This window comes from Adiantum capillus-veneris, chromosome 4 (genome assembly GCF_014529385.1).
Source record: "Adiantum capillus-veneris isolate H3 chromosome 4, ASM1452938v2, whole genome shotgun sequence".
Taxonomy (NCBI): Eukaryota; Viridiplantae; Streptophyta; class Polypodiopsida; order Polypodiales; family Pteridaceae; genus Adiantum; species Adiantum capillus-veneris.
The window spans coordinates 51683254-51744201 of record NC_140934.1 but is presented as its reverse complement, the minus strand read 5'-3'; the positions used below and the strand labels follow the sequence as shown (position 1 = coordinate 51744201).

The following is a 60948-nucleotide window of genomic DNA, read 5'->3' as shown; positions in this document are numbered from 1 at the left end:
TGGATCGATTTGGCATGTCATTGGATAACAATGTCAACAATACCACTAGAGAAAACTTGCTTGTCATTTTAAAGCACATCCCGAGTCGGGCTTTATGGTTAGGCTTCACATGTCATTGCCACTCAATAGAGTTCATGAATGACAACCACAAAAAGCGAAGCAAATCTCAAAATTCCTAAGACTTTCAACCAACAAAGAAGAGTTGCTTTGTGTTCTCTCATGGAAGCATAACAAGAGGTATGTTATTTATTGAGGGGGAGGAAAATGACAAATCTTTTCTGTATGGTTATTGTGTCTAAAACTTTGTTGTTTCCTTTCTAGTTTACATTAGCTGAAATCTATATCACAAGCTCCATCCGATTCAATGCAACTTTACACAAAAGGATGTCACTCTCACGATTGCTCAAATAATCTTGGGAGGATATCAGCAGCTAAATAATTAATGGAGGCTATCTGAAGCTCACCACAATACATGATATGTCGTCTTTGCTACCGAGAGCTAAAGCCTCACTTGTCAAACATCTTGCGGCTTCTTGAGGGTCCTTGATTTTCCGAATAGTATCAACTGCAATTTGGTTGTTCATCACCTACATCAATGGGAAATAACAAGAAGAATTTTTACTTTCATGTCCATACAAAGAAAACATATATATATTTCCTTTGTGCATGATGATGAACCTTCCACAATCCATCACTTGCTAATATCAAAATCTCTGTTGCTTCATCGATATCTTCAAGATGAATGTCCGGATCTGACCGTACATGCATCTTTAAGCTTTTGTCGCCAAAAGCTCTTGAAACTGCTAGTTGCCCGTCCAATCTAGGAACATCACCTTTGAATTGAAGTTGAAAGATGAGAGTCATTATTAAAGGTTAAATCCATCAAAACAGATAAGCAAGCAAAAGAGATAATTGTCCAAGATCCATAGAAGCCTACTTAATAATCCATGGGAGTTATTTTTTAGCAATACGGTAAATATGGTTGTTGATTTATGAAAAGCACATTAACATCTGCAAGTAGTCAAATAAAACGGAACAATTAAAACCCGAAATTAAAAAAAATGCTTATATAAAAGCACAGTCAATTAATGCTTGTGTTTACACCATTATACTCAATCTTACGTTATGAATGAACATTAAAATAATCCATTTCTGTCAGGATTTCAAATTTGATGGAACTCAAGTCCTTAAGAGCACCTTATCGAGAGTCTCAACTAGTATCATGATACCTTCACTTGGTTCTACAAGAACTTAAGAAGGGTAGTTCTTGAAAATAATCCTACCAAATAGAATGTTGGCTTGGGATTCTATGTTTATCTCAAATGGACGTAGTTTGATATAACCATGGAGTTTGAATGAAGGTCCCTCTATTTCTTCTTTGGCTACCTTGCTTTGGATAAAAACAATAGCCATATGCATAGATCTAGTTGTGCTCAAACCGACCGCCATAAAACCTCTATTTGATGGTGCATAGAACAACGACAATAGGGAGTAAACATTTTCTTTCATAAATGCAATAAAATTGTTCAATTAAAAATTATGCGTCCATATTGATGAATATTAGCGCGGAATGCAATGTAATCATAGAAGGTACATTTCCATATGGAACATCTACAAACATAACCATGCAAATCACACACACAATCTACAAGGTAATGCAAAGGAAAAAATTCATCACATACACATGTGATACATTAGACATCCCTCATTACATGCCCATGCAAGGATAAAGCCTCTAATGCTATGAGAGGCTTTATCCTCAAAGTCAAGTGGCTCACCATCTTGCTTGTAAATCCATGTCAAGCCCTAAGAGTATGTACATACAAGTTAGCTATAGGAAGTGGTAGCAAGTTGAGGTCAAAAAGACCACAAAGCTCCTTATAATGAAGCTAAGAAATATTACAATGTAGACTTTGGGTATTGTATCTTTCTTCTGGATTTACTTCATATAAAAATTTCCAAGAAGGTGCACACACAGAGAGAGAGAGAGAGAGAGAGAGAGAGAGAGAGAGAGAGAGAGAGAGAGAGAGAGAGAGAGAGAGAAGAAAAGAATTTTAACGTCGTAGGAAACTATCCCAAGAGACCAGAGAGAGAGAGAGAGAGAGAATAAGAATAAGATGATTTTAACGTCGTAGGAAACTATCCCAAGAGACCTCAAAGATCTATCCGACGAGAGTTGAACTCAAGACCTGTTATTTAAGAGGGAAATGGCATAACCAATCTACCACACTTGGGTGATAGAAAGGTTATACCGTTTTCCTCTTTTTATTAACACACACACACACACACGAGAATAAGAGGATTTTAACGTCGTACGAAACTATCCCAAGAGAAAGAGAGAGAGAGCTCTGCATTTGCAGTGTCAACTTGTAGCCCCTTTTTAAAAAAATTTAGCTCATGCACACCTGTGCACTTGTACAGAAACAAATACATCAATGACTTAACAAAATTAAAATGAATGACATTAATAATTCTTAAGTAAGACGAAAGGGGACAGATCTAAGCATTGCAACAAGAAAAATCTAGAGATACCTGGGATGCTTGAGACAAAACCACCCATGTCTTCAATAGAGCTTTGCTCCGTGCTGGGTTCATGATCCACAGACAGTTGAGAAGCGACACCAGCACGGCATAAAACTGCCCTTGAGTCCCCCACATTGGCTATAAGCAGTTTGTGGCCATCCACAACTATTGCAGTTACTGCAGTTGACCCACCCCTCCCCAGCTCCTTTGCCTTGCTTATGATGGCCTTGTCCGTCTCTGCGTAAGCTTCCATAAGGGCTTTTCTTGGCTCATTCCAAAATCCAGGCTACAACAAGAAATTCCTAGATCAATTACGAATCATCTAGAACAACTCTGAAGGCCTGATGGTAATTCCACATGCTTTGCTTGAATTTTACTCTGGACTAATTTTGTAAGGACTAAAGACAAACCAGTCCAAGTTTTGGTAAAAATCATTTCATCCCACACGAAAGAGGAAACGGAACGTCGTGACTGAAACATCAATGCATAATTACCAAGAGGAATCCATTGTCCAAAACTGCTCAGCCTTGTGAGCTGTAGTAAAAACTCAAGGGGTGTTTCAGCCAGGTTTCACGTGGGGCGTTTCAGCACCACCCCGAAACGTTTCAGGAGTTGCAAGATTTCAAGGTTTCAAGGTGTCCCCCACTTCCCCCCCCCGGATGAAACATGTTTCATGGTGACCATGAGACAAAAGGATACATGCCCTATGTCAAGTCTGACAATTACTATGGAATTGCTGTTGCAGCTGGTTTGTTGTTTTTTTTCTCTCTTGGGGGGGGGGCTTTTTCACATCCCTGTCATCTGAGTGCACCATCGGCCTCCTCTTCGCAGCCATTCCTCGAGCAATCTCTCAATAGTGAAACCTCATTGCCATCATCCCCTGTCCTCCTCCACATTCCCTTAGCCCCTAATACAGGCTGATTGCCCCTATTTGTGGCTGGCTGATTTGCTGCCTTTCTTCAGGTAAAAAGGGCTGGTCACTCCAAGTTGCCAGCACTCATTGGCGATCAGCCCAGGGCTGCATATGGTTGCGTTTGGAGCACGGCTGCTCTCTCATCTGTGTTTTTAAATGGCAGCACACAACCAGTTTTAACCTCACCTTAGGTGGTCCAAATTCAATCCATCCTATCCAGACTTAGACTGGTGTTGGCAGCCTACATCAAGAGGTCAACCTATAACCGGCCTGTACAACGTAGAGGGCGGTACTATTTCAATTACCTGTTAACTTTACACAGAGCACTGAGAAGGAAAGAGAACACAGTTGCATCCAGCGACTAGAATGTCACTGCACACACGAGACCGACACCTTGTAGGTGTTGGCAGCCTACATCAACTTAGACTGGTGTTGGCAGCTTACATCAAGAGGTCAACCTATAACCGGCCTGTACAACGTAGAGGGCGGTACTATTTCAATTACCTGTTAACTTTACACAGAGCACTGAGAAGGAAAGAGAACACAGTTGCGTCCAGCGACTAGAATGTCACTGCACACACGAGACCGACACCATGTAGGCCCCAAAGACTGGCGCCCCTTTCGGTATTTCTTTATTCAAATTAAGGTAGACGATCCGACCACTTCGCACAAGCTTTCACAAAGCTGTCCAAACCTGGCGAGGGCTGAAAACGCAGGTTTTCGACCTGATTTTGGCAGCATAACGTCGCAAAAACCCCTGTAGGTCAAAAGCACCTGTCTAGGACGGATTCCCTCGCTATCTGGAAGCTTTCTGGTGAGCTGTCACAGAATTTCAGCGAGCTGTAATTCCTTGTTTTTCACTGCCGGGTGCCCAAAAGCCTGTACACGCATCCCAAGGCTCTCATGAGGCTCCCCCGGTGTTCCCTTGCAGTTTAGGTGCGAAACCCTAAACCTGCAGAAAAACACAGCAGGCTGTAATTCCCTGTTTCGGATCGTTTTTAGCATTCTTTTTCCCTTGCACATGCACAATCTGAAAATGGAACATTGACAAGATGTTTGCCCATCGCATGTGCTTCTCAGACAACTTCGTCTATGTGAGAAAATATCGCAAGGTTTGATGATCCGTTTGGACAACAAAATCAGTCCCTAGCAGATAGTGTTTCCAACTAGTGAGAGCATGAATTACTGCCAGCAATTCTTTCTCATAGGCTTGCAAGTTCCTTTCAGTCTTCAAAAGAATTCTGCTCTCATATGCGACTACTCGGCCATTCTGCATTAGAACTGCACCAAGACTATGTCCACATGCATCACACTGAACCACAAAAGGTTTCGAAAGATCTGGCAAAATGATTACCGGATCTGAAGTCAGCTTCTCTTTCAAGTGTTTGAACGCTAAAATTTCCTTGGCTGTCCACTTGAAAGTAACTCCTTTTCCTTGTACTGCATGGAGTGGAGAAGCAATCTCAGCAAAATTTCGGATGAACCTCCTGTAGTAGGAACATAAGCCTAGAAAGCTTCGAATGTCATGTACGGATTTCAAGTCTGGCCATGACCTAATTGCTTCCACTTTAGCGGGATCCATGCGTACCCCATCCTTTGAAACAATATGCCCAAGGAAGTGAATTTCTTGCAAAAAGAATTCACTCTTCTTCGCATTAATGAGTAGTCTGTTCTTACGTAACTCATTGAAAACTGCAGTCCAGTGATCCCTATGCTCCTCTTCTGACTTCAAATAGACAATCATCTCATCAAAGAAAGTACCCACGAAGTTTCTATGTGGTCTAAAAATTATGTCCATCATTCTATTAAATGTGGCCGGAGCATTTGTGAGACCAAATGGCATAACAAGAAACTCATAGAGACCAAATGTTGTCCTGAACGCAGTCTTATGGACATCTTCTGGCCTAATGCGTATCTAATGGTACCCACTCTTTAGGTCTATTCTTGTAAACAATGACGCTCCCTCAAGCCGATCAAGAATGTCATCTATCCTCGGTATGGGGAACCTGTTCTTGATTGTATTCTTATTCAAGGCGCGATAGTCAATGCACATGCGCCATGAACCATCCTTCTTCTGCACTAAGAGTATAGGCGAACAGAAAGGGGATGAACTGGGCTGAATCAGCCCCTTCTCTAAAAGCTCGTTGACCTGACTCATAATCTCTTTCTGCTGGGCTGCACTAACCCTGTATGGTGGTCTATTCGGTGGACTAGAACCTGGCACAAGATCTATAGTATGATCCTCAGGTCTCTCAGGAGGTAACTCCCCAGGCAAAGAGTCCGAAAAACAATCACTGAAACCACTCAAAAAAGTTGACATGTCTTTATCTAAAGTAGACAAATTAGATACAACTTGAGGTACTTCTTTTGCAAAGATCAAGTACGCAGAAAGATGATTCTTTATTACAGATGAAATAGCAGAAGCAGAAACAACTGGAACAGACTCGCCTTTAAGCTTTACATCAAGGACATGAGTCTTTCCTCTATGTACAAGGGTAATCTTTTTGTTGTAAGTATCCACCATAGCATGCAACCTGTAACACCATGGGATACCCAGTAACACATCACAGCCCTCAAGTGGTATAATATGAAACTCTTCCGCATCGACATAACTCTGAATGTGCAGACGAAGCTTCCCCAAAATGGGAGTAACGGGCTCTGAATGACCTGGGCATGCCAAACCTGCTTCCCCTGTCATACCCATCTCCTCTGCACGAATGCCCAACTTTGATGCCAATTCTGGTGATATGAAATTTGCACGGGCTCCTGGATCAAAGAAAACCAGCACTGTCTGGTCTCTAACTTTGCCCCAAGCTATGCACAACTCCGTGGCATCTGTGTTTGGCTCGTCTCCAACCAAATCTAGAACAAGTCCTGCACTTGGCTTTGGCTTCTTCCCTTTATGGTCTGACTTGTCATCCTTATCCTGTGACTTCTTCTGTGGGCATTCATTCGCAAAATGTCCTTCCTGTTCACAAATGTAGCATTTCTTGGCCTCCCTAAGAGCTTTCCGTTCTTCAAAAGTTTTGCCAGAAAAATGCCTCTTTTGTCCTTGTCCTTGTCCTGAAGAAGACTTAGACTGCTTCTTGGACGTATCACCTTCTTCAGTGGAGGGCTTCTTTGTGGGAGGCTCAGAAGGCTTTGCTGCAACATTGCCCTTGGCTGAAAACTGTTTGCCCTGGGACCCTTTCTTGTGGCTATTAAATCCATCGGAATCTCCCTTCGACAGATTGCTGGCCACTCTTGCATTCTCTATCAACTGAAACATATTCATGACAGTAGTCTTTGTGCAGTAGTCCCTGATTTTCTTGGGCAATCCGCAACAGTACTTCTCAATTTGTTCTGACAATGGCACAAACCTGTAAGAGGTGACCGGCAACAGTGCAGCCCAAAATTGTTTATTGTACTCTTCCAGATTCGCACACTGTTTAGCATTCAACTCGTGCCATTCTGTCATCACATCCACTTCGAAAGTGTTTGTCAACCATGCAGGCGCAAAAATCTGTTTGAATTGGACCCACGTTGTTGGGGCTTGACCCTGGTTCAACAATGCGGTCCACCATTGAAGCGCATTCCCTTTCAAGAAAGTGGCAGCCTTGCGTATCTTTGAAGATTCCGTGAAGTTTCCTCCAGCATAAGCTGCATCGAATTGTTGTATGAAGGTCAAAGCCTTCAATTGATATTCAGTTCCTTTGAAAGTTTCAAACTTCACTCCCTGCCCACCTTCCTTGTAATCCTTAAGCTGACTCAAAGGAGCCACATTATCATAAACAGGTGCCTGTAACAGTGGTGCTCCATGAGTGTTCATTCCAGCACTCGCATCAACTGTTTTCCCTGTCATATCTGCGTTTTGTACGTATGGCTGCGAAAAACCAGCCATACCAAATTGTGTTCCAGGCACTCGAAACTGGCCATAGGCACCCTGAAACCTGGTTGGACACCCATGTTTGTGTACATAGGGTTACCCATGCCTGTTTGCATTGTCCCGAACACATTCCTTGGTATATAACCTGTGGAAGGTCCAGCCATAGCTTGAAACACCGAACCACCTCCAAAATAACCAAGATAAGTATTAGGTAATGGAAGGGTCTGACGCATAGCGTGTTCATTACTCCCTTGACCATTCACAATTGGTTCATGTCCAGCTAAAGCAAGTTGCTTTGGATCATTGGACACCGCTAGTTGCTCAACCACATGGGCTTTCCCTCGAGTATCATGAGTCCTCTGCACATTGGAAATCTCCTTTTCCTGCAACGGCTCAGTCATGCCCTGTGTAGGAGGTTGAAAACCCTGTGTCGGAGCCTGTAAGAACTCCTGCATCCTTGGGTTGTTAGCAAACTGCTGAAACATGTCCATGCAGCAATGCAGTTGAGTTCTAAACAACCTGTCCTCTTCTTGAAAAGTTGAAAGAACTTTCTCCGTGCCATGTGAGGAAGATCCCTCTTCAGGTACTTGGTCTCTCTTCTCTGCCATAACGACAAGCTCTGTGTTGCTTTCACCCACAACAATCCACGCTGCACTTTTTGAAGGAAAAGTGACTATCCCGTCGATGGAACCATAAAACCGGCCTGTACAACGTAGAGGGCGGTACTATTTCAATTACCTGTTAACTTTACACAGAGCACTGAGAAGGAAAGAGAACACAATTGCGTCCAGCGACTAGAATGTCACTGCGCACACGAGACCGACACCCTGTAGGGCCCAAAGACTGGTGCCCCTTTCGGTATTTCTTTATTCAAATTAAGGTAGACGATCCGACCACTTCGCACAAGCTTTCACAAAGCTGTCCAAACCTAGCGAGGGCTGAAAACGCAGGTTTTCGACCTGATTTTGGCAGCATAACGTCGCAAAAACCCCTGTAGGTCAAAAGCACCTGTCTAGGACGGATTCCCTCGCTATTTGGAAGCTTTCTGGTGAGCTGTCACAGAATTTCAGCGAGCTGTAATTCCCTGTTTTTCACTGCCGGGTGCCCAAAAGCCTGTACACGCATCCCAAGGCTCTCACGAGGCTCCCCCGGTGTTCCCTTGCAGTTTAGGTGCGAAACCCTAAACCTGAAGAAAAACACAGCAGGCTGTAATTCGCTGTTTCGGATCGTTTTTAGTAGAGCGAACACGCCTACGCGTGTCCCAAGGGCTCCTGCACGCAATGGGACAGTTCCCCTGTGAACTGGACGAGTTTTCACGCGAGAAAACTCTCCGAACTCGCAATCTTTCGCGATGGAACTGTGCGTACCTGTGGGGGATTAGCAATTAGCTAATCCGGTTCCTCTTCAGAAGGCTCTTGCCTTGGCAAACGCGCATAAACCCCCAGAACTGTACATGTTCATCTGAGCAGCCCAACTAGTGGGGCATTACCATATGTGCCAAAGGGGAGAGAGAGATGCACGAGAGCAAGTCATCGCGTTACATGAGACAGAGGAGAAGGCAACTTTCCATTAAAGCTGTAGACCTGCACCCACTACTCACACACACACACACTGTAGGTCACTTATGAGTCAAATCAGCCTCCTCTCTCAAATTGGGTGCCCCCTCTTGCTGATGGAAGTAGAAAACTGCACCAGGAGCCGCCATGTGTCCAGTTTGCCCCTTTTGAGTTAATTCTCTAGTTCCCACTGACTTATAAAGTTATAAGTGACTTTCCGAGTGGCCCAGACTTCATTTGGCGCACACAGGCTTCCATACTCATCAGAATTCAATGCTAACTGGCCCGACCAGTCCCAGACTGACCGACCCAGACTCCCACTGTGAGAAACCTATTCGGCCGCAGCCGTTTCACACTGGCCATGCAATGTCCACTTGCACCTTTTCAAGGGTTCCGGGGGAAACAAGTAAAAATAAAATAAATAAAAATATCTAGTACTTATTTACGGAAGGCAACAGGAAAAATACACCTCCTGGTGACACAACCTATCTTCAATCCAGCCATGGAAGTGATTCTATGAAGAGTTACCAAGGGCGGACCATTCCCGATTGAGTAGAGTCTCGAGTATGGACCAAGTAGTGTATTGAGCTTATGTCACGTGCACAGGGACCCTATGTGCTACGTAGACATACGGTCACATACCTATTTTCAAAGGCAAACAATCTAAACTAACATAATATGGCGGAAGGGGGAGCCCTTTACAAGTGTCTAAATCTGCGACATGAAGGCTAAACTCCAAAATTGAAAGAAGCCCCTGTGCACGCGATAAAGAGGGAGAGAGAAAGAAAGAGAGGCCGCCGAAGGCGGCCGGCCGTTCTAGTGTCTATAGAGCCTAAGGCTTTTGTGTCATCGATTTTGTGAGCCTGTTTGCAACATCTCCATGTCCGGGCAAGTCCGCTAGACTAGGTTTTGTCAATTTTTGTAACCCTCTGTGCACGAAATTGAGAAGTATTGTTACACTTCCTCCGGCAGCGTCAGCGTATGATGTAGGATAGGCTTGAGTCATGCCCCAAAGCTCATGCCAAAATGACAATCCAATTGGGAAAAGTCGCTCACAAAATAGGCTTAGGTTCTCATTTTACTACTGAAGGATTTTTGAAACAATTCAAATGATGCCTTTTCATTTAAGTGTCTGCCCTAACTTCTCAGCTGTAAACTAAAAGATCATTTGAAGCGGAGTAACAGGGCAAAGGGGGGACGGGGCCTAGGACGGGGGGACGCCAACCTCAGGTTGTAGATGGATGGGACCCGGGAATGGACTAACAAGCCATTGGCAAGGTGGTGAATCAACAGCCTACACACATCAAAACTTGAAAACTAAAAACATTTCAACTTTAAAATGAGTGGAGTCGAGACATGGTAGAGCCGAGTTCTGTACCAAGATGCACTGGCCCCTAAGTCAGGAGCCCCTTTTGGTACTTCTATTTATATGAGTCATAAGAGTACAAAAATCAGAAGGTCCACTCTGCCACTGTGCAACCATGCACTGATCTGCTAGAGTGGGTCTTGGATAGAGGGTCTCTCCTCGTCAGATAGATCTTTAAGTCTCTTGGGATAGTTTCCTACACCATTAAAATTCTCTTCTTCTTCTTTTTCCTCCCTCTCTCTCTCTCTCTCTCTCTCTCTCTCTCTCTCTCTCTCTCTCTCTCTCTCTCTCTCTCTCTCTCTCTCTCTCACACAGTTCATTAGGTAGACCATGCCAATTCTCTATGCTCTTCTTCGGTCTAGAAGAATACAATGATGTCGTCGAAGAAGGTACCCACATTAGTGTCTATGCTTGATAGAGTTCGTATTCCTGTCTCGTGCTGGCTCCAGTATCTCCCAAGAGCAAATTAGAAAGTGAGGGCTGTTTTGTGGCTGTGCCGAGGTTTCTAGCTAGGTAGGGAAAATATGGGATTTGCCTATATAGGTAACCCCCCCTTATACTTTTCGGCAATTATTCAATGCAGAGCTTATAGTGCACACTCTCTCTCTAGCATTTTTTTGTGTGCAGCTCTCTCTCTCTCTCTCTCTCGCGTTTTTCATTCACCACATCTCTCTCTCTCTCTCTCTCTCTCTCTCTCTCTCTCTCTCTCTCTCTCTCTCTCTCTCTCTCTCTCTGTGCGCGCTGCCAGCCCTCGCCTCCCCTCTCTCTCCCTGCGCGTGGCTCCCTCCTGCGCGCTGTCCCACCCCTGTGTGCTGCTCCCTCCTGCGCGCTGCCCCCCCCCCCCCCCCCCCCCCCCCCCCCCCCCCCTGTGCGCTGCTCCCTGCACGTCAAGACAACCAGCTCATCCACTGAACACACACACCCCATCCCCATCCCCTGCCCGCTGCCCCCTGCATACACACAAGCCGAGTGTTCTCTTCCCCTTCTCCCCTCTTCTTCACAATATGAAGAGAGGGTAGCTACGAAGACAACCATGTCTTCCCCCATCATCAAGACGCCGACGCCGACAACGAAGACAACGTCCTTCATGCTCACGAATAAGAGGCTTGCACAATTGGAGAAGGACATGAAGGAATGGCGGATGGAGAGAGAAATATGGAAGGAGGAGAAAGCCAACTTCATCAAGCTATGGAACAAAGAGAAGGAGGACATGAGAGCGGAAATCCAAAATCTCAAAGAGGAGAAGGAGAGAAGGGAACGGGAGAACGAGAAGGAGAGGGAGAGATGGAGGAAAGAGCAAGTAGAGATGAAGGCACAAATCGATCTCCTTCATGCTTCCCTCACATCCCTCACCCCCGAGGAAGGAGAGATTAAAGGGGAGGCTAAGGAAGCCCTCAAGGAGGAGATCACCAAAGCCCTCACCGCAAGCATTGAGGACAAATTAGAGGCCACCAAAGAAGGATGGGTCGAAGTGGTCAAAAAGAACATCAAGAAGGTAGCAAGAGAGGAAGCCCAAAAAGATGAGGTACTCATCGTACACACAACCATCGAAGAGGAGAAGATGCGACAAGCTCGCCGTCTCAATGTGCGAGTGACCGGCATCAAAGAAGAAGAAGGGTCTACACCCGAGAGCGATGGGAAAGCCTTATGCAAGAAAGTGGGATACAAGGAAGAAGAGATCCCTTTCTCCAAAGTTTGGAGAGCCGGCAAAGATCCAAAGAAGAGAGCTCTCATCCTCCAATTCGCCTCCGAGGAGTCTCGAACTTCTTTCCTCCGAAAGAGGGTCATCTTGAGAGGGCTAGAAGGCCCCCCGATTTATCTTGATGATGACCTCACAAAGATGCAACAAGATCACCGCCGCGCGTGCATGCCTAGAGTCCACCAAGCCCGCAAAGAAGGGAAGAAGGCAGTATATCGAGATGGTAGGGTTATCATTGATGGCAAGACCATCGCATAGGGACTCACGGCCTGTGGGACACACGAGGAGATTCATGTCACGGTTTGGAATTGCAATGGAGACCTATGGACACACCCAGAGAGACTTGAGGAGGTGATGAGAGGTCGAGACATGATTCTACTTACAGAGACACACGAGAGCCCAGAGAGAGGGTTACCACGGATACATGGATTCCAATGGGAGTCTCTACATCGGGGATGTATGCGCCAGCACACCACTCGCGGTTCAGGAGGAGTGGCCATACTCTTTAGACAGGGGCTTCACAGCAGACTACAGATTGTTTCCCGGGACCCACAGGCCCGATACATGTGGATTCGCCTCGAGCTCTCACGAGACAGGATCGTCTACATTGCCCTTTGCTACTTTGCTCCCACAGGCTCCAGATTCGCCCCTATTGAGCAGGATGAAACCGGCCCGTGGTGGGGCGGTAGGCGTTGGCTTTCACCCGAAATTCTTTACTTTATACACACACATAGAGCACTTTGCAAAGAGAACCTACGACGGGAGTTAACACTTCATCACACACACGGCTCGGAAGCTAGAATGCTCCGAGCAGACGCCGACAACCTGTAGGCCCCAAAATTGGCGCCCCTTTCGGTATTTCTTTATTCTTTAGGAGGGTAAATTACAAGGTAAGGTCCTGGGAATCCTTCACGTGTATCCACCTAGATACCATTTGATTTGGCCAAATTTCGGCAGCTTAACAGCCCCAAAACTTGCGCGAAACCCATTCCCCTGCTGGAACTCGCTTGCACTGACGTATACCCTCTGATTCCTGTCCAAAAACAGTAAATTCAGCACGCTGTATTTACTGGTTTTTGCCCTGTTTTCAGCCCCAAACAGTCCCCTAACTGTCCTTTGCCAGTGGGGCACGATTCCCAATGATCCTGGCGTCCGTATGGCTGAAAAACAGTCAAATTACAACGCATACACAGCGCTGATTTTGCACCTGTACGATGAGGTTATGACCCTCACCAGTGCCTGCTTTGGAGCAGCAGTTAGCTACCCTTGTTCCTGCTCAAGGAGGCTCTTGCCTCAGCACAAAAGCATGAACCCACACAACTGTACATCAGTCAAATGAGTAGCCCTCTTGTGGGGCATCACATAACTGCACGTAGGGGAGAAAGAGAGCAGTATGTAGCGTGCGGGGCATCACTCCCGTCACCATACTGTACATAGAGGGAAAGAAAGCACTCCATAGCTCTTAACCTGTGACAGGTTCTCAATGAAGCATCCTCCCGGCATAAATCGAGCGCCCCCTCTTCTGCCCTTAACCTGTAATGCATCTGTGAACAAATAGATGCAAAAAGGGGAAGATTTCCATGGCTGCCAAAACCTGCGTATCGCTGAAAACGCAGCAAAACAGCCCTGTAAACACGCATCTGATGCCTTCCAATGCTGAAAATGAGCTCCTTGGACCTAAGCAAAGTCATGGGAAGCTCAAAAATGGAGAGAAATGGTTGAAAATCAGCGTTAACAGCCTCCAAAACTGCTCTCCAAAGTCAGTTACGAGTTCTCTTCTCCCAAACTTGGTAAATTGACCACAAAGTGCCACTTGGCACTCATACATGCAATTTCCCCGCATTGGGTTTCCTGCTTAAAAATATCTCAATTGGTGCGTCAGTTGACTTCGCGGTAGAGTTGTAAAGTGTTCCCCTAGTCATACCGAAGGTAATGACGCGAACACATTTCGTGGCCCAAAATAGCAGTTCCCTAAATTTTAGGAGATGCTTCCGTCGGGCTCCCGCTGGTCTTCTGACCATCTATCCTCATTGGGACCGCATCCAAAAATGCAATGTGGCCCAACTGTCGGATACTTTTTGTTGGAAGTCCCACCTTGACTTTACGCCTTAATTGAGTTCACTTCCTAGTATCCACCAACTTGCTAAGTGCGACGGGGGGACCTATATGATCTTGCTCTGAGCCTAGACATCCTCTTACCATACGAATTCCAGTGCCGACCACTTCCCGTCTGCGGGTGAATCTACCGTTCACATTGGCCATACAATGTCCGACCATTTGCAACTTCAAAAAGAGGGTCTCAAAAATAAAACAAAAATCATTGGAAGAAACCAACAACTAAGGTTAGCAATTGCCACGTCCTCGTGACATACCTCCCTCTTGAAATCGCAAACGTCCTCGATTGCATACCATAAATACATGCCATAGATGATCTTGTGTTGTTAGCACTCTTTTATCATCGCATGTATCCGCAAGAAAGACTGTCAAAACATATGTACAAATGACTTAATGAGACCTTCATACTTTTGTCAAACTGTACACTGTTGTTGCACTGAATCCATGAGTACATTTGATGTGCTAGCTCTATCATTACCCCTCCTTTGCAAACATTGGGTTGGGGTATACGTAGGCTGTAACCCAAAGGCCTCAAGGTAAAGTTGCAATACATTTGGTGACTCTGACAGTTCATGCTCTTCCATCCACTTTGCATCCATAGGTGGATAGTTCTTGAACTTCACCATAGCATCTTGCAACCTGTCCCTTAACTTTTACGTGTTGCAAAAGGCTCTTGCCTCTGCAAACGAACATAATTCCACAACCTGACGTACCACCCACGACCAAGCAAGCTCAAATTTCAAGATGATTTACCAATGCGTCATAGAATCCAAGCAATCGCCTCAGAGAATCGGCAAGCAGCATGTCACCTGGCAGACCCACATCACTCCCGCAGAAGATCAAGTGGCCAATCTACCACCGTGAGACCTCTCCCTATCTCATCTTGGTTCATACTTGCAAACCCTAAAACGCAGCAGAAAATCAACCCTAATTTGACCACGTTTTGACAGGGCGAACATGCGGAATTTCTGTTTGTCCTGTGAAGAGGAACCCTCTTCCATAATGCGCTTCCCTTTGTCGGCCATAGTGTAATCCCCGTGTTCTTGCACTGTGTGTCTTTACCCTGAACAATCCAGGCTCACTCTTTGAGGAAAAAGTGATTGATATCCCGGCAATGGAACCATGAAACCGGCCCGTGGTGGGGCGGTAGGCGTTGGCTTTCACCCGAAATTATTTACTTTATACACACACACAGAGCACTTTGCAAAGAGAACCTGCGACGGGAGTTAACACTTCATCACACACACGGCTCGGAAGCTAGAATGCTCCGAGCAGACGCCGACAACCTGTAGGCCCCAAAATTGGCGCCCCTTTCGGTATTTCTTTATTCTTTAGGAGGGTAAATTACAAGGTAAGGTCCTGGGAATCCTTCACGTGTATCCACCTAGATACCATTTGATTTGGCCAAATTTCGGCAGCATAACAACCCCAAAACTTGCGCGAAACCCATTCCCCTGCTCGAACTCGCTTGCACTGACGTATACCCTCTGATTCCTGTCCAAAAACAGTAAATTCAGCACGCTGTATTTACTGGTTTTTGCCCTGTTTTCAGCCCCAAACAGTCCCCTAACTGTCCTTTGCCAGTGGGGCACGATTCCCAATGATCCTGGCATCCGTATGGCTGAAAAACAGTCAAATTACAGCGCATACACAGCGCTGATTTTGCACCTGTACGATGAGGTTATGACCCTCACCAGTGCCTGCTTTGGAGCAGCAGTTAGCTACCCTTGTTCCTGCTCAAGGAGGCTCTTGCCTCAGCACAAAAGCATGAACCCACACAACTGTACATCAGTCAAATGAGTAGCCCTCTTGTGGGGCATCACATAACTGCACGTAGGGGAGAAAGAGAGCAGTATGTAGCGTGCGGGGCATCACTCCCGTCACCATACTGTACATAGAGGGAAAGAAAGCACTCCATAGCTCTTAACCTGTGACAGGTTCTCAATGAAGCATCCTCCCGGCATAAATCGAGCGCCCCCTCTTCTGCCCTTAACCTGTAATGCATCTGTGAACAAATAGATGCAAAAAGGGGAAGATTTCCATGGCTGCCAAAACCTGCGTATCGCTGAAAACGCAGCCAAACAGCCCTGTAAACACGCATCTGATGCCTTCCAATGCTGAAAATGAGCTCCTTGGACCTAAGCAAAGTCATGAGAAGCTCAAAAATGGAGAGAAATGGCTGAAAATCAGCGTTAACAGCCTCCAAAACTGCTCTCCAAAGTCAGTTACGAGTTCTCTTCTCCCAAACTTGGTAAATTGACCACAAAGTGCCACTTGACACTCATACATGCAATTTCCCCGCATTGGGTTTCCTGCTTAAAAATATCTCAACTGGTGCGTCAGTTGACTTCGCGGCAGAGTTGTAAAGTGTTCCCCTAGTCATACCGAAGGTAATGACGCGAACACATTTCGTGGCCCAAAATAGCAGTTCCCTAAATTTTAGGAGATGCTTCCGTCGGGCTCCCGCTGGTCTTCTGACCATCTATCCTCATTGGGACCGCATCCAAAAATGCAATGTGGCCCAACTGTCGGATACTTTTTGTTGGAAGTCCCACCTTGACTTTACGCCTTAACTGAGTTCACTTCCTAGTATCCACCAACTTGCTAAGTGCGACGGGGGGACCTATATGATCTTGCTCTGAGCCTAGACATCCTCTTACCATACGAATTCCAGTGCCGACCACTTCCCGTCTGCGGGTGAATCTACCGTTCACATTGGCCATACAATGTCCGACCATTTGCAACTTCAAAAAGAGGGTCTCAAAAATAAAACAAAAATCATTGGAAGAAACCAACAACTAAGGTTAGCAATTGCCACGTCCTCGTGACATACCCCCCTCTTGAAATCGCAAACGTCCTCGATTGCATACCATAAATACATGCCATAGATGATCTTGTGTTGTTAGCACTCTTTTATCATCGCATGTATCCGCAAGAAAGACTGTCAAAACATATGTACAAATGACTTAATGAGACCTTCATACTTTTGTCAAACTGTACACTGCTGTTGCACTGAATCCATGAGTACATTTGATGTGCTAGCTCTATCATTACCCCTCCTTTGCAAACATTGGGTTGGGGCATACGTAAGTTGTAACCCAAAGGCCTCAAGGTAAAGTTGCAATACATTTGGTGACTCTGACAGTGCATGCTCTTCCATCCACTTTGCATCCATAGGTGGATAGTTCTTGAACTTCACCATAGCATCTTGCAACCTGTCCCTTAACTTTTACGTGTTGCAAAAGGCTCTTGCCTCTGCAAACGAACATAATTCCACAACCTGACGTACCACCCACGACCAAGCAAGCTCAAATTTCAAGATGATTTACCAATGCGTCATAGAATCCAAGCAATCGCCTCAGAGAATCGGCAAGCAGCATGTCACCTGGCAGACCCACATCACTCCCGCAGAAGATCAAGTGGCCAATCTACCACCGTGAGACCTCTCCCTATCTCATCTTGGTTCATACTTGCAAACCCTAAAACGCAGCAGAAAATCAGCCCTAATTTGACCACTTTTTGGCAGGGCGAACATGCGGAATTTCTGTTTGTCCTGTGAAGAGGAACCCTCTTCCATAATGCGCTTCCCTTTGTCGGCCATAGTGTAATCCCCGTGTTCTTGCACTGTGTGTCTTTACCCTGAACAATCCAGGCTCACTCTTTGAGGAAAAAGTGATTGATATCCCGGCAATGGAACCATGAAACCGGCCCGTGGTGGGGCGGTAGGCGTTGGCTTTCACCCGAAATTCTTTACTTTATACACACACACAGAGCACTTTGCAAAGAGAACCTGCGACGGGAGTTAACACTTCATCACACACACGGCTCGGAAGCTAGAATGCTCCGAGCAGACGCCGACAACCTGTAGGCCCCAAAATTGGCGCCCCTTTCGGTATTTCTTTATTCTTTAGGAGGGTACATTACAAGGTAAGGTCCTGGGAATCCTTCACGTGTATCCACCTAGATACCATTTGATTTGGCCAAATTTCGGCAGCATAACAGCCCCAAAACTTGCGCGAAACCCATTCCCTTGCTGGAACTCGCTTGCACTGACGTATACCCTCTGATTCCTGTCCAAAAACAGTAAATTCAGCACGCTGTATTTACTGGTTTTTGCCCTGTTTTCAGCCCCAAACAGTCCCCTAACTGTCCTTTGCCAGTGGGGCACGATTCCCAATGATCCTGGCATCCGTATGGCTGAAAAACAGTCAAATTACAGCGCATACACAGCGCTGATTTTGCACCTGTACGATGAGGTTATGACCCTCACCAGTGCCTGCTTTGGAGCAGCAGTTAGCTACCCTTGTTCCTGCTCAAGGAGGCTCTTGCCTCAGCACAAAAGCATGAACCCACACAACTGTACATCAGTCAAATGAGTAGCCCTCTTGTGGGGCATCACATAACTGCACGTAGGGGAGAAAGAGAGCAGTATGTAGCGTGTGGGGCATCACTCCCGTCACCATACTGTACATAGAGGGAAAGAAAGCACTCCATAGCTCTTAACCTGTGACAGGTTCTCAATGAAGCATCCTCCCAGCATAAATCGAGCGCCCCCTCTTCTGCCCTTAACCTGTAATGCATCTGTGAACAAATAGATGCAAAAAGGGGAAGATTTCCATGGCTGCCAAAACCTGCGTATCGCTGAAAACGCAGCAAAACAGCCCTGTAAACACGCATCTGATGCCTTCCAATGCTGAAAATGAGCTCCTTGGACCTAAGCAAAGTCATGAGAAGCTCAAAAATGGAGAGAAATGGCTGAAAATCAGCGTTAACAGCCTCCAAAACTGCTCTCCAAAGTCAGTTACGAGTTCTCTTCTCCCAAACTTGGTAAATTGACCACAAAGTGCCACTTGACACTCATACATGCAATTTCCCCGCATTGGGTTTCCTGCTTAAAAATATCTCAACTGGTGCGTCAGTTGATTTCGCGGCAGAGTTGTAAAGTGTTCCCCTAGTCATACCGAAGGTAATGACGCGAACACATTTCGTGGCCCAAAATAGCAGTTCCCTAAATTTTAGGAAATGCTTCCGTCGGGCTCCCGCTGGTCTTCTGACCATCTATCCTCATTGGGACCGCATCCAAAAATGCAATGTGGCCCAACTGTCGGGTACTTTTTGTTGGAAGTCCCACCTTGACTTTACGCCTTAATTGAGTTCACTTCCTAGTATCCACCAACTTGCTAAGTGCGACGGGGGGACCTATATGATCTTGCTCTGAGCCTAGACATCCTCTTACCATACGAATTCCAGTGCCGACCACTTCCCGTCTGCGGGTGAATCTACCGTTCACATTGGCCATACAATGTCCGACCATTTGCAACTTCAAAAAGAGGGTCTCAAAAATAAAACAAAAATCATTGGAAGAAACCAACAACTAAGGTTAGCAATTGCCACGTCCTCGTGACATACCCCCCTCTTGAAATCGCAAACGTCCTCGATTGCATACCATAAATACATGCCATAGATGATCTTGTGTTGTTAGCACTCTTTTATCATCGCATGTATCCGCAAGAAAGACTGTCAAAACATATGTACAAATGACTTAATGAGACCTTCATACTTTTGTCAAACTGTACACTGCTGTTGCACTGAATCCATGAGTACATTTGATGTGCTAGCTCTATCATTACCCCTCCTTTGCAAACATTGGGTTGGGGCATACGTAAGTTGTAACCCAAAGGCCTCAAGGTAAAGTTGCAATACATTTGGTGACTCTGACAGTTCATGCTCTTCCATCCACTTTGCATCCATAGGTGGATAGTTCTTGAACTTCACCATAGCATCTTGCAACCTGTCCCTTAACTTTTACGTGTTGCAAAAGGCTCTTGCCTCTGCAAACGAACATAATTCCACAACCTAACGTACCACCCACGACCAAGCAAGCTCAAATTTCAAGATGATTTACCAATGCGTCATAGAATCCAAGCAATCGCCTCAGAGAATCGGCAAGCAGCATGTCACCTGGCAGACCCACATCACTCCCGCAGAAGATCAAGTGGCCAATCTACCACCGTGAGACCTCTCCCTATCTCATCTTGGTTCATACTTGCAAACCCTAAAACGCAGCAGAAAATCAGCCCTAATTTGACCACTTTTTGGCAGGGCGAACATGCGGAATTTCTGTTTGTCCTGTGAAGAGGAACCCTCTTCCATAATGCGCTTCCCTTTGTCGGCCATAGTGTAATCCCCGTGTTCATGCACTGTGTGTCTTTACCCTGAACAATCCAGGCTCACTCTTTGAGGAAAAAGTGATTGATATCCCGGCAATGGAACCATGAAACCGGCCCGTGGTGGGGCGGTAGGCGTTGGCTTTCACCCGAAATTCTTTACTTTATACACACACACAGAGCACTTTGCAAAGAGAACCTGCGACGGGAGTTAACACTTCATCACACACACGGCTCGGAAGCTAGAATGCTCCGAGCATACGCCGACAACCTGTAGGCCCCAAAATTGGCGCCCCTTTCGGTATTTCTTTATTCTTTAGGAGGGTAAATTACAAGGTAAGGTCCTGGGAATCCTTCACGTGTATCGACCTAGATACCATTTGATTTGGCCAAATTTCGGCAGCATAACAGCCCCAAAACTTGCGCGAAACCCATTCCCCTGCTGGAACTCGCTTGCACTGACGTATACCCTCTGATTCCTGTCCAAAAACAGTAAATTCAGCACGCTGTATTTACTGGTTTTTGCCCTGTTTTCAGCCCCAAACAGTCCCCTAACTGTCCTTTGCCAGTGGGACACGATTCCCAATGATCCTGGCATCCATATGGCTGAAAAACAGTCAAATTACAGCGCATACACAGCGCTGATTTTGCACCTGTACGATGAGGTTATGACCCTCACCAGTGCCTGCTTTGGAGCAGCAGTTAGTTACCCCTGTTCCTGCTCAAGGAGGCTCTTGCCTCAGCACAAAAGCATGAACCCACACAACTGTACATCAGTCAAATGAGTAGCCCTCTTGTGGGGCATCACATAACTGCACGTAGGGGAGAAAGAGAGCAGTATGTAGCGTGCGGGGCATCACTCCCGTCACCATACTGTACATAGAGGGAAAGAAAGCACTCCATAGCTCTTAACCTGTGACAGGTTCTCAATGAAGCATCCTCCCAGCATAAATCGAGCGCCCCCTCTTCTGCCCTTAACCTGTAATGCATCTGTGAACAAATAGATGCAAAAAGGGGAAGATTTCCATGGCTGCCAAAACCTGCGTATCGCTGAAAACGCAGTAAAACAGCCCTGTAAACACGCATCTGATGCCTTCCAATGCTGAAAATGAGCTCCTTGGACCTAGGCAAAGTCATGGGAAGCTCAAAAATGGAGAGAAATGGCTGAAAATCAGCGTTAACAGCCTCCAAAACTGCTCTCCAAAGTCAGTTACGAGTTCTCTTCTCCCAAACTTGGTAAATTGACCACAAAGTGCCACTTGGCACTCATACATGCAATTTCCCTGCATTGGGTTTCCTGCTTAAAAATATCTCAACTGGTGCGTCAGTTGACTTCGCGGCAGAGTTGTAAAGTGTTCCCCTAGTCATACCGAAGGTAATGACGCGAACACATTTCGTGGCCCAAAATAGCAGTTCCCTAAATTTTAGGAGATGCTTCCGTCGGGCTCCCGCTGGTCTTCTGACCATCTATCCTCATTGGGACCGCATCCAAAAATGCAATGTGGCCCAACTGTCGGATACTTTTTGTTGGAAGTCCCACCTTGACTTTACGCCTTAATTGAGTTCACTTCCTAGTATCCACCAACTTGCTAAGTGCGACGGGGGGACCTATATGATCTTGCTCTGAGCCTAGACATCCTCTTACCATACGAATTCCAGTGCCGACCACTTCCCGTCTGCGGGTGAATCTACCGTTCACATTGGCCATACAATGTCCGACCATTTGCAACTTCAAAAAGAGGGTCTCAAAAATAAAACAAAAATCATTGGAAGAAACCAACAACTAAGGTTAGCAATTGCCACGTCCTCGTGACAGGAGTCACCGTACGCATGCCTCACGGAGGAGATTATGGAGTACTCTACACTGGGTGAAGTCTTCCTTATGGGAGACTTCAATGCTCGTACGCGCAGTGAGCAGTGTGAGGCATATGACCACGAGGACCCAGAGGCACTACACACTCTAGATGAGGAGGCTACTATGAGAGATACAGCAGACAGAGCTCCAGTCACAGCCTATGGACGACACCTACTTCGACTTGGCTCCCAGCACCGTCTCGTTATTTATAACGGGATGGCCCAGTGACCCACCTCAGGGGGCCTGACTTGTATGCCACATGGAGTTACAGAGGGAGGGGGGAGTACAGTCGACTATATTCTGGGACCCAGGGAGGCTACACACCTTATCACATCCTTCACCATTCCACCCATACCCATCGGAGCCGACCACACATACCTCTCTTTCTCCATCACCGGAGATACCATCCCACACAGCTCCACAGCACACACTCCACACACCACCATCCATTTCACACATGAGCTAGCCTCTCTTTACTCGGCCGAGGTCGAGCATGGCCTATGCCTCCTCCACCCATCCACACCACTCTCAGTTCTCACATCACATATCTCTTCCGTTCTCCACACTTCAGCTATTAGCTCTTTTCCACACACCACTCACACAGGACGCACTCCCCCCCCCGGGACTATGCCTCAGAACCGCTGGTATGATGATGAGTGCAGAGAGTTATATCGACACCTCCATGCACGGCGAGCCTTAGGAGAGATCACAGAGAGAGAGGCCAGACGACATATGAAGACGCTGACACGCCAAAAGCGGCGAGCATTCGAAGAGGCACAGGAGCTTGAGCTATACCGCCTATTCATGAGCATAGATAGCGCGACGGCTTGGCGCACCCTGCGCGAGCCACGTCCGACTACAGCTATTGAGGATCCAAAGATAAGGCATGATTATGCAGAGCGCCTTTATGAGGTGCCAGGGCAGCCTCCTATCCCACAGCCACACGGGCCACGCCCCACGTGCTCCTTCTTTACAGCAGAGATGGTAGAGAGGGCCATACGCCGCATGCAGCACAGACGATCAGCTGACCATACTGGATTACAGAGTGAGCACATCATTTATGCGGCCTCCACTATAGCCCCGTTGATTGCACATGTCTTCAACCGGGCTATAGGGGAGGGCTTCCCAGAGGAGTGGACACAGCACACCATAGTGCCTATCCACAAATCTGGCGACACCCTTGACCCAGGGAACTACAGGACTATCATGATTGGCCACACGATGGCCAAGCTATATGGAGCAGTACTTGAGGCACAGCTCAGCTGCTACGCAGAGACCGAGGGTTTACGAGCTCCAGGCCAGGCAGGTTTCAAACGAGCTTTCTCCACCACTGATCACATCTTCGTTCTGCGCTGCCTCATTGATGGGGCAAAGGCGCGGAAGAAGAGGCTTTACTGCTGCTTTGTGGATTTCCGCAAGGCCTTTGACACAGTCCCACGCGAGAGACTCTTCCAGCGCCTTCACAGCATTGGGGTACCAACAGAGATGATTTGGGCCATATATACTCTCTACGAGAGGGTGACGGGTCGAGTTCGTTGCCCAGCGGCTTTTCAGAGACCATTGCTAGCACCATTGGTGTTAAGCAAGGATGCCCACTCTCCCCGACACTCTTTGGGCTCTACATCGACGAGATCTCCGACTACATACTACGAGCAGGGGGAGAGGGGAGCGACTTGGCAGGTACTCCGGTCCACATCATGTTATATGCTGATGATATTGTGTTGATTTCAGAGTCACCCGAGGGCTTGCAACGCCATCTTGAGGCCTTGGACGAATTCAGCACACACAGGGGGTTGACCGTGAACCTTGGCAAAACCAAGGTCATGATCTTTCACACATCCAGTGCAGTGAGGAGCGCTGCCACCTTCACAGCAGCAGGAGGACAGGTTGATGTAGTCACCTCCTATGTCTACCTTGGCATCACATTCACCAGCCTACCAGGACCCTTCACTATGAGGCAGGCTGCTGCTCACAGGCTCACCCGAGGATATGCAGCTCTGACCATGCTAGAGCGGAGATGCCACCAGGCACACTTTCAGGAGCCCCGCACGAAGGGGTGGCTTTTCGACACCTTAGTCACCCCGGCCCTGATGTACTCGGCGGCAGTATGGGCACCAGGATTGACAGCTGACCAGTGGACACAGCTTGAGAGGCCACAGGTATGTATGATCTCACGCTTGCTCCGCAGCAAGAAGACAGTGCCACATGACATTATTAGAGCCGAGCTCGCCACACCACCTATGGCTGTAGAGGCACTATTCCAGACAGTCTGCTTCATCCAGAGGATGAGAGAGCTACCTCCTAACAGACTTACTCGTAGAGCATTTGAGGCAGCTATACAGCTATCAGAGAGTGGGCATGAGAGAGCATGGTACTCACAGGTCAGAGCATGGTTTGAGGGACACGGTCTTGACATGGAGAGCCTACCACCATTCCAGTACGACCCCCACTCACCATCTGTTCACCTCTCTCGCAGTGAGAGGAACTTGGTATTGAGACAGGATCTGTGGCAGCTATACACCAGGAGAGTCTGGGAGTCACCTGGCTTGGGGACGAGGATGTCAGATTACAGAGACCAGTTTCTCACCATACTGTCTGGGGGGTTCATACAGAGACCACGCTATATGGACACATATATGCCACATAGCTCACGGGTGGCGATTGGTCAGCTGAGAGTGGCTTCACACAGGTTAGAGATTGAGATCGGGAGACATACTGGTGTTCCCAGGGAGGAGCGAGTCTGCAGAGCCTGCACAGAGGAGGTGGAGAGTGAGGAGCACTTTGTATGTAGATGCAGAGCATACACTGAGATCAGAGGCAGGTATGAGGCCTTATTCAGAGAACAGCCCACTCTCCGAGAGATCATGGACTCTCGAGATCAGAGACAGCTCGGACGCTTCTTACTAGAGATACAGAGCCATCGGGACACACTACTACAGCCACGCACAGCTACACAGACAGAGGGGAGACAGTCGCAGCTCACAGACTTCTTTCAGAGGATTGCCGCCCCTCCCTCACCAGACACTCAGAGGGGAGTGACACTCCCACAGGCGGAGGTGAGCCGAGCTAGACGACGACCACGAGTCACAGGCTACAGGGGCGCGAGCTCCCACCACCGACAGATCGAGGAGATCCGAGCCCAAGAGCGCCGTGCCACTGAGGAGCGAGTAGCTCAGATGAGGGCCGACCCGACAGCTTTCATCCGGGTAGCCTTGGCACCAGCCCCGCCCATGTACCACATCTTACATCCCCCCATTTGTACAGGATGGAGCTAGATAGCTTGATGCATTCTCATTCTCATGATTGTACTACCTTGAGCATATAGACATGCATATACCCCTAGAGATAGAGCTCCATCCCTCCTCAGATACTCCCCTACCTACCTACATTCAGTTCAGTTTTGTATCAGTTTTGTTTCATTTGTCTTTCCGATAGACGGATGACATACACACCATGTACATTTGATTTGTCTCATAGGCCGATTTCGGCCTGACATAGACGTTAAAAATCTTTCTTTCTTTTTTCTTTCTCTCTCTCTCTCTCTCTCTCTCGGGTTTTTTGGCATCGATCTCCCTTTCCACTGTTTATTCAGAGAGGGTTTCGGTCCTTTCTCTAGGGTCATGAGTTATGAGGATCAGAGATGTATTGGGCTTTATCTACTTGAGTTACACAGATATAGAGACGCTTTACTGGGGAGAGCTAGAAGAAGAAGAAGAGAATTTTAACGTCGTAGGAAACTATCCCAAGAGACCTTAAAGATCTATCCGACGAGGAGAGTTGAACTTAAGACCTGTTATTCTAGAGAGAGAGAGAGTCCCAGAGACAGATTACAAATTTCTTTTCACTAGATATGGGACAGCCAGAGGAGCAGCCATCACTGCAGAGCTCGGCCCACACTCCTTCAACCACTACCAGCACTCTCATCGACCGAGCACTGAAGCTACGGAGATCCAGACAGCCATGATTGAAAGAGGGGCTACACAGCATCAACGGAGACTACATCAGATGATTCGAGCCATACTCTCTCGACATCCAGAGTGCAGATGAGGATGGATTCTCATAGTAATATCTTTGTTCTAGTTCTTTTGTACCCAGACATGGTATCAGATTCACTATTTCCTCTCCCCACTGCGTGGGCACCCTACACAGGAGTGTGCATGCCTACAAGTGATTATCGTGCCCATTTGGTGGGCGGTTCGTGTTAGGAGTTTGTATACAAGGAGATCTATCGCAATAGATCCAAGATCCGGTGGCTGCCCGGTCTCGAGAGGAGGTTTGCAAACGAGATTGTCACCCGATTCATCCTTTTCCACTACACCTTTGACATGGTATTAGAGCCACGGTGTGCTCTCAAATCGGATTGGTGATTTGTGCAAGTTTTTGGCGCTGAATTTTCACGACAAAAAGAGACAGTTTGCTGTTTTTTTTTGCGTCTTTCACCTATTTGGAGCTGATTTTGTCCGTGGACAGATTTGAAGGTTTTCCTTCATCTACCTCAACTTAGCCTTGCTACATGTCCAGACTCTTTGACATTATGGAGAGGGGTGATGGATTTGACTAGTGTGACATGAAACGTTTCGCGGTTTTGTGCATTTTGGGGTTTCGAGGTTTTTGAAACATTTCGTTTCGAAGCTCAAAGAAAGTGAAACACACGTTTCGTTTTACATGCATGTACCTACAATTATACATTGAATATATATACAAATTCACTTGTTAAGACATTGAATATACATAATCTAGATGTGCGTGAGGGTCAAAAAACCTATCAATTTTTTAAGGCAGCCGTTGTATACGGCTTTGGTACATGGTTTGAGGTCAACTGGTCAAAGGGGGGGGGGGGGGGCTTGTTTCGCCAGTTTCGCCAAGATGTTTCGGCTGTTTCGCCGTTTCGAGGTTTCGGAGGGCCAAAACGGTTTTTTATGTCACTATGGATCTGACTAAAACTTGGTCAATGTACAACACGAGGAAGTGCATGATGGATCTTTCATCATCGAGGAGTGGGGAGATTGGTCCCGACTCCCAATTCTACTCTGGCGTAGGTGATCAACTAATCAAGATACCTACCTTTCCCTCGGATCGGCAATTGAGTGCCAACCATTTGGAAAGCGACCATGATGGCAGTCTTCGACTCTTACGAGCTTGAATGCTTTGTTTCCAGTAACTTTCAAAAGCCAAGGGATCCAACAGGAGTGAAGTTATGGTAGCGTGTAAATGCTTGAATCGGATCATTCATCATCTTCAACAGTACACCATTAATCAAAGGTACATATGCAACTACGACTTGCTACTGCCACTTGCTCCACTATGAAACTAGAACCTACCAAGATCACATTGGTGGCTAGTAGTGGTTAGATTAACCATTGCCTAGAATAGTAGCCACTAGTACAGGACTAGTAGCTACAAGCCTCATAGTGGTAGTTACTTGAGGTGTGCAAGGAAGATGCTCTATCTTGTCAAAAAAGCCTTGCACACTCAAAGAGATCAATCACTGTTGGAGACATAACCGCTCGGTAGTGGGATCTCAAAGTCGTACTTTATCCTAGAAATGGGTGTCACTAGGGGCATACACCTGGTGGGCAACCAAGCCCCCGGTGACTGCCAGTAAGACAACTTGAAAGATGGACTAGGAGCGATGGAAAGAAAAGAGTTACTTAAAAACAAGGGATCCACTGCCGGTGATCAAACTTCAGTCGGGTGTTCAACGCTCTAAAACCAACTGCCGGATCCCAACCAATAGTAGAGCGATTGTAGAGAGACTCGGAACAACATTCGTCTAAGAGCTGTACCTAGAAGATGCCATGGCCCAGCAAGATAAGCTCCAGGATGCTACCCTCAGAGCCATCGAGTGCAAATTGAAGCCACTCACAAATTGTGCCGCATGAGGGGGAGAGGCCCACCATCTGCCCAATTAGAGTCTGGCCCAAATGATGTCATGTGGCCATCTCAATACTGGCTAGGTCCTCCGTAGTCAGATCATAAGTCCGCATGGAACAAGAACTGACTACAAGGTAAAACTTGCAACCCCCCCCCCCCCCCCCCCCCCCCCCCCCCTCCTCTCTCTTTGGGAAAAAGAGCTGCATACTGTGTACAAGAGACCTTTGAGGATGCTCAACGGCCTATCTGCCAAAGGAAGTACAAACTAAAGGAGTGCAGTATGAGTACTATCTAGACATCAAGGTGGCAGAAGTACAAACTGAAGGAGTACAGTAAAGGTGCTATCTAGACATCAAGGTGGCATATAGAAAGAAGGTAGTGTGACCAAGGTGCATAATGCCATGTGGCATGGCCCTGATTCAGATAAAAAAATATAGAAGCCTATGCCCATAGCCGAAGGAAGGAGTATCTACTATCTACACCGCTCCGCTACTCTGAAGGAGCCAGCAGGCGCTAAGGTACCCCGCTAACGGCAAAGAATACGCACCAACTCTGACAAGATAGCTGTCAAGGTGGTTGATGTCAGTGAAGACTGTGAGCCCAAGATGTGAGCACAATAAACCTACCACATACTCCACAATGTAATGCAACAAATCGTGGTAAAAACTGTATCCTGTGGATGAATATCGAACTGGTGCACAGTGGGTGGAAGCATCTCTCTCTCTCTCTCTCTCTCTCTCTCTCTCTCTCTCTCTCTCTCTCTATATATATATATATATATATATATATATATATATATAAGTATTTATAATTATCTGTGTGTTCCCCTCCACACATACATAGACACACAATCTCATAAAAAGATGTTACAGAAATCGAACGAATTGCTTACATGTTTGATGATATTGCCAAAGAGATGGTGCTGGAGGTAGATTGCTACGGAATGGCCCAGATGGCCATCAAAGATAGCAAAGAGGCCAAGCTCCTTTTGCTTCACAACTCTGAATTCAGCCACATGGTAGTCCTCCATGTGGTGTTTGCTTTTGCCTTTGACAAGGCTATAGCCAAATCTCACTTTCCTTTTCTTTCTAGGAAGAGGGGTGCCAATGTGATGCGAAGGAGAGGTAGACTGGGATATTGGAGAAGATGATGAATACTTGCTTTTTCCCCTCCCTGTGAGTAGCTCTGTTGATAGTTGAGCTCTCCCCTCACCATCATCTTGTGCTAGTTGGGAAGAACCCTTCGTTCTTTTTACGCACCATAAGCAACCCATCTGTCTCTATGGTGCAAAGTCTTGGGTTCACAGCTCGTCGACTTCTATACTCTGCTCTCTCTCTCTCTCTCTCTCTCTCTCTAGCTTAACCTGATCACAAACCAATGCGATGTTCCGCCTCCTTGTAGATCTAATACAACTCTGCTTTGGGGCCTGCCGTCCCAATGAATGAGCTAATTTGTGCGGCGCGGTGCTTTTGATTCAAAAATTTGGCCCTCCCGAGTCCCGCAGCTGCAGGAGGCAAGCGAGTAAAGCGCTCTGCGCCGTGTGCGTGTATGTGTAGAGAGAGAGAGAGAGAGAGAGAGAGAGAGAGAGGTTGACTTAGCAGGTTAGCAGCGCACCCACTGAATCGATTCTAGCTGGATGGAGCATTATTTCGATTCGCGCACACGAGCGAGATAGAGAGAGGAGAGAGATTGGAAATTGGAGAGATGCTCTTTTGATACTTTGATACTTTTTACTCCTTTTACTTTGACTACAGTCATAGTCTTGACCAGTCACCTTGTTGTGACAAATTTATTTGAGCTTATAGAAATAGTTTCTGGTCCTTTTCAATAAGAAAATTCTGTTGTGGAGATTTATTTGTGTAATATGCATAGTACCAACCCTCAGCACTATATCACACGGGATCGTGAATGAAGACTGAGATGTAAGGATGGAGGCCGGAACAAGGCGTGGAAGAAAGAAAAGCTCTTTCTTCCATGACGTGGCAGAAACTTTTGTTTCTTCCATTGCTTGATGTGAACCCCATTCCTTTTTTCCTAAGCTATGATTGGTTAGAGCTGAAGCCTGAGCTTCCGCCGCCTGATGTGAACCCCCCCCCTAGCCCAGACTCGCTTCCACCCCCGACATAGCAAAAAAGAAACCAATGGGATGCCTCCACCATCTTTGGCCCACCCTTAATAGCATTTCCCTCCTCCACCCTTATGTGAACACTAGTAGGGTGGAAGATAGAGAGTTCACTACCTTCCGCTTGGAAGAGGCTCTAGTTCAGCTTTCTTCCAACCAATTGATGTGAAACCGGCCTAAGATCGACGATGTTGAACTCGGGGTGCGCTTTTCGTGACAACAAGCATCTGTTGGATGGCATCGTAGTTTACTTTTTAGGTCCAAGTTTACTTTTGCATGCACTTGTCCACTTTATCATGTGTCGGGTTAGACAACCAACCCATGTGGGCATGTGGTTAGGGCACCATCCTACCAACAAGGAGGTTGAAGGTTTGAGTCCCATACAAGGAGCGAGGAAATCAACGTTGATGACTTTTTGAGGGCCGTCCATCCTCCTCAAGATCCGCGCAAAGCTTTTCACGTCGTCAATTCCACTCTCGCTCTTCATTCAAGACCATGTGTGATATTGTGATGTGGTTTACCCACCTCTTTTTGCATCATACCTAGCACAAGTGGATACTTCCGTCGGAGGGGATGCACCCATGAAAGCCCTAGCACATGAGGTACCATGGTTGCTAAAATTTCATCCATGGTGAGAGGTTTCTCGCATGGCAATAGAACCTTTAGTTTACCACACTCCTTCCTAGAAACAGGGAGAACAGCTATGCTCAAGTATCTACCATAGTAATTCAACATATGGCAACTCTACTTACTCTCTTATCACCATGGTAGACCATGTGCAAGGAGTGTGAGCGGCAATGAGAGTAAAGTTATTCAAAATCGGTGGCACAACCTCGAGCGATTAAAAAAGTAAAGTTACTCAAAACCACATTCATGTGTTTACAAAGAGTACATCTCATGTTCGGCTACATCATCAAGCGGTCCATCTATTTATGAGATCGGAAAGGATTCGGTATGGTCACTGCATTGAGCTTTCTATAATCTACATAGGGCCTAAGCTTTTGATTCTCTTTTGCACAATAACTATGGGGAAAGGCAAGTTTATCCACTAGGCTATTAAAGCCCACCACGAGTAGCTTGTCTATCTCCTCCTTTATATAGTTTGGGTTCATTCGATACGGCTATTCCCAAATCGACTTTGCATGCAACGTAAGCACTATGCGATGTGTGAATGAGGCAATGTTCCGGAAAAATGTGTCTCAGCTTAATATCGTATCGTTTTCAAATTCAAAAATGCCGGTTGAGGGCAAGGGGAAAAGGAGAAATGCCGCCACAAAATAGAGAAAAATAGTGTAAAAACCTTAAAAAATAACCTAATTTTCTCAAATTTCCTCTTGACAAAATCAAGCAAAGGAATTTTGCATGTGTGGAAAAATGAGTTTCCCCCAACATTGGAATGAGGGCTTATATCAGTTACTCGTTTTCTATAGGTACTAACCATATTAGCATGTCCTTCATTCTACTATGGTTGTAATTGTGTGTCCACAATCATGCTCTCGATGCATAAGCCCCTAAAGAGGGTGTGCGTGTGTGGCATGTGAATCTTACGACAATTATCTCCTGCTAAGGAGTATCCAAAAAACTGACAAGTCCTTGCCCATCTTGTGCAATGTGACATTCACCTCTTATAATAAAGACCAACACCCTTACACCACCACCATTGCTTTGTATCAGCAAAGCCTCTCTCTCTCTCTCTCTCTCTCTCTCTCTCAATGTGTATACGTACATGCATACATGTGCGTGTGTGTACACACTCCCGCATACACACACACAATTTGTTGAGAAACACTCCAGATCATTTCCCTCATGTTGCTTAACCATGTCAACCTCTTACACTGACAAGGAAAATATGATTCAAATCCTTGAAATATTCAAATGCTTGTGTGCATTTATGCAACTTGAGTATGCTAAAAGGGACAAGGTGAGTGTGATTGTGTGTGTGCACGTGCGCGTGCGCGTGCGTGTGGGTTTAATATCAACGCTTTTCACCTTCTTTGAGAAGGGATCCATAGGGTTCAATGATGTGCTAGTGCAATCTCGACCTACTCCTACCTTGTTTTCGAGGGTGCGAGGACACCAATTGGGGTTTCCTCTCTTTAAATAAGTCTGTGGGCTTGTCTATGGAAGTGCCCAAGCTTCCATGAAATCGCCTCAACAAAGAATTGAGTGAAGAAAGCTAGGGTTTTCTACAAGAGGAAAACAAGCATTGTATCTCTGACATCTGTACTTAGGGTTGAGGTATGTTCTTCTTTGTTTCTAAATAAGTGGTGTTTGTTTTTTCCACTTATTTGTTTTTTATTACGGCAGGCCTGACACCTTCCCAGTCGTACCGAAGACTTCTTGACAACGTGCACGTGCAAAGTTGCACCACCGGGATGGCCAAGTAGTTTGTAAGTTTTGTTAGTCATACATTGCCATTAGCTAATGTGATGTTCGGATGCCTACCATATAGCAACACGAATTTCATTTCCCATCAAAATCTTCTCTCGGGTAGAGGAGCCAGTAAAAAACGGGGTGCTTCTTTAAGGACCCACACCCCCCTGCCCACCCCAACCCTCCATTCTTTTAATAACCCACATCAAAGAGAGAGAGAGAGAGAGAGAGAGAGAGAGAGAGAGAGATGTTACAAAATAAAAACTTCAGAGGGGTTTGTTTCCATTCATTTGTTGCCAAGGTCACAATCTTGAAGAAACCTGCAAACACACACACACATGAAAATTCCTGCATGCTATGGGCCCTCATCCAACGTCCAATGTCTCTTTATGCTTAGTGATACACTCCTCGCATACAGGAATGAGACAACACACAGATAAGGGAAACACATACCTTACAGGCTATTTAGCCAGCAAGCAAAAAGTATCCATGTGCGGGCCTACTAATCTAGATGGAGTGTATCAAGCTACTCACATACTCACCTAGATTGACTCTCTCTCTCTCTCTCTCTCTCTCTCTCTCTCATGGTGTGCGCATGGCACCATTCAGCCATGCATTCCACCAAAATGCACCCTCCACATCAGCAAGCCCCGCCATGCCCGTGTCCTAAAAGCATCGGATGCTCAATGATTGTATCGTGACAGAGGCCCCCCCTACGTAGATAAAGAGTTGTAGGCTGCTCTCGAAATGGGACAGGGGATGCAATAATAGGCAGCAGTGATGGGGCCATGGCTACCGAGCTACCATGGTAGCAAGTGGTACATCGGCCATGATGGCGTGCTTACAGACCTGCCATGCTCAGTCACAGAGAGAGGAGCAAAGATGCAGGTAGTAGGCTGACAATGAGAGATGTGGTGTTGAACAGAAATTTAGGCAATGGGTAGCAGGGTACAGGGTGGGTGTAGAGAATAAGGGGGGGCATCTAGGACCGAACCTCATTAAGTTTATGGGTTTGGGGGCGGGGGATGGCATCACTAAATGACACCACAGCTTTGGAGGGGATCTATGGTTGAAAATCGGTGTTGCTGTCGAGATAACAACCATTGATCCCAAATGTAAACTTCGTATGAACTAGAAACTCTGGCAAAGGTAAACTCATTTTGAACTCTGCAAGTTGTGTGCACTGCAGTTTGATGGTGTGAACTCAAACTAAACCCGAAGTGAACTTGGTGAGAACTAGGACCGCGTGCACATACTCAATTTAATGCTGCTATTTTAGTTACAAACTAATCACGCACCAGCATGATGATAAGACATACGACTTGGGAATGGGAAACAGCACAACCTCGATTGAGTGTTTTGGTAAGTAGTGGATACCAATCAGCACATGCATCTTCCAAGCTTTTAGTGCATCATCACACATCCCACACAAAATCTATATTTTCCTTCTAGGAGTAAATGTGAGCTATATAAGTGATCAGATCATCCATGCCCCATATATCAACATGGTACTGAACATTAAGTACATCTCCACACGGCTACAAAGGAAGTGGTATCAATGCTCTAAAGCCGATTGGGCAGTAAATTGCCACAATTCGGAGCTTCATAAGAAATAAAAGCTCCATCCAAACTCAATGTTTGCAACAGAAATTACAATTAAATTGCAACCAAACATTCGACCATTTCATCTTCAAGTGGTTGGAAGGGGAGCCACGAAAGTCAAACACGAAGAACAAGTGTTTCCCCTCATTCATGTATCAATGCTGCGCTCACTTTCAAAAACACTAGCATTGTGCCTCTTAAAGGGTTTCTTTGACAAATTTCAGCCGACTAGATCACACTTTCTCTATTTGCATTGGCTCCATTGAACCCTCCGGTTCCACGATAGCTCTCTCTTGCTCTGTAGAGATTCTCTCTATTGCAGCACCCTTGATATCTTCCGCTACACTCTTGAAATCCTCTGGCAGAAACTTCGCTTCATCTTCTATGGTACTTTGAAGATCATCCACCTGCAATGACATGGACAGAGCTCCAATTAACTCGAAGTTCTTGTTGAAGTTCCTACAAAAACTCAAATTGTGTAAAGCTTACCACATGTAGAAGAAGAGAGAACTGTTTTTTGCGGAGTTCTAGAGTCCGGGCAGCGGCCAAATTCTCAGCCTCCAACGCTGCAAGCTCCCTTGTAAGTTCATCAAGAACTTTCTGTGTCTCTGCCCGTGCTGGTTGGGCACCAATCAATCTTCTGATTGCTTCACATTCCTCCTTGTGTTGACGCTCAATCTTACTTTCCTCCAGCTGGATCTTTAGACTATCGATGTCTGCCTGTGCCTGCACACCTCAAGCATTATGCTTAAGTAAAACTTGTATAAAATTGTTAAAAATATTGTCTGCTCGAGTGTAACAATCTATATCTTCACAGGGTGAATAAGGGCTAAACTTTCAATTCACAAATGATAAGAAGGGCTAACATTTTGCAGAAAAAAACAATCCACAGACATACATGTGTTAGAGTTCATATTCTTGTCCGGTGGTAGCTCCGGTATCCAGATTAGGGAGTAAGGGCCAGTGTGAGGTTGTTCACTCATGTCTAGCCATGTTTAGCTCGGGTTTTGGCTTTGTTCCATGGACACATAGGCTCTTGGAGGCGTGGGATATTTTATCCTAGGCTCCCCATATTTTTCCCTCCTTTTTCAAGGTCGTGGAGCCATAGGGCTCGGTCGGGCAGATTTGGCTGCTGCCTATATAGGGTCACTTCTTTTCTCATGCATGCAGTGCCCAGAGGGGGGCGCTCTCCCTTGGGTGCCCCAGAGGGGTTTTGGTGCAGATCAGCCTGGCGTTTCTCCTCCAGATCAGCCTAGTGTTTTGGTGCAAATCAGCCTAGCGTTTTGGCATAGATCAGCCCAGCGTTTTCTTGCACAGCAGTTCAGCCCCAGCATTTTCCTTGGGTAGCATATGCAGTGGGCAGCAGCCACCCTTTCTAGCGTTTTCTCCTCAGGGCATCCCTATGGTGGACGATCTCTTGCAGGCAGTGCATCTCTGATGCTGGCCTAGGAGAGCAGATCCGGTGGGTACGTCGACTCCGATCTAGAACACCTGCAATCCCAAACACATGAACAAGGCACACCTGTGGAGAAGAGAGATCACATAGGTAGAATGAGACAGGACATTTGAGAATGAGAGAGAGAGAGAGATCTGGGAAAGGCTCTCCATGCTGATAACAATCTGCTCATACAAGTGACCAAGGGTGGTCCGGCATAAGACTAACATGCCAATGGATAGACCCGAGGACACACACAACTGCGACTATTACCGACACTGCTAACTGCTCTTGCACACAAGACCACTGACACAGTCTCCACATGGGCTGTACCGAGCTGCATCTCCTCCTGGCAACAAGATGGATCTGGAGAGAGAGGAATCAAGGCTCAAGGCTGCCGTTGTATGCCTACCCTCTAGAGGGAGAAGGCCGAGCCAGGTCTTGTCCTCATTGCATCTTCTGCTGCCACCTTTGACAACATATACCTACATTGAATGAAAATCATTTCTTTTGTGCACACTCACCTTTGAAAGCACTCACACCAAGAACACACGACAAGTTGTTCCTACACTTCAGACTCTTACAACATCAATAACCTAAGATGGATATACACTATAGACTAAAAATTAAATATAAAACTTAAGGCCTTTGAGAACAATTTTAAACGCAATCTTCAACACTTGGTAACATGCAACCTTCACTTCCCGCTTGTCCGTAAAGTGAAGCATTATCTCCTTCATCATGCATAGCTTGGTTAGACAACATCCCAATTCAAATTATCAGAGTCTAAGAATAGGTGCAGGTCTGTGTAGAGCCAGTTTCTTTTGAGAAGGATCTTCTCTTCACCCGAGTTCTGCTCTTTTCTGCGGGCGCACCCCTTGGCGGCCTTACGCTCACACAGGTTGCTTTTTCCCACTTCACGTAGATTGGCCGGCCGCTAAGTGCACGGTCCGCTCTCAATGAGTGAAAAGAGGCACAAGGGGAGGCTGGACAAGCCCTTCTTTCTTGGGATTCCTGTCACTCTTCAATAACACGATTAGGAATCGACACGCCCAAGCGAACTTGGGTTCGTGCGACCACAACAAGCAAAAAAAAATTCTTGTGATTCTTGTGGTTCTTTCCTTGAGTGATATAGAACACTGCCAAAGCTCTGATACCAATGTTAGGTGCAGCGGAATGAATGTTTGCGCTTTGCTCAAGATGAGTGCTCTGAACTGTGCTCAAGGTTCCTTTTGTTCTTATGGAAGGTAGAGCCTTCTGTTCTTAAGGAGAGAGTGCTATGATCCAAGGTTGTTCTCGTTCGTCGGACCGAACGAGGTGTACGGTGGCGTCCCGTCCGGTCAAGGCATCCGTTGCGTACGGTGGTTTTTTAGTACGTTTGACCGGTTTTTTAGTCCATTGACTGCGCTTTTTTTTGGGAGGTTTTTGGGTTACCTTTTGGCATAAAATCCCACCCACCTAGCCTAGGATCCCCCCCCCCCCACCTCCCACATGCCTGAGCCTCCTCTCTCTCTCTCTCTCTCTCTCTCTCTCTCTCACACACACACACACACACACACACATTGCTTTGGAATCTTGGATTCCATTAGACTCCTCTCTCTCCCTCTCCCTCATTGCTTGATTGTCTCATTGCCCATTGTGTCTCATTGTCTTGATTCTCAACTCAAGATTCTCAACTCTTGAGTGTCGGCACTTGGCACTTGCAAGTTGCCTACTTGTCCAATGTGATAATCAATTGTCTAATTGTCCCAAGTGTAAAATCTAGGGTTAAGAATTGCATGTTTTTATTTTTGAACATATGTAACCATGTCGTACGACATAAAATTTTCTAGTTCGATGAGTACCGTACGTCTTCGTACGTGGACAAAACGTACGTGACCGTACGAGACCACCCTGCTATGATCACAAACAAAGTGAATGGACATTGTGCGTGCAAGTGTATGAGACTGAGAGATAGAGAGAGAAGAGAGATACGACACCAGAGAAGTCGTACAACCCTCCTCCGAAGGCCCCACTCTCGTCGGCGAGAGTGGTCTACTTATGATTGCACAAATTGGTACAAACTAAATGCATGTGACTGATGCAAGTCTAGGCTATCTCGGCGATGGCGACGGTGACGACGAGACCGACCTAAGGGCTGAAATCTGCAATCTTTCTACTGCTGTCCAAAAATGCTATGGGCTGAAATTTGCTGCGGGTCCAAAAATGCTGATTTTTGGGGCTTTTCCTGTGAGTCGTTGTTGCTGAAATTCTGCAGGTTTAGGCTAAAAACTAACTAAGATGTCTTTAGGCTGAAAACCGATGGTCTATCCGGGTTGAATCTGCTACTCCTTCTAGGGCTGATCTTGATGGTCTTTTAGGGCTGCAAATCGCTACATATGCTGGATCAGCAAGGGCTGAATCTGGGACCAAAAACGCTAGAGCTGCTAAAGTCAAAAACGTTAGCTTGCCTGTGACTTCTTCTGCTGGCGATGGATGGGATGCAAAACGCTATTGGATGAGGTCTTCTGGCGATGGTGTGATGATGCCAAAAACGCCAGCCTGAGATGCTTCTGTCAAAAACGCTAAGGGAGGTCCTTCTTGCTTGGTGGGAAGTACCGCCAAGTTCTTGTTGGAGAAGTTGCCTGCTGAGCTTGGCTCCTATTGCCTCTTCTGCCAAATAGTGCTAGCTCTAGTTTGCTGATATACAAACTTAGCAAAATTGCCCTACCTACTTTTGTTGGAAAGTCACTTCAAAATAATAAGTGAAAAATGTCAAAAATAGGTAAAATAGGCTAAATGCACTGGAAAATTCCCCTGACGGGATCTGTTGGATTCTGATGGGAATACTGATGATCATGCTGTGTGCAACCAGAGGATATGCATCTACACTAAGTGACTGGGCATGCACGGTCTACGAATAGGCTCACAAAAGTGTCAGATCACTTCTAATCTAGACTGACTGGACTGGCTGAACCCTGATCATGCTGTAGCTTGTTCACGGACACATAGGGTGGATGTGTCACGTGACACTTACAGATCTCGATCAAGGGGCCTAAACCCTAAGAGAAGAAGAAGCAACAGAAGAAGTTCCACCAACTTACGGAGTTTGGCCGAGTGACCCAATTTTAAAAGATGGGTTAGGACTAAAAATCCTAATCCCCAGCTAACTTGAAGAGCCCCATCGACGGAGCCTAAATTAAAAGGGACCCACACACAAACACACATTTGCATAATAGATGATGACATGGCAGCTGTGCGGACGCTCGCGTTTTACACTAATAACGTGGCGGGCTATACGGACGTCCGCAAATTGTGCTAGCGGGTGATGACGTGGCAGATGACCTTCTATGCAAGCTTTTGAGCACCAGATGTTTGTCGTCAAGCTTTTGAGCACCAAATGCTTTTAGAACTGGTAGCTTTCATGTAATTGCTTTTGAGAGGCCAAGGGCCTTTAAATATGTGGTCGGAGCTCTTACTCTTGCATTCTACACAGTGGGAGAAGTAGAGCAGAGCTGCAGGGCTTGTACCTTGTTGAAGCAATATAAAGAAATACGAAAAAGGGCGCCAAGGTTCGGGTCAGTGCTCTCTCGAGGTGGACTCCGTCACTTCCTGTCTCATGTGTCGTGCATCTCTTTCAGTTCAATTGTTTTGAAGTGTCTATAGTTTGTTCAGTCTTTTCTTTTCTATTGGCACGTGGTGCTCGTCATGTTACAGGTGTCACAACGCTTCTCTATGCGAGAATGGCGCCGCTAGCACGCATTAACTTATAGAGGAGACGCCTCTTTCTCCTCCCGATTCCACACACACGCACGAGCCGATTGTTCTTTCCCATCCACTGCCTCCGACACACCTCTCATTGCTATATTGCAGCAACAATTAGCAGAGATGCAGAGGCAACTTATGGAGCTGCGCTCTACACAAGTCCCATTTTTGCCTGTCACCATGGGTACTTTGCCTCTTCAACTCTATCCCGACCCCTTCAAAGGAGAAATGAAAGAGTGTGAAGAGACCAATATACACTCGCGGTCAGAGAAATGAACCGCCTTCTTCGATATGCATCGCTTTACGGACGCCCAACGTCTTGGGCAGCTTCCATTCATGCTAAAGGGGAAGGCCTACTCTTGGTGGGCTGTGTCATGACCGCAACCCACAACTTGGGTAGAGTTTCAACCAATTTTTTGCACCAGGTAGATAAAATCGAGTGCTTTAAGAAACTTTTTCGGTGCGAATTGGGAAAGCAAACTTTGGACGCTTACTCACAGGCCTTCGAGGATCTTCTCCATGAAACAAAGGCTCTTGATGACCCTACGGTACCACCAACATATCTAAATGAGGTTTACCCGATCTGATCGTACTTATCGAGGACATCTATAAGTTCGCCAAGAACTACTTTGTCGGCTTTTGGAGGTGACCCGACAGATGAGGAGACTCCTCGTTGTGGTTCCTCCACCTCAAAATTGAAGCGCTTAGATGCTTCGGCAGCCACGAGTCAATCATCGGACCTCCGCGGAAAAAATCCAAGAATGACGGCAAATCAAAGGCAGCTCATATAAAGGATCAAAAGAAAAAACGATGCTTTATCTATGATCAGACTCGGCCATTACCGCGGTGATAAGGTGTGTCCCAAGCAAAAGAAGAAGTCTACCTTCACACTGGCGAAACATCCGAAGCTTTCTAGACTTATGTTCCTACTAAAGGAGGTTCATCCGAAATTTTGCTGAGATTGCTTCTCCACTCCATGCACTACAAGAAAAGGAGTTACTTTCGAGTGGACAGCCAAGGAAATTATAGCCTTCAAAACACTTGAAAAACGTTGACTTCAGATCGCGTAATCATTTTGCCAGATCTTTTGAAACCTTTTGTGGTTCAATGTGATGCATGTGGCTACAGTCTTGGTACAATTCTAAACCAGAATGGCCGAGTAGTCGCATATAAGAGCATAATTCTTTTGAAGACCGAAAGGAACTTGCAAGTTTACGAGAAGGAACCGTTGGCAGTAATTCACGCTCTCACTAGTTGGAAACACTATCTGCTAGGGGCTGATTTTGTTGTCCAAACAGATCACCAAATCTTGCAATACTTTCTCACACAAACGAAGTAGTTTGAGAAACACATGTGATGGGCAAACATCTTGGCAATACTCCATTTTCAGATTGTGCATGTGCAAGGGAAAAAGAACGTGGTGACTGATGCGTTGTCACGAAAGCCCCAAATTTCGGCAATGCCAATTACATACCATTGTGAACTATACAAAATGAAGACACAATATGTTGAAGATTCAGATTTTGCAAGGATTTATGATCTGCTTGTTGATGGGCAACGTCATAAGCACTATATGCTTAAGAATGACTTTCTCATGATGCATGGAAAGTTATGTGTTACTAAACAGTTGCGGCCAAAGGTTTTGATGGAAAGTCATGCTCCACCATATGCTAGGCATCGATGGAATTGATGCCTCAATGAGGGGTTGAGGCATTCTTCTTTACGTCAAAATGTTCAAACATTTGTAAGATCATGCCTAGTATGTCAAAAAGTCAAATTTGACAGGCAAACGCAATCGGGATTGTTACAGCTATTGCCAATCCCTGATCACCCATGGGAAAGCATAGCGATGGACTTTATCTTTGATCTTCCAAGAACGCAAACAAGCAATGATGGGATTTGGACTATCATTTGTAGGTTCCATAAGCAGGCCCATTTCATTCCAATTAGGAAGAAGACAAAGCTAGAACACATAGTCAAGATATTCATGAGCAATATCTTTAAGTATCACGGGATACCTCAGTCAATTGTCAGTGACAAGGATCCACGAATGACGTGTCTTTTCTGGAAGGCATTGTTTGAGAACATAGGCACTACACTAAAGTTCTCATCTTCGTTTCATCCAGAAATTGATGGACAGTCAAAAGAGGCAAATCCTAGATTTGCTCAAATGTTATGTGTCAGAGCACAACGCAACTTGGGAACACCATCTCCCATTGGTTGAATATGCTTACGATAACATTGTGCATACATCAACACGCAAGGCACCATTTGAGATAGTGGAAGAAGGGAAGAAAGTCCCACCCATTTTGCAAACTAAGGACAAAATTTTTGAGGCAGACAAGTATGTACAAGATATGGATGAAACATACACGAAGATAAAGATTGCTCTTGAGAAGACTCAAGCCAAGCAAAAGAAAGCTGCTGATCGTCGCCATCGTGAACTTGTATTTTCACTTGGTGATGGTACTTTTGCGTTTTAAAAAGACCACGTAAAGGAAAAGGAAAGGCGAGGAACGTTGTTTCCAAAGCTCAATATGCGATATTATGGTCCTTTTCAGATTTCGGAAAAGATCAGCAATGTAGCTTACAGGTTGAAGCTACCAAAAGGCCGAAAAATAGATAATTCTTTTCATGTCAGCCTCTAAGGCCCTTTGTTGGTGGTGTGCCAGAGAATATCCTTGATGATTTGAATAGCCCGAAGTGGCACATAAGGAAAGGAAGGTTAGAGGAAAGGTTGCAAGACGCTATTTGGTGAAGTTCAAGAACCATCCATCTTTGGATGCTAAATGGATGGCAGAGTCTGAATTGGTTGATTCACCTCGGCTATTGCAACTATATCTTGAAGCCTTTTAGATGGAACCCACAGTGACTTGATGTAGCTCTTTGGAGCAAAGTGAGAGCATGGTTCATGATGCTCATAAGAGTAGTTAAGCAATTGTATCTACTCTTTCCATACAAAATTTGGCTAGAGAAGTTTGTGCTTGAGAGTACACCAGAAGACTTCTATGCTTGATATATATGTGGTAGCCAGGTTGGTGGGATTGTCTAACCGTCCAACGCTACATTTCCGAAAGCATGTATATCTTGGATTCCCATCATAGAATATATGTGGTATCACGAGATATCAGCATGTATTATTGGCATGCAAGCGAGGTCGCTTGCAGCATTTCAAGGGTGGGGTATGTCACCAAGAGGTGTATTTTTCCTATAACCTTCTTTAAATATGTACTACATATTTTTATTTATTTTATTTTTACTTGTTTTCCCCGGAACCCTTGAAAAGGTGCAAGTGGACATTGCATGGCCAGTGTAAAATGGCTACAGCCGAACGGATTTCTCACATGGAGAATTTAGGTCAGCCAGTCTGGGACTAGTCAAGCCAGTCAAGAGTGAATTCTGATGAGTATGGAAGCATGTGTGCGCCATGAGGGAATTTGGGCCACTCGGCAAGTCACTTACAACTTTATAAGTTGGTGGATACTAGGAATTTAAACCAAAAGGAATAAACTGGACACATGGTAGTAGGAGAGCAACCTGCAAGTCAACACACTCCCAAAAGCTCTCATCCCAAGAGAGGGCACCCAAAATTTAAGAGTGGAGGCTGATTTCAGTCAGCGTGATCTACAGTGTGTGTGTGTGTGTGTGTGTGTGTGAGCAGTGGGTGCACATTTTACAGCTTTAATAGAAAGCTCGCCTGCTCCCTTGTCTCATGTACCGCGACGATTTGCTCTCGCACATCTCTCTCTCCCCCTTGCACATATGGTAATGCCCCACTAGTTGGGGTACTCAGACGATCATGTACAATTCTAAGGGTTTTATGTGTCTTTGCTAAGGCAAGAGCCTTCTGAACAGGTGCCGGATTAGCTAATTGCTAATTCCCCACAGGTACGCACAATTCCATCGCAAAAGATTGCAAATTTGGAGAGTTTACTTGTGTAAAAACTCCTCCAAATTACAAAGAAATTGTCCCATTGCGTATGGGAGCTCTTAAGGCACACATAGACGTGTTCGCTCTGCCCAAAACGATCCAAAACAGAGTATTACAACCTGCTGTATTTTTTGCAGGTTTAGGGTTTCACACCTAAACTGCAAATTAGCACCAGGAGAGCCTCGGGAACTCCTTGGGATGCGTGTATGCGACAATGGAAAAACAGAGAATTACAACACACTGAAATTGACCTGCAACTCACCAAAAAGCTTCCAATATGCAAGGGAAAGTGTCCTAGGGGTGTACCTTTGACCTACAGGGGTTTTGGCGCCGTTATGCTGTCGAAATCGAGTCAGAATCTTGCAATTTCAGCCCTTGACAGGTTTGGACAGTGTGGTGAGAGTTTGTTCTAAGTGATCGGATTGTCTATTTTCAATTGAATAAAGAAATCCCGAAAGGGGCACCAAGCATTGGGGCCTACAAGGTGTCGGTCTTCGTGTGCACAGTGACATTCTAGTCGTTGGACGCATCTGTGTTCTCTTTTCTTCTCAGTGCTCAGTGTAAAGTTAACAAGTAATTGAATTAGTACCACCCTCTACGGTGTACAAGCCGGTTATAGTGATTACCACACTTGGACTCTTGGCCCTTGGTAGCTCTGCTTGCACACCTGTACCATTGTGGGCTCGGTGGAATGGGACACCGGCTCTTTGAGACGGAGGCTTGCTCATTTGGTTGCACGTCCCCAAGTTAGGGGGTGAGCCCGTATCGGCTCAATGGCTAGGAAGTGAGCCTGATGCCCACTCACTACGTGTGTCTAGGTGCCATGTGCAGTGTGAAGAACTGTATATTATGTCATATGTTTTTATTATATTTCTGCAAAAGACTAGAACTAGAAAGATAACTCTGACAAGAGACTCAAGAGACTGTGTTTGATTGAATGAATGAATGCTTTAAAACTCAGTACAATAGGCTCCTTATATAGGAGACGAAGAGACACCAATGAAAAGACACGTCTCATGGTGAAGAGACGTGACTTTAGACGTAAAGACACATCCTTTCGGCGAAGAGCTGCAATCATTGGACGAAGAGTCGCAATCGTAGAGCGAAGGGGTGTGACCAGTCGTCGAAGGAGTGTGGCTTTTGGCGAAGAGGCACGTCTCTTGAGCGAAGGGTCATGACCATCCAAGCATAGGGGTTCTCCTTGGCATGGCACTTTGCGTATCTGCAACTATGAGTAGATATAATACTGTAACATAGTCACAATCATGACATCTCAAATGAACACAAGATATCAACACAAAACTCAATTCTCTTTCACCGAACTACGTAGCCTTGGACCCAATAGCACAAGTAGAGTGTTAGTTTGCCAAGCAAAAAACCAAAGTATTCCTTTGATTATATATACCTTCATAAGTTCAGAATAGTCTGAACTCATGAATTATAAGAGGGTATAAAGCACTCATAAAACTATAGAAGCAAGGGACACAAGAAAAGAAAAGGAAGGGGGGGGGGGGGGGACAAAACAAAACAAAAACAAAAACAAAAGAACAAACTAACTAACTAAATAACTTTATTTGCTACGAAACAAAACTAGATAAAAACAAAACATTATTAACTTAAAAATGATTTTAGAAAAGGCATGCGCAAAATAAGTTGACGCAACTTACTCAACTTTAAACAAAAAAGGAAAGTCATCTTAAAAACTTAATCCTAGAAATCATACTTCACACAACAACTTCGAAAGGAACAAATTCTTAAGTCCTCACGTAAGCTAAATACGAATTCAAAAAATAAATACTGCTACAAACCTACGAGGAGCAAAGATCCAAACTTGACAATATGAGACCTCAACTTCGCTGCTTGTCCAAACAGGAAGAATAAGATTATCACCTTTATCATGCATAGCTTGGACAATAGCTATGACATCCCTACTCATGTCGTCAATGCCCAAGACTAGGTGCAGGTTTGTATAAAGGTTATTCATGCTTTGAACGTACTCTACAAAACCAACGAGCTGAGTTTTTATCACCCTCCGAAGGTGATGGGCATACTCATGTCAAAATCGACCATGCGGAAGTGTATAGACCAAGGTGAGAAAGCACAGAAAAGAGAGAGAGAGAGAGAGAGAGAGAGAGAGAGAGAGAGAGAGAGAGAGAGAGAGGCACTGAACCAATCAACCAAGGCAATGAGATAACAGATGATAATACAATGGGGGTTGAGGGTTTCTTATATAGAAACCTCAGTAAATTGCCCTACCCAGACTTTGGCAAATAAGTGAAATAAATCCCTAAAAGCCAAATAAATATTGGGTTCACATTGGGCAGTTCACTTGAGATGTCTAAACTTTAATACCCTCTCTGCAACTCATAGTGGGCATCAATAGTGAAACCAAGTCGATGAAGAAGCTACCATGGACACCCCAGCACAGCTGAAGACTACTGGATACACCTCCGGGTGTTGCTCTCCTCAACTTTGTACCAAGAAATGCCATCTTGAGCATCGGTTGCCTCTGTAGAAAATCTGAACTGTAGACAAGACTACGTTCAATAATCCCCATTCGTGAACTGTGAACATATCACGAGCAAAATATAACACTCCAAGATAATGAACTCTCGAGCACATCCTGTCCATGATCCGACCAACAACAATGAATTGGCGCGCCCATCCACAATGTCTTGATACGCCTGATTGGTTTTCTGCCAGGTGCATGTGCCTTGAACTCTGACCTACGGATCGGAACACCAATAACTTGAACTCCTACACAAGGGTCCAAATTAATCATAGGGAGCACTATTTGCCCCGAAGCTAGTGGTGACACCGATCTGCATGTGACTAGAAGGCGGGAATCCGTGCCAGTGTGGTTGTCACCACACCAACAGCCTCTTTGCTGTCCTTCCTTGAGTCACTGTCACTGTTGTCCTCCTGTCGCTTGCTTTTACCTTTGTCCTTTGCAGAATCTTTGGTTTTTGCCTTTGGATTTGCAATCCTTGGCCAAATGACCTCGCTTTCCGCACTTGTAACAACGGTACTTTTTCCTTTTTTTGGAATCCGAAGCAGCATGTGCCTCGCCATGTGTGTCCATCGTCTCAGAAACCCGAATTTTGCCTTAAGTAACCAACACGGCTTCCTCCTCAATGAGAAAAGAGATGAGAACATCAAATTCCAGCTTTTTCTTCGTGACTTGTAGCCGTAGGATTCTAGCCACCCTTTTATACTCTGTAGGCAACTTCGTAAGGACAAAAGCAACTAACTAGGTACTGGTAAGTGCACTCTTCATGGTTGGCAGTTGATCATGCACAACTTCAATCTTCATCTAGGATTTTAATCCTAAGTAGCCCCCAACAACTTATGGGACACGATTCTATGGGCCCTAAAAATAAAGCACACACTGAAGAAATTGTGTGGACATGCTAACATAGCAACTTATTGTATGGACGCTTGCGTTTTGCGTTGACTTGCTAACGTGGCAGTTGTACGAAATTCTACGAAATTCTGTGATTTCTGCTAGAAGCTTTTGGGCTTAGCTTTTGAGACTAGATACTTTTAGACTTGATGCTTTTCATGTAACTGCTTTTGGATAGCCAAGGGCCTTTAAATATGTACTCAAGGCTCACTCTCTAGCATGCTACCCTCGGAAGATGCAGAGTAGAACTGCAACGTTGTACCTTGTTGAAGCAATATAAAGAAATGCCGAAAGGGGCGCCACAGTTTGGGGCCAGTGCACTCTAGGGGTGGAACTACGCCACTTCATGTCTCGTGTGAAGTCTCTCTTTTTCAATTCAGTTGTTTTGAAGCGTCCAAAGACTATTTAGTCTATTCTTTTCCCTTGGCACGTGGTGCCGTCCCATTACACTTCTTGTAAGCATAGTTATTTCAAGTTGTTTTGGAGTGCCAAAGGTGATTCAAGTGTGCATATTCCGGTTGCTACTAATCACCTGCATTACATGAGGCAATGAATCGGCCATTAACAAGTGAGCTGCCTGTATTCAGAGACAACAATTGGTAAATTGAAACTTCTCAAAAGTTGTACAGAGTTGCAAGACTCCTCCAGCCAAGAGGGTGCAGCACAAATGGAGAACCTCATTCACACTCTCCCAGAAAGTGCGCTCCACTAAAGGGAATCTGTGACTTTTACAACAAGTTGGGAAAATTTTCATTGGACCTGAAGGAGGGGACCATGTGAAGGACAGTGTGGGTGTGATTTGAAACTGAAAATTCCATTCCCTGTGTCTACATGTTGTGCTCCCACAACCATGGAAAGTGGCAATACCACTTAAGTTTTTACTAGTCAAGGGACACAGCCTTCAAAAGATCTCATTGGAGTTCCAGATCCATAAGACTACAAAGAGCTCTGACTTAGTTGCCTTGTGTACCTGCTCTCTTATAATCTAAGCATGCTCAAAATATAACCATAAAACCAGACCAAAGACAATTTCCATGAGAACGAAAAGCTGGGTTATTCCAATAGTGTGCAATGGACGTGCGAGTGTTGCAGTTAAGAGTGGTTGAAAGTAATATGTCGGCTACCTCAAGAATTTTCTGAGAAAGTTCCGATTGAAGTTCCTTAAAATTTTCCTGCTCCCGCCGATTAGCACCAATAACAACCTTGGTCTTGAGCAGGGGAAGCTCGAAAGAGCTCAGTTCTTGTAGAAAGGCTCGGTAGAGCTTCTCACAATCAGGAATGTTGCTCACATTCTCCTTATCAACCTCGCTAGCAAAAGCAAAGAATTTCTTGAGCAGCTTCTTGAGGGGGGGCTCACCACGAGTAGTCGTTGTACGAGTGAGTAAGCGCTGCCGTATCACAGCATCATCTTCTGTAGGGCCAATAGCATAATGCTGTTGCCCCCCTTGCCCTCCTTGTCCACTGCCCACGTCCTCCCTCCCACCCACCTTCCTCCGTTTTGCGGCTGGCTGGGTCCCATTGTTGTTTCCTGGAACTGCATAAAAAGACGTCCACTCATGCAACATTCTATAACATCGAAAAGCAGCCAGCATCAATAACACATCCTTCTGCTGCTCGCAAAATTGACGATGCATGTACACCTTTGCCCTCATGCAAGCAGCCGAAGACCACACAAGAAGTAAAGAGACTACACTACACTTGTGCATGCAAGCGCTGAGCTTGAATACGGCTACTGTTGCCTATGAGGGCAACTGGCCACACAACACTAATGCGCGCACAGACGCACGCACAACATAAAAACACACATGCAGAAAGAGAAATTTGAGATACTTGCCTGTCGAAGATGTCGTAACAAGCCTAGCTGAGGTAGGGGGTGGCGCTGCTAGCGGCACGGCTGCGCCTGCTTCCATTTCGTCCTCGTCACTGCATAATCTGATTCGATCAAGAAGGTTTATCTCGCGTTCTGCTCGAGTCTTAGTAAATGGTTAAAAAGCCAACGAGAAGCTGGAATGGGCCAAATGGAGTGGCCTGCCCAAAGCCTATCTAAAGGGCTAGGGATGAAAATTATAAGGTTTTATTTTTGTCTTTTTTGTAATTTGATTGGTTAAACTAAATACTTCATGATGGATACTGAAGTCACTGAATAATGATGGGAAGTGAAAAAAGGTTGGAGACATGAGTACGAGGTCTCTCTTCATTGTAATATACTAGTTTATCAACCCATCTTCTAGACGGAAGGGAAGAATAAGAAGAAGAGAATAAGAAAACCATGCTAGAGAGAGAGAGAGGGCCTTACTTGGATAGGACTGGGGAGATCATAGGACTTCTCCTAGCTTCATCCTGCAAACATGTTGCTCTTCCCCCACCGTTTGCAGTACATGTAAGCGTGCATGCATTTGTAGGTACATATCATCTAGATAGCGACTCCATAGAATTCTTGCTCCTTCTCTACATGCACAACCATAGTACATCGCATAACTCCTCAATAGGTGACAATGATTGGCTTTTTAACCGTTTTTTATTATTTACTTTAATGAATTTTTTGAGTTCAGCATTGAGGTGCGGCCTCCATCCGCCACGTGGCTATTTTCCAGAAATCATCTCTCCAGAATGGGTAGCACCTACTAGTTTTATATATATATATATATATATATGAGAAACTTATAAAAGAAATCTCTCTCTCTCTCTCTCTCTCTCTCTCTCTCTCTCTCTCTCTCTCTCTCTCTCTCTCTCTCTCACACACACACACACACACACACACACACACATGCGCGCACGCGTGTGCATGTTCGAATGGTGCATGCACACATGAAACATTGTTGACCATTTACGGACACCCTATCGCCTCGACGGACACCTTATCTCTTTATTTATGTCATGGACCGGTCTTGTTGGTCCTATAGGTGCGTATGTGATCGTCGATGAGAGGTGCATCACTTATCTTATTTTTATAGTATTTTTGTAATGAACGGTCATTGTGGGCGTCCATGTGTGAATGGGACGAATTCATATAAAAAGTCCATTTTGACATAAAATCCTCATTCTTTGAGGTGCATGCTAAAGAAGTACTCTTGCTCTATCTCTATCTTCTTCTCCATCGTGTGCTCACGGGTGTGTGTGTGTGTGTGTGTGTGTGTGTATGTGCGCTTGAGAGAGAGAGAGAGAGTGTGTGTGTGTGTGTGTGTGTGATCGAGCATTGCGACGGCGAGGCGGTTGAGCGCAGGGGTGACGGCTCCTTCTTCATCGCAGCCCGGGATCCTTCACGACGGAAAGCATTGAGCAATGAGTGACATACCATTGCCCCTTTGAGCTTGCTAGGACTATCTCGTTGTGTGCTTGTAGCCATTCGTGGCTCGCACACAGTGTTTGGCAAGTTCCTAGCCTCCGACACGTGCGATAAAGCGCACATTTTTGGCGCCACTACTGGGGACTGCCTTGCAATAAGCTTGAGGAGCACTCATTGCTACCTTTTGAAGCTATTCTTTCATCTGTTTTCGGTTTTTTCTGAGTTGTGTTAGATCTGTTAGTGGTTGTAATGTGCAATTTTAGCAGGTTTTGTTAGAATATGGCAGGTTTTTGTTAGATCTACTAAGTTCTGTAATGAGCAGGTGTTAGTAGGTCTGTTAGGTAGTGTAGTTCTGCAATGTGCAGTAGACGGTGAGCAGCAGATGGTGAAAAGGGTGACTATTCTGTCAGTGTGCAGATTGTTGTGTTAGCTAGTGTGTGTGCAGAGCTAATTAGTGTTAATTAGTATTGTTAGTTATAGGCAGCTTAGATAGAGCTGTAAGGTGCAGCTGTGTGCACGCGTGAGCTCGACGCACACACACAACATTATCCACACAGAAAGTTTTTTTTTTAAGTTTCTTTAAAAAAAGCTCGAAAAATTTGAGGCCAAAAAGAAAATTAAAAAACAAAAGGAAAAAAAACTTATATTGAAAGGAAGGATCGAGATCATTGCCCAAGCCCAAGCCACGCCCAGGCTATAGTCCTCAGTCTAATGATATAGTATAGGCACTACTATATATATATAGGCATGTGGGTAAGTCCTTCAAGTCCTCCAACCTTCCCTTCACACTTATCCCTTGAATTTACTAATTTTAGCCTTCTTTTCGATTAGAAAAAGTCTGTTTGTAGGATTTTGAAGGCTTTAAGTAATCGAATTGGGGGCTGTAAAGCACAACACATCCCTCTAGCCAAGACGCTCGTTTTGAACTATCACACGCCATATTTTGTGGCTTGATTAGAGAAAAGGACCAAAAAAACAAAAAAATTGAGGATAAATTTGGGTTACAAACGTCCCAAAAAACTAGGTGGGCAGCTTTCACGGGCACTCGCCGACACTTCTAGAGTATTTAGGTCACATGCACCTACACTCTGGTCGTGTGCTAGAGGACGATCACATAGAGAGTGTCTCTGTTTATGCAGGCACCCATTATTCCTCCACCTTAGGCTCTAGGCCCTCAACAGGAACCCGAGGTAATACCACTCAGGACCCACATATTGCATCTAGTGACTCTTCCTCTGACTACGACGTCATGGAGAGTTACCCAATGCCCAATTCCGATAGTTCAAGCCAAGACATGCATGCCATGGGCCCACGATCCGAGCCGAGTGTGTATAACCGCTTGAAAGAGACTCTGAGTAGAGCCACTCGCTCTGAACATGGAGCTAGTGATGTAAATGAAGGGGGTGGGGAAGTAAATTCACCATTCATAACCAATAAGGACCCCATGCTCCTAGAGAGTGTTCATGTGAATACTCCATTCACTACATCCCCTGACTCTTCAGAGTTATTCCCCTCCGAGGTTATATTACTTGATGGTGGTAGAAGCCTTGCCGAAGTGCAAGAGATTGAGTGATATATCATTGCGGCTAGGGAAAAGGAAATCAAGAGCTTACGCAAGGCGGAGCAATGGAAAGAGCTAAAGGTGAAGGCCCCTAGGTCAACATCCATGCTAGTCGAGCAATCGAGTGCTACTGAATTAGCAACCACTAAGGGTCAACCCATAGAGATCCACATTGCATCTACTTCAAAGGACACCTCTAGCACCTCAATCCTAGATGGAGCGTTTCTAAATAAAAACTGGGAGTATGAACTACAAACGGAGACTTTAACTGACCTATACACCTATCACGTGGGTTGATTAGATATCCTACAATCCACATCGGGTGCTACTAGCGTAGAGGAGCAACAACAAACAGTTTGTGATGTCATCCATAGGGTTATTGAGCTGAGAGGCAGAACAAAGGGATCCACATGCCTTCAATGGGTCTGATGAGATTCTTGGATATAGGGAAGGCTAAGCAACCAACTTTATCACAAATGGAGACTCCGTCGGTAAGCTCGATGGATCCTCCATATGTTGTTTCGCCAGGGGTCTCAATGCAATCTGAGCCCACAAATAATAGCTTTGCCTTTCCAAGTTATCTCATCTTTCTCTAGATGGCACCACAGCTACCATGCCTACCCCAGTGATGGACATGACAAAAAACACGCCATGGATCTCATTTGTTAAAGCACCACTACATGGTGACCCAATGCCTACAACAATACCTACAAGTTTGTATCAATCATATGCACCTATAAGCCCTCCTGGTCATGTAGCTTCTACCCCTCCCATTGTTTCAACAACTTATGCTCCACGACCACAACATCCAAGCCCTTATCTCAATGAGACCATACCAGTTAGCATTAGCATGTCACATCCCACGTCTGTTATGCCCAGGGCCACACATATGAACTTTGGGCCACCACATGGCACAACATCGCACCCAACTTGGAACCCAATGGCTTCCTATACGCCAAACCCAATGGCAAACCCCATTCCACATGCAGTTCCAAGAGCATGTCCCCACTATACTTGCTCGCTTGGGTGACTTGGCAACATTTGCTTAAGCTATTGGTCGATCTATTGTTGAAAATATGTGTGAGCACGCCTGAAAGAGAGCCTAGAAGTAAGGCAATACAAATAGCCAAGCTCTCACAAAAATTTAGTGGAGACGGGGATGTGAGAAATCATATCGAAGTATTTGACAAATATGTGATTCCCTAGGGGAACACAATGACCTGCATAAGAGTAATGCTTTAAGCCTGACCTTGAGTGGGAAGGCTTGGGATTGGTATAGGACCTTCAGGGTGGAAGAGAAAACGATTTACCCTACTCTTAGGAGACTATCCTTGAAAGAGCACATACAAGAGGGGGTGCTTTGGGATGTAGCCTCTCAGCTCCAGAAAGCCCAACGAGAGGAAGGAGAATCCGTGAGAGACTTTATTAGTCGCTTGAAGCATTTGGATTCTCGTTGTAATCCAAATGAGCGCTTCAATAATAACTAACTGCTCAATAGATTCATTAGGGGACTATCATAATAATCAATATCTAAGTCTCCTAAATGATTTTCTCATATTAAACTGATCATTTAATGTGGGGAAGTGCCAAGGGAGAAAAGGCTAGAATATTGGTTAAGCTAGCAGACCGGCCACAGTAGGGATCCAAAGGAGGGAAAATAGGGATCCAAAGGGGGGGCCATCTGCAAAAGAGCCATGTGCAACAATGGGCTAAAAAGACCCTAAGGTTCAGCCCATTAAGACTTCCAAAATGCTAAGGTTCCAAAATTCAAAGGTTATGTCCAAAGGTCAACCCTAGGGGAATTGGATGCTTTGTGTGTGTGAAATAAAGTCTTTGCATATCCCTACATGGGAGGGGGCAAGCCCTTCTTCTCAGGGATAAGAGAGAAAGTCACACACACAAACACACACACAGGCTCCCTTTACACAAAGGGAATTAGGGACACATGTCAGCTCCCTAGCCCAGATGCCCACAAGGTGTGCCCAATTCCTATTGGATGGCCTTGGAGGTGGACCAATGAGAATTAGGCTAGAGTAAATCTAGTTTAATTAATTTAAAAACACTTAATAAAAGAACCAATGAGAAATAAATCTCCTAGAAGACTATTGGACAGTCTCCCAAGGGGTCCAATGAGCATTCAGGAGCCCAATGGCTTGCCTGATTCCTATTGGCCAGGAGGCAATGGGGTCCAATGAGAGTTTAGTTTAATTATTAAATTACCTAAAGCTCTCACAAAAGGGGAAAGGGGGACACATGTCAGAAGGCTATCACTTATGCTGCTTAATGGTCATTGGCTTGACTTGGGGAGGGCCAATAAGGCTGGAGAAAGAGCAAATAGCAAGAGGGCTCGCCCAAGAGAGAGAGGGGGCTGATTTTTGCAAGGAATTATCACACACACACTCACACAATCTCATGTGTGAAGAAAGAGAAGAATATCTCTTCCCAAGCTTTAATGGAGAGCTCATCACCTACTCCAAGCTTGTGAGATAGAAGCCTACATCGACACACTCTTGGCTTGTGGATGCAAATCCAACCAAGATCCAAGCTTCAATGCATGCTCATCTCCTCTACCAAGCTAATTACTAAGCTAAAGCTATGCTAATATGAGTGATTATGTGAGGAGATGTACATCTTTCTCGTAAGATACTCCTTCTTCCTCTCAATCTACTCTCATACCCTGCTAGCTCTCACCATCTTCTAAGGTGTGTGAGGTCTTGGGTCTGAGAACGGGGATAATTAAAGTTGTGTTTTCTAAGTGTTTTGCTTAGTGCATGAAGCTTTCATCTTCATTGCACTAGCTAGTCTTGAAGGAACACAAAGAATTGTATTGTACAATGTCTCTCTTGATGGGAGAAACCATAATACAAAGCCTTTTGGAGGGGGGACCGGCTCCATGCAAATCCGGTCCTCAACTATTGTCAATAGATTAATTTCTCTCTCTTTTGAAAGTATTGTTGATGCTATCTAACTAGGTGTTATGCTTTTTGTTGCTCTCTCCACCCAAGCACTCTTGTAATTCTCATTAGGAATCTATTCTAATGAAATGCCCAGTATGTTCATGCTAATTTCCGCTACACACAAGTTATTAGGCCATTAAATGTTACATTGGTATCAGAGCACAAGGTTTCTCTTTTCTTGCTCAAGAAGGGAGGTCCTCCAGCTAGCTATAAATGGTTGGTATTATTAATTGCCTGTGAGTAAGTAGAATAGGGAATTTTCAGCCTTGCAATGCGCCTGCCTTTGTGCAGTTAACAAGGCATCACCATCGAGAGCTATGGTCTTAATAGTGGAGTCCTACGGGGCTTGCCTACTGCTTTGCCTACGGCTTAACCACTATTGAGCTATTAGAAGATTGACAGGAGCCGGTGCTGTTTTGGTTTTGAACGACCCTCTCTTCTATTCCTTGCAATTAATGGTATTCGAGCCGCGGGTACAGTAGCTTGAGTGCTTTTTCTAAAGGGGTAAAGAGGAGTAGCAACTAGGGCTTGAAGTGCCAAAGTACACCTAAAAGTTGTTAGAATGGCTGACAATAGTAAAGAGAGTGAAATTAATGTTGATAACTTTGATTTTGCTCATGAGCAAGCCACTAATGATGCTTCAATGCTTGTTAACTATCTTGTTTCTAGGCTTCAACAAGCCATGGGCAATCCATCTCTCCAAAGCGAAGTGCAACGGCAGCTCCGTGCTCACGGGATTTTCCAAGCTCATCACCATGATGAGAGAACACCTAGGAAGCCTCCTTGTGAGACTCCCAAAAGAGGTCTCTCTCCGATTCGTGAAGAAGAAGCGAATCCATACGAAGGGCTCAAGAATTTACTTCTTGATGATGCATCTCCTTCCCAAAGGAGAACTAGAGAGCCTCCACCGAAGGAACGAGAAAGAAGTGAGTCTCCCGCCACCTCGGCGGAGATGGCTCCACGAAGACGGCGGGCTAAACGCTCTCCATCACCACCAAAGCGGAGAAGACCATCATACTCTTCTCCACGCCATAATTCAAAGAGGGATGATAAAAAGAAAGAGAAAAAAAAGGCAAGAAAGAGGACACCCTCTTCTCCATCTTCTTCATCCTCTTCCTCTTATGAAAGTGATGGTAAAGACGACGAAGATCAAGACAAGAAAAAGGCGAGAAAGAGGTCACCCTCTTCTCCATCTTCTTCAAATTCTTCACCTTTTGAAGAAAGTGATGGTGCAACCTTTGAACCATCAAAAAGAAGAGGCCATAGGAAATTCTATGCCGCATGGAAGAGGTCATCCAAGCTGAAGAAGTTCAAAGAGGGAAGGAAGAGCATCTCTTTCCTTACTTATGATGGTACCTTTGGTGCTACGGACAAAGTCTTGGCCTTCATCCAGCAATTCGATGCGGCGTTTGGAGATGAGGGCTTCATGGATTCCTCTAAGCTACGCCATGTAGCTATGCACTTTCAAAAGTCCGCCAAGCAATGGTGGTCTAGCCTACGAGCCAACGGTGAAGCTCCACGAACATGGAAAGCTTTAAGAGCTTCCATTATGAAGCAGTTTTTGGCCATCGATGCCAAAGACAAAGTACTCACTGAATGGCGAAGCTTAATGCTTTCTCCCTATGAATTCATCCACAAATATGTAGACAAGTTTTGGGACCTACAACTCAAAGCCACTGTCTTTAAAAATTTGGATTTTGGAGAGCAAAAGCAACAATTTTGTGCGGGCTTAACCGAAGAAATGGCGGAGTATGTCAACTCCCAAAGGCCACGTACCATATCGGCGGTAATACACCATACTATGGTGGCCTCTCGAATCAATTTCCAAACGGGGGCTAAAAGAAATAATAAGCCCACGGAAAACAAGGGTTCCAATGAGCCTAAGGGGAAGGACAATGTCCAAAAGTCTACTAAGGGCAACTCCAACAAAGATAAAGAGAAGGGAGTTTACAAAGGTAAGAACAAACTCTCTCCTGAAGAGCTTGAGCGTTATCGCAAGGACAACCGGTGTTTCAAGTGCGGCGAACAAGGGCATGCGTACTGCGCTTGTCCCCAAAAGAACAACCGTCAAGATCCTCCTAGAGCTTCCTTGGTTGAAATCCAAGAGGAGGAGACTCACCAAACTCATCACAAAGGATCTCCTCTATGCCATGCTTGGGGAAAGGTAAGAGAACATGATGCTTTTATTCTCTTTGACCCTGGTTCTACTCACAATTTTATATTCTATAGAGTTGGCCACCAAGCTAGGCATAGAATCCTATGAGATGGGAGATGTCCTACCTGCAGACAGTGCATTCAAGGGGCAAGAAGCTTCAGTCACTCCCTTAATCGGGAAATTGAGGCTTCATGTCCAAGGCTATGTGGACAAAGAGGACTTCTTTATCTCTCCTCTCAAGCATGAGGATGTAATCCTAGGGGCACCATGGTTTGACCGCCTGGCTGCCGATGTTAAATTTCCTAAAAGGAGAATCTCCTTTAAGTTCAGGGAAAAAGACATGTATATAGATGCTAAGGAAATGGGTAACACTATCCCCATTGTACATACACCAGCTTTCAACAAGTCAATAAAGAGCTCTATTTCCGTGTACATGATTTTTGTTAAAGATTCTCAAAATGAACCTAATGCTTCAACAAAAGAAAATAAAAGCAACCAAAAGGAATTAGAGTTATCCAATTTTCTCAAGGGGTTTCAAGACGTTTTTATTGACGACATCCCTTGTGAGCTACCTCCTAAACGAGGTAATGATGACCATGGAATCGAACTTCTTCCAGGAAGCTCACCGCCTAACAAACCTCCTGATAGAGTTTCTCAAGCTCAACAAGAGGAGATTATGCGGCAAGTACATGAGTTAGTTGAGAAGGGCATGGTTAGGCCTAGCTCATCTCCATTTTGCTCACCTATGCTATTAGTGCAAAAGAAAGACGGCACATATCGTATGTGTGTCGACTATAGAGCACTAAATAGGATCACTATCAAGAATAGGTTTCCCGTTCCACGGGTAGAAGACCTATTTGATAAGCTACAAGGTTCGACCTACTTCAGTAGGATTGACCTAAAAAGTGGCTATCATCAAATAAGGATAGTTGATCAAGACATTGTAAAGACCGCATTTCGCACCACATTTGGTCTTTACGAATACATTGTCATGCCTTTTGGCTTGACCAATGCACCAGCCACATTCAACCGCTTGATGGAGAAGCTGTTCAGGTCTCATCGAACCTTCACTGGAGTGTTCTTTGATGATATTATCATCTACTCTAATTCATTGGAGGAACACAAGCAACACCTCCAGGTAATATTTCAAGTTTTGAGAGAGAATAAACTTTATGTTAATCGAAAGAAAAGTGATTTTTTCTTGCAAGAGATTTAGTATTTAGGTCATATTATCTCTCAAGATGGCATCCAAATGGATCCATCTAAGTTAGAGGTAATAAAAGGATGGCCTAAACCAAGGAATCTTCATGAACTAAGAAGCTTTATAGGTATGTATGCATACTATAGACGCTTCATAGAAAAGTTCTCACAAATTGCGGGACCATTACATGACCTAACAAAGAAAAGCGTTAAGTACACATGGTCTGCTAAGGAGAACAATGCTTTCGAAAAGCTTAAAGAAAAGCTTATCTCTCAACCTGTGCTGACACTACCGGATCTCTCAAAACCATTTGAGGTCCAATGTGATGCTTGTGGTAATTGCCTTGGAGCTGTTTTTCTCCAAGAAGGGCACGCCATAGGCTATGAGAGTCGAAGGCTCGACCCTGTTGAGCAAGCTCTAGGCATATACGAAAAGTAACTCCTTGCAGTTCTACATGCCTTAGACTCATGGAAGCACTATTTATTAGGAACTCCTTTCATTCTGCGGCGAACGGATCACCAAAGTCTTAAGTACTTCATGACGCAGACCAAGCTCTCCGACAAACAAATGAGGTGGGCAAATTTCCTTTCGCAATTTCATTTTCATATTGCTCACATTGCTGGCAAGAATAATCAAGTAGCTAATGCACTCTCAAGACGGCCGAGAGTGAATGCGGTTTCCATAGCAACTCACAATGATCTATCTTCAATGATAGATGAGTACGCTATTGATCCCAATATTAGAGATGTGATTTCAGCCCTTGCATTAGGGAAGAAAGAAGAACCATTTACTTTACCAGATGGTTATCTTCTCTATGGCAATAGACTATGCGTTACTAACTCACTACGTGAGAAAGTAATGTATGAATCTCATGCTCCACCGTATGCGGGGCATAGAGGGATTCAGTCTACCTTAAAGGGAATTAAAACATATTTCTATTGGCTTACCATGAAAGTGAACATACAAGAGTATGTTTCTAAATGTGTGGTTTGCCAAAAGACAAAATTTGATAGAGGGAAGCAACTTGGATTGCTTCAACCCTTGCCAATTCCTAATTCATTTTATCTTTGGAAAGCCTAAGTCTATGGGAATATGGACAATAGTAGACAGGTTCAGTAAACAAGCTTTGATACCAATGTAACATTTAATGGCCTAATAACTTGTGTGTAGCAGAAATTAGCATGAACATAGTGGGCATTTCATTAGAATAGATTTCCTAATGATTTTTTTTTACTTCATTTAAATTTTTTTAACCCAAGCATTGTATTAAATCATAAGGATTGTCAGAGTTTCATCCCATACCCCTTTTGAAAAATGATAATCTACCATTTCATTTCATTTCTCTCTCTCAAAGTTGGTGATGCATAACCAACTACTCTCTCTCACCCACACACACACACACACACACACACACACACACACTTCTTGGAGGCTTCTAGAAGCTGCACTGCTGCAAAGTCTCATGTAAATTTATGCGGCCACAGTGGTGGAGGTTCACCAAATGCCTCGTCAGCTGCAGGGCCTACTTGTGTTTCTTGCAGTCCGAGTGATGGTATTCCTATCATTTGCTGGCTACAATCGATGGATTATGCTCTCAACATCTTCCGACCATCATCACTTATGGTAATGCACGCCCCTGGTTCTCTAACCGTGGCCTCATACTCATACCCTTATGTAAATCATTAATTAATCGGTTGTAATTGGGGTAGTCTCTCATGGCTATCTTGTTTGTCTTCTTCGCTGTTGCTTTAGTGATCACAGCGGCAATCACATAATTTCTTTGTAGCATCACTTGCTAACGACCTATGAGATCCAAGCGATACAATCTTGATGGATCTAATACAATGTTTGGACACAAAATAAAATTGACGTAAAATTACGGCGCATTGGTTCATGAAGAATGTTGTAAATAACGGGTCAATAACCGCCTCCATCAATGTCATGATGGCCCTCGCATAAAACATTGCCGTCTAGCTCTTCCAAGCTTAATGACTCTGTCGATAATCAATATACCTTTGGTATTACTAGACTTTGAAGTCGTCTATGAAGCTTGTTTATCTAAATGCCGAGTCTTTGCTCTAAAGAAATAAATGATCTCCCTCTGTAAATTTCTCTCATTGTCTCATCTCCTCAAGAGACTCTCCTAGTGTCTGTCCAACTCTAGTGAAAACAACCCGAGGAATCTTTGATCCTGACTAAATGAACAATGAAAGTGGCCTCATATCTCATAGTATACTGGACACTGACATATGCAACTCTATCTTTGGCTCCTTTTGACACAATTGGAAAATCCTGGCCTCTGCTAGTATTCCCTCCCCCTCCTCTTCCACTTTCTTTCTTTTTGTGTTAAGAAACAACTCAATGGGTGTATGCACCTGCTTGCGACATGTTACATGCTTTCCAACACCTCCAATTATAAATGAAAGCCGCGTTACCTTCAAAACAAGAGCTGTATGTTTGATCCATTAGCAAGACTAGCACCTCGCTATTGACATCTCAAAATGTTGTATGTATTCATTAAGTGACATAGAAGTCTTCCAAATAAAACACTATTAATGTATATTAAGAATGATTGTGACTATTTTGCACAAGTATATAATGCGTTCCTACAGAAACATTTACTTGTTTTTGCAAACTTTGTAAAATTGATACTAATCTTCGGTCAATAATTTTTGCATGCTTCCTTCACAACTTGCTGTTATACAATGTTGTAGGATCTAAACTTTATGTGTACTACAAAGTTGTGAAATTTATATTGATCATAATTGCATTGAAAGTGGCTTAACATTTGTATTTTGGTTTAGTCTATAAATTTTGTTATAAAATCGAGTTGTTTATCTTGACTGACATTAACCAAATGATGCTTTTTTCTACTAACCTTCACTTTTAAAGCACTTGTTTAGCATTCGACAATTTGACTCCTCTCCATTTCCTTGAACCACCCCTAGCTCCTCATATGACCTATGGTGCTTTGAGTTAGTGAACAAAAAATTGTAAGTACTCTGTTACTCACGTATACTCCAATGTGGTGTTACACAGGTAGTCAATGTTTTGTCTTTTTATGTCTTGTCTAGTCCATTGGTCACATGCACACAGATCCGCCGATTTAGGCAGTGTGTAAATGCTCACTTTGGTGTAGATTCGTCGATTTAGGCAACACCATTTATCTGTGCAGATCCGCTGATTTAGGCAGCACACTGACAAATTGAAAATTCACAATGGTAAAAGCAGATCCGCTGATTTAG

General features: G+C 45.1%; 2 protein-coding genes across 2 annotated transcripts; both read right to left on the bottom strand.

The window, feature by feature from the left end:
• Positions 1-222: 222 nt before the first annotated feature.
• Positions 223-29557, bottom strand: LOC147459156 (putative protein phosphatase 2C 9). Its single transcript, XM_086510486.1, has 4 exons — positions 28826-29557; positions 2533-2809; positions 679-833; positions 223-587 (listed from the first exon to the last, which is right to left on the bottom strand). The coding sequence occupies exons 1-4, from the start codon at positions 29204-29206 to the stop codon at positions 450-452; spliced, it is 951 nt and encodes a 316-aa protein (XP_086366612.1). The 5' UTR covers positions 29207-29557; the 3' UTR covers positions 223-449.
• Positions 29558-33926: 4369 nt separating this feature from the next.
• On the bottom strand, positions 33927-48547 carry LOC147459155 (THO complex subunit 7A-like). The gene is made up of 4 exons (XM_086510485.1): positions 48378-48547; positions 47668-48077; positions 34520-34756; positions 33927-34437 (listed from the first exon to the last, which is right to left on the bottom strand). Exons 1-4 carry the CDS (start codon positions 48451-48453, stop codon positions 34264-34266), a joined length of 897 nt encoding a protein of 298 aa, XP_086366611.1. The 5' UTR covers positions 48454-48547; the 3' UTR covers positions 33927-34263.
• Positions 48548-60948: the final 12401 nt, after the last annotated feature.

Coding starts and splice junctions, on each gene's coding strand:
- LOC147459156 (XM_086510486.1), bottom strand. CDS start 29,206: ATGGGTTGCTTATGGTGCGTAAAAAGAACGAAGGGTTCTTCCCAACTA. Junction 834..2,532: donor TTTTGTCTCAAGCATCCCAG/GTATCTCTAGAT, acceptor TTCAATTCAAAG/GTGATGTTCCTAGATTGGAC. Junction 588..678: donor CAAGTGATGGATTGTGGAAG/GTTCATCATCAT, acceptor CCATTGATGTAG/GTGATGAACAACCAAATTGC.
- LOC147459155 (XM_086510485.1), bottom strand. CDS start 48,453: ATGGAAGCAGGCGCAGCCGTGCCGCTAGCAGCGCCACCCCCTACCTCA. Junction 48,078..48,377: donor TGTTACGACATCTTCGACAG/GCAAGTATCTCA, acceptor CTTTTTATGCAG/TTCCAGGAAACAACAATGGG. Junction 34,757..47,667: donor TTTCTCAGAAAATTCTTGAG/GTAGCCGACATA, acceptor TGAGGTGTGCAG/GCACAGGCAGACATCGATAG.